Here is a 53762-nt window from a genome sequence, read left to right as displayed (position 1 = left end):
GAATTTGGCACTTTTCCTGTCACTATCTCTATAGCGTAATGGTGGATTTAGCAGGGTGAAGTGAGGATTTTCATCTCTTACTGCCTCTTATGTATGTCTCTGAAGCCAGTAATAGTCATCCCTCCTGTGGGTATTTAGGACTGGTGTTTAAGGGCCGAAAGACTGTTCCTTTTTCTGGACAGTGAGCTGAATAAGCTGCAAGTAGTTTGTCCTTGGATGAGGGAGGAAATATTTGGTTTAGTGCTGAACTCAATGCTTGAGAAATTGTGTACATTTAATATGTAAGTTTTTGGCAGATGTTGCATTTCTACCAGATTTGGAGGAGGAATGAGGATTTGAGAGTATAGCTTTGAAACATTGCACTTAGAATTTAAAATGGGTGCATTGTGGCAGCAGCGCTATCTAAATTGTCTTTGTCACTCTCACTTTTTATTGCATTTTTAATTTGGCTTGTGATGCACTACATGTTTTACATAGGCATAAAATACCAAATTTACTCACTTGGCAGATTTGTCTCATAAGACTGTCTGGTCTGTAGTAAAAAGCAAAGTGTTAAGTCAGGTTCTGAAGACAGAAGCAGTAAGAGTTTTAGATATATTCAGCCCAATAACTCTTTGAAAAAGAGGAGCAGTATACTAACTTCTTATTTAAAGATTATCAACTTGTGAAAGAAAAAAGTGGAGATATGAAGAAGTTTTAAATGTAGTTATCAGCAAAACGGTGACATTTCTGTTCCAGTGAATATAGCCTCTGTAGCCAGCTATTTCATTAAGATTGTTAATACAATGACTCTAAGTTATTTTCTGAGGGAGGAAAACAGTTTCTTAATTAAAAAAAATGTTGAAGTCACTCAAAAACATTTTAGTAATTTTGACAGAGGAAAAACTGCTGTGTTTTGTTTTGTTATTCTTTTATTCGGTAAATGCAGTTTGTAGAAAAGTGAGAGCACGCTGCAATTGAACTGTCAGATTTTATGTCATACATTAACCAGACTCTTCAAATGTGTGTTATAAGCATGATACAGCAGCCTTATCATTATTAAGTGCCTGAAACTGAGCAGATGCCCAAAAAAATTGCCGGAAACAGCAGTGGTTCCCTAAGGTGACTTTTCTGCCAATAGGGAAAAAATGCACTAAACCCAGCCTTTCAACACAATTCTGTGGGAAAAAACAACAACCTTAAGGCCAGAAGCAAAGGCATCTGAAGTGCTACCAGTGTCAGACTCATTGCAGGTAATACTAAGTTTGCACAAAGCTGATTTCCCCTGCTCTCTGAGTGCAGTGGCATAATAATTCAGTGTGTAAGGCAAGGTCTCACACAAGCTTGCAGTACAGTTTCTAGGTGTGTTTAGCCTCTATTTGTCATTTTGGTTGCACTTCGTTTATTGAAATTACATCATTGACTGCTTTGCATCCCTCTTAAGGCATTCAGTAATTCAATCAGAGTTATTAGGCAATGCAGATTAGGCAACATGAGTATTCTGTCTGAAAGAAGTTCCTCCTTCACCCCTTTTCTCTGCTGTTACTCCTACTCTCCTTGCCGAACTCACAACTACTATGCAAGCAGAGCCTTGAGTAAATACACCCTAAAATGTCCAGTGTGAGCTGCTGCAGCCCCACAGCAGAAGGCAGCTCTTCATCACCCCTTCCACAGATGGAGACAGAGCTGTGGGAGGGGACCTCATCCCCAAGATGACAAGTGACTAAGTCATGCGTCAGATCTGCAAACACTCTGGCACCAGCATGGTTTTACTGCAGCTCAAATCTCTTTCTGTGCTGCAGCTTCTTATCTGAAATAAAGGAATTGTTTTTTAAAACATGGACTCTTTCCATCATTGAAGTAAAATTAAAATAAAAAAGCTTTCCACGCTACTGGCACTGTGTGGAAGGCACATTGATGGTGTCAGATAGTACAGATCCAGTGTGAAGACACATGGCATAGCAAAAAGAGTTGCCCTGCTGTCCAGTTCTTTAATTTTAATCACAGCAAATTATACACTATAGTGGCCAGATGGTTTGGTTTCACTTTATACAGCTGGTTGAAAAAAACCAGAATTAATTATCATAAAATTGAGAAGTTTTCAGCTACTTAAAAGTGTACTAAATTAGAAACTGCCCATTAAGGACATTTTCTGCTACATCTTCTGGTGGAATGGTGTGCACTGAAGTCTTGTAAGCACTTTGTATGTATGATTTTAATCTTTCTCCATAAAAGCCCTGACCAAGTTACAAGAAGTTAAAGCCTTGTGGAATATAAAAGCATTGGTTTCATTTGTTGCACAGTTTGTTTCCCTCCGCTGTATGAAGGCATAGCTGCATTACAAAGTTCTTAATAAGATGCTCTGACTGTGTGACCAAGACATGGCTTTCCTGGCTTTGGTGCCTTGGAAATCTTCATGACTGATGCGTATTTGCTTTTATTGTCATTGAACTTTTCAGAGATCTGCTGTTGGTTTTTTCCAAACACAGAGAGAAAGAACTGTTAAGAGAACAGTTTTCCTGCATACCTGGAGAGGATCTTACATCTATATTTACAGTCTGGGAACCAACAGCTGCTCGATTGTATTCACTCAGAATGCAGAGCTCCTGTTTCATGGGAAACCATGGTGACCCTGACTGTGGCATTGTCACAATTTTTCCAGTGAGTTCTGTATGGGAAGCAAGTGGTTTCTCCTGTCTTTCCATGCAGACAAGGTCTGCTTTTGTCCCCATCCTAGCTGCACTAACATTGTGGTTGAAGCAATGTACAGGGTTCTGGGGGGGCTGCAGAATGGCCCTGGTGAGGAGGGGTGGGGACTGCCCCATGCTGAGCATAGACTGTTCCAGCTCATTCCTCGTGGGCTGACCACAAGGCACAGCTGAACCCTGCAGCCACAATGGCAGTGCCATGTGATTAAGGGCCAAATGCTGCACAGTGAGTGAGGAGTGAGGGGAGGCTGTGAAAAATAGCCCTGCAGACACCAAAGTCAGAAGAGGAGAAGATGTTCTAGGTGTCCAAGCAGAGATTCTCCCTGCAGGCATCCACACTGGAGCAGACATCCATACTGCAGCCCATGGAAAGGACCGCATGGTGGCAGGTGGACATGCCCTGAAGGAGCCATGGTCCATGGAAAACCCACGCTGGAACAGGTTAATCCTGAAGAGCTGTAGCCCATGGGAAGGAGCCACCCTGCAGGAAAGGAAAAGAATTCAGAGGAAGGAGAGGCAAAGAGGAGCTGTTATGGACTTACCACAGTCCCCATTCCCATTCCCCCTACTTGGAAGGAGGGAGTAGAGGCGTCAGGAAGGAGAGAGTGAAGTTGAGCATGTCAAAAAGAGGGACTTTGGGGAAGGTTTTGTTTTGTCTTTCTTTCTCTGGTTGGTACTTTATTTTAATGGAGTAGAAACTAAATTAATTTTCGCCAAATCAAGTCTGTTTTCCTCATGAGAGTAATTGGTAAGCAAACTCCCTCTCTTTAACTTGACCCTTGAGCTTTTTCATTTTCTTTTCTCCCCTGTCCTGCTGAGTAGGTGGAATGAGAGCAGCTGGGTGGCATCTGATAGCTGGCCACAGACAATCCACCACAATCACAGCAGAAATTGTTACACTTGAGGAGTCGTTCTGGGTGAGTACAGCTACTCAGCTTGATTATTTTTACCACTCCAAGTTACATGTGCTTAGTTGTCATGTTTTGCCTCTGTGGACAAATTCCCACCCAATTGTTTCTACAGCTGTGCAGATGGACAATGAACTCAGAAGACAGCACTGCAACACCATTCAGAGGAGCTGCAGCTCACTCTGTTCCCATTAATAAGTTGCTTTCATGCAACTTCTGCAAACTGCTAATTCAATTTAGAATTAAAAGCTTTCAAATACCTTTAAGGTGAAAAGTAAAGATCAGATATTTACATGCAAAGTTTGAACTGCTTCCCCATCAAGGACTCAGGATTTTTTTTTTTCAGAGACCTTTACTCCAGTACTGCAGACTTACTATTTTTAAATACGCCAAGGTCATCTTTAAGGCATAAGAGGACAAATCAACCATCATTATTCACCTGCTGATGATAAAGAGTTAATTTGCTCAGCTAGGGCTTCTATACCCTCCTGAATCTAATTACTGTTCTCCCTCTACTAGTTCAGTTTCTTCTTTACGAATTTTTTTTACTCCTTTTATACACACACAATATGTTGTGAGTGTAAATGCTAATTATTTTTCTTTCTAAATAAGATTCCTCCCAAACAATTAAAATCATGCTATGTCCAGGTAAAAAAATTTCTTTAAAGACATGCTTTGTGGATGCTCTTTCCAAGAAAAAGAGTATGATTTTATTTGTATTCTCGAATTTATTAACAAAACTATGTTTAATACTTCAAGGAGGTTTCTTAAATTATGTGAAGTAGACAAAAAGGTCAAGCCTTATTCAGAAAACCTGAGCATGGCTTTAGCTTTCAGTTATTGTTGCAAAATATTTTGGCAGTCAAAACTAGCAAAAGAGTAATGAAGACAGAATTTATTTCACTTAATTGGTTTTTGTGAATTTTTTTTTTCCTTATTTGGGGGAGAGGGTGAATACATTAATTTCTTTGCTAACAGCCTGGAAAATTGGTTTCAAACTCATTAATGCAAAGCAAGGATTCATTTTGAGTAACTCTTCACACTGAGAGGAATTGCTCGAAGAGGTGTATCTTATGTTTTAGACAAATCATATCAACATGGTGGTTTTTAAGAACTGTGATAGAAGAAAAACTACTAAAGGGTCTATTAAAGGGTCTTAGTTTAACAGTTGAGGGGAACCTACCTGGTTTCATAAACAGAATATGAAATGCCTGCTTCTTAAGCTAAAGAGCACATTTCTTTTCATGAAATTAAACCTTCAGACAGCTTCAGAACCCCAATCTGGTTTTTCCCCCCCTTAGTTTCTTTTCAAATTGTGATTGCAAGTCTGAGCCAAATTTTTCACAGTTTAGAGTTCAAGTGATTTGCCCTTAATAGTGAATGCTGATATTATTACCTTTTCCATGATGATGAAAACACTTTAAAAATGAAAAAAATAAGTCTGTAATAGATCAGCAAAAATGTCTGGAAACAATGATCTTTGCATTCTAAATGCTAACAGATTTCCTTGCCTTTATTTTAACTGCATGTGCTGATTAAGCACATTAAGCACATGTATTCCTCCTCTGAATACACTGGAGTTGTGTCTTCTTACTCACAGAGCCCAGCTTCTCAGTGTAAATTCTCTAATGTGTATTTTTATCAGTTTCTCAGACTAAAACACAAAGCAATTCTCTTTGTCAATACTCAGTTAAAAGAACACTCGAATAAATGTTGTGCCTGCTGGTATTTTTTCATATCTTAAAGTTTGTCAAGAATTGCAGCAGCCAGGAACTACCTTGAGATTGCTGTGGCAGCATGAGACAACTTTAGAGCACAGTCAGAGCTGCATAGCACAGTAGTGATGAGATTCCTCTTGAGGGACATAAACTATAAAAGATTGAAAGACCTTCATGCATCTCTTTTTTTTCATTAAATTCCATGCTGGTTTTATTTTTGTGCATTTCTTCTCGAGATGTAATATCAAATGCTAATAGTAAGATAAAAATATATTATTTTCCTTTTTGTTTTCTTTGTCCTATCCCATTATTATACTTTGCTCTCTACTCTTTCTGACAGAAAAATACAGGACTAACAAAAGTTACCAGGTTCGTTCAGTCTGAACTCACTAATGTAAAAAATTGTCATCACGGCTAGCCAAAGGTTTTGGGTATAGTGCAAAGTAAGTTACTGGAATCACACAAGTCCATCCTACATCAGTTGCTGCTGACCAGGCACGAACCATGGAAGGACCTTACAGGCCACTCCTTGCATATCCTCTGTTAGGGATTGTTAACCATGCTGAGTTACTAGCTTGTAATTCTCTACATGCTGAAGAATATTTACAGGAGTTCTCAGTAGTTCTCACTAGAAATATATTTTAAAGGGACTTTTGGGTTGCCTATATTCAGGATATAAAATGAAATGGTCCGTTTAGATTTCAAAGATCTCATACTGCTTAAAAGTGAAAGAGAAAAATTCTATCCATCACCATATCCACCAAGCAGACTATGCTTGCAAACTGCAGCAAAGCTGTGAACTGCCAACATAGCTTTTCAAGGAAAACTTAATAGTCTGAGGGGAAAGATGGCAGAATTACTGAAGTCCCTTCACAGAGTAAATTACATTAAATTACATTTAATGTTCAAATATTTCTTGTTATTTAAGAAAAGAAGCAAAATGTGGCTAATTCTGGGCTTCCAGAGTTAGTAGCATGTTCGGTTATAAGCACAGATGCACACAGATAGCACAGATATCCATCTCTGGATTTTTCATAGGGAGGCATCTCCTGCTGCACTGGATTTGAACATGCTTGTGTTTCCCACTGAGTCTGTGAGGTTTATGAGAGAATCTGGTGCTTTGCGCACCATGAATTCCTCTGCCTCTTCACCTTGGACTAATTTTGCCACTTAGATAATCCCAGACTCTATCCCAGGGAGGGACTGACAGATTACATGCAAATTGCTATCAAGTCAAATTGTAATTTATTAAATGTCAGAATTCATTTAAAGGTGGTGCAAGCATGTTATATATGTTCTTCAAACATGTGAGTTTATATAATCACTTACCAAATATTATTTGTTAAATTGTTTCATTAATTCTTTTTGGTGAATTTTAAGATATTTGTATCCTTCTGAAGAAGAAAGAGATATATCCTATCTCTTTTTTTCTACTTAGGTAGAGGAAAGGGGATGTTTGCCTTTTTTTTCTTTTCTTTTCTTTTTTTTTTTTTTTTTTTAATACAGAGTAGTGTGTGTTGTGTAAGAGTCCCAGAAAGATTATGCTGTTACCTTAATACTTTTTAAAGGGCTTTAGTAGCATTAGACTATTACTTAAGTAACCTTAACAACAATTCAGAACCAACTTACAAAACCAATTTTAGAAGGCATCTAATAAAGTTTGAGAACCACAAGAAAATATTATTAATTATAAAAAGAGAAGAGGAAGAATTAAAGTTTAATTGCCATCTAGTCGTCTCCTCAGAGTAGGCTATCACAACAATTTGTTCTCTTACTAGTTGATATCAGTAGAACCTTGCTGTCCCTTTATGCTTAATGACTTTGACAGCAGACAGATTTCTGCATAAGTATTTTTGTCATGTAAGAAAACACATACAGGACCTAAAAAAATAACAAGGCATACAGATTTATCATTGTGTATTCAGACTTGTGTATTTTCACATACAAGCACACTGTGAAGCTTACAAGCAAATTAAATCAGAAAATGTCCTAATAAAGAAGCATTAAACCTATGTGAAAAAATTATAGGAAGATGCAAAGAGAAGCTGTAGAGAATATATAATTTACATGAATGCTTTTATGGTAAATATGCAATTTGCAAATAAACCTGTTTATTTACAAATAAACCTGGGTACAATGCAGGTTTGCCTGCATTGTACCCAGACATCCATCTAAGACATGTTTCAAAACACCATAATTTTCCAAAATTATTGATCTTCAGTCAGTCAGTCAGTCAGTCTGACCACCAGATGGATAAAGGTAAGCCAATTAGACACTCTCTGGGTCATGTTTAGTATAAAAATAGCCACACTTCACTAGACAGGTCTAAGATACTCAGGTCAACTCTCCTGTGTCTGCTCTCCTGTCTCTGGCAAAAGCCAGGAGACATGCCTAGGGAACAGGCACCCCTCAGTCCCCCTCTCTGCTTCCAGCAGCCTATGGCCACTCATTCAAAGAAGAGATTCAACAAATGAGTTAAATGGGCTTTTCCTGCCTGAAATTATCTGGGTTTTTTTTACTCATATTTACTTTTAGCTGCCATACCACCTTGTGCTAATCAGTTCCAAATTATAACTGCATTATCATTCTTTCTTTTTTTTTTTTAAGAAATCTAATTCTTTCTCAAATTGTTTTGCAGGAATGTTTGAAAGAATTCCAGAAAGGCTACCTTGAGGTTAAAGGAAAATAAGATTTTCATTTCAGGGACCTGTGGGTTTTATGTCTACAGATGAGATCATTGTCTGTCACTGTAGTAAGGGGATCAGATAAAACTTTTAAATGGTGCTGTCTTCCTACATATGTATCTTTCCTATGTATCTTTAAGTCCAAATGTTTTATTCCTGTGGCATGCAGAGACTGATGGTGCTAATATATAGCAATGAGAGAGACTTAGTGTGAATTTTGCTTTGGGCAAAAGCTGGGGTCAGAGTTTAGTCTCTTGAAGCTTCTCCCTATAATAGATGTGGATTTCTGTGTACTGATATTGTTGTTCTCATCGTCTGCAGTTCTTAAGTGTCAAATGCTTCATTTAACTTTCCCCTATATTTTATAGCATCATCCATAGAAAACTTGAAATTTCCTAGATACAGTCTATCACACCCTTAAGGCTTTTTATTTCATAACCTATGTTAGTAGCCTTGAGTCCCCATCATCACATATGAATGTCTAAGTGCCATCTGGAACAGGGCTAGGAGGTTCCAGGTGACATTTCCAGGTGGCTCTTGATAATCATGTTCAGAGGCAAATAAGCACTTGCCTATTTGAAAGAGACACTGCTCAATAGGCAGTGGGTTTCCATGTGTGTAACCATTGATACTGGATTAAAGTAATCGGAACTAAATTTTGTTTTTTACTGTAAGCATAAGTTCAGTTTTTTCTTTTCATTTCTGGCAGAAATTATATATAATTTTTTCATTATTTCTTGAAGTGCCTTGCATTCAGCCCTCTGATAGGTGTTGCTTTTCTTTTCCATCTGCTTTTCCTCCCTTTTGTATTACATTGCTTGCAGATCTACAAAGAGAGTTCCCTACTTCTACATTCTCCTTCATTCCACTTCTGGACTTTTTTGGAGGGTAGTACACATGAAAAAATGTACTCCCCAGCTAACGTGGATGTGGACATGCAATAGGTCTGAGAAAATTGTGCTTTAAATAGAGAAGTAACTTTTCCTCAGAGTGAAAGTGAGGATATTAAATGGCTAAAAAGAACAGTGTTGCCAGCATAGCCCTTCTAATCTGTGTGCACTTCATCACTATAATCCCTTAGTAAAGCTATTCTAGCAGGAACATGGCCAAGAACTCCTTGAAAAGCAACTTCTTCTCCTACTTGCACCTAATTCTGGCTTCCATGTTTCCATTTTAGTCTGGTTTATTGCACTGCTTCTTGAAGTCTTCTCATGTTTTCTTTTAATTCTTTTTAAATAATGACCTTTGCTGATAAGCATGTAATGCTTGTTCATACGCTTAATTTTCAAACATTCCACATTAAAATTTGATGGGGTTTTTTTCAGATTCATCAAATAGATAATTTAGAATATCTTGATGATTATCATAAGGAGTTATTTAAATAAAATGTAGATTTTTCTGACATTTTTACCTTGTCATCCAGAAGGACAATAACAACAGACTTCAGAGAGTCTTCCATGCCATCTGAAGGAAATATGCACATTTTCAAGGACTGAGATGGCTTATTTCTTAATATTCCCATTTATGCTGTTGCTTTTTTCAGAAGAAAGTTTGAAAATGAATATGTATAAAATAATTGTCTATGGCTTCTGAAACCTGTGGTTCAAAACTCTGAGTTTTTTTCCTTTGAACACTGCTGTTATTTTGGGAGGGCAGGGGAGTGGGGCAAAAGAATATTGAGTAACATTTGAGTTTTTTAAAACTTCCTTTTTCATTGAACAAGAAATCTGGTAGACATACACTTGGGAAATTCTGTTTTGGCATTTCCAATTCCTAACTATTGAAAATTTTAATTTTATGAAAAACAATAAACCTTTCTTTTGCTTGCTGTTCTTTGTTATTTAGATTATAAAGTATTAATATTTAGATTATAAATTTAGATTGTTGTTATAATATGGCATTCTTTGCCTGCTAGGGATATTTTGAAGTGGCATATTTCTAAATACCACTTCACATGTTTCAGATTCTGGTTTTATTCAGTATTTCATAAAGAAAATCCCTGCTGCTTCTCAGTATTGAAGGTCTTGATCTTATAACTGACAGGATGTTAGTGGGCAGCTATTTTTGCTCTGGGGAGACTATTAAAAGTGATGCAAGGAATGAGTAGAGATTAGAAAAAAAAATCACATTTTAATAATAACTACAGTGTATGTCTCTGTTGAAGTCTTCCAGGCATCCATGTGCACTTCTTTCCCCCTCCCCTCCCTCCTCAGCAGCATTGCCCTGACTAGCTGCAGACTCTGGCTTATGCAACATAGGAGCAAATTTGTGCTGAAAGTCTGTTCCAGCAGCAGCCCAGCTTGTTGCCCTTTTACACTGAAGGTTGGTACCTGTTTCTGAAAAATATCTTGCAATTCTGATCTTACATGAGTAGCACATCACAGCTCTTTATTTGCTTAAAATACTGGAAGACCACATGAACCTGCATGCCGTGGCCCTAAACCTTAATATCAGAGGCAGCTTGCCCAGCTGGTTCTGCCACCAGTGCACACCCCATGGATGCATCACCACAACGCTCATCACTCCTAGCACCTGAAAACCAGGACTCATGATATGTCCAACAGTAGCATTCAGTTCCTTCGCTGTCTTGAGACCAAATTTGTCTCTCCTGACTGGTGACACTGCTTTTGCAACTGAGCAAGCAGGAGCCTTGGCCCAGGGGAAGATTGATCTCATGCAGCTGCACAGTACTTGAGGGCAATGGGACTGTGTCCCTCTCTCCAGAGCAAAGCTGCTCAAGTGGTGCTCAGCTTCCTCGGGTGAGACATCACTGCAGGGCCACTGGTGAGACCAGCACCTTGGCAGTAGCCATAGGTGTAACAGCTGTATTTTTACGTTCCACCAGTTTAGTTTCAAACTACTGTATGCCATAGTATCTGCTGTAGGATTTAAATGCTGTAAACCTGTACATTGCTAGGTACTGCAATGCACCACGACAAGTTTCCACAAACAATTTTGAAGCAGTAGAAGCAGCAGTCCTGCACTCCCATATTGCTGGCCACCCTTTTCCACCTTCACTTTTTCTGTTCTCTTGTAAAACCCACTATTGTGACACCAGGCAATGCAAAAATGTAAGCAATGTTTTCTAAAGCTAACTATATTTATTGGTATTCAATCTTATTGCAAGCTTTTCCATGGATCTGTTCTAACACTTGTCCCCAAGTGCAACCACAAACTCTTCTGCTGGCCTAAGAGGAGTGAAAGGATGGGATTGAAAGAGCAGTGGCAGTGGGGAAGCAATTTTCAAGACAACATTGGTTTACAGGAGACTCAGTTGCTTGTAGAACTGCTGTCTAAAGACAAGAAGATTTTTGTGCTTAGTGTACAGCTACTTTCAGTTTTTTCAGGTTATCCAAGTCAAATTGTGTTGCAGTTTTGACCTGTAAGGTAAGATTTGGATCACCATATATACAAAAATAATAAAAATGAAAAGTCAGCTGCACAAAATGTATACAAGCTCCAAGGCAGCTGCACAAAATGTATACAAGTATTAAAATGGTTCTAAGTTTTTGTTAAAACTTTATAAATTGTAAAAATGAAGGTTTAGAAACTACCCTCAAAGTTCCTGCATGTTGCTTTTTCAATATTCATCCAGTTTAAACACCCTTAGCACCACAAATGCCTGTACAAGATGAGAACTGGTATAATCAGTTCATCTGAGGCTCTGCAGACTGACTGTGCACAAAGACTCTAATTAGCTGCTAAAACCACAGGGTACTAAAACTGGGTGCTAGTAATCTTTCTAGGGTGCTATATTTACTTAGTCTATCTTGGTAGTGATCTGTAAGAGGTTTAAAGTAGCTCTCAAAGGCAGAGTTGGTGTTTGAATGATCATTGTTGGGAAGGAAGAATCAACATTTGGATGAATTAATACTGAAAAAGATTACCTGGTATGTTTGATGCAATGGGTGCTGCTGGATCAGCAGATGACATTAATGCTATGGAAATTCATCACTGGTACACAAAGTTTATGAAGGAATGCCCATCTGGACAGCTTTGCCTGCATGAATTTAAACATGTCCTGGATCTACATGGACTTACTCCTGAAGCTAACAACTATGTTGAACAAGTATTTCATACATTTGACATGAATAAGGTAAGAACTCATTCTTGACTTCTGGGCTTTCCTATGGCTCTATCATTTGATGCACTCAGAGACATGTCTCAGGGAACTGCAAGCTCCCTGCTCAGAGGTAATGGAAGTGATTCAATAGAAAACTCCAAGCAGATAACCAAGAATGGCTGGCAAACAATGTTGAATGCTTTGTTCCCAGTACATTTAGCCAATTTGAAAGTTTCATACAGTCATTCTAATACATGATGATGGTTTCTCATCTTTGAAAACCAGATCTTTATAGTTATTTTCAGTGTGCATTAATAATTGAATTTTTTATTTATATAGCTGCTTGAAAAATCTTTCTAAGGCAGTGAGTGTTCAGCTGGATCCATAGGTATTAATGTTTTCAGTTTATGCAACATAGGCACAACAAGATTCCTTCTGTCACGTGATTCATTCTGAGTACCTTCTGTGGCCTAATTCAGTATCAGTCAATCCCCCTTTTCCAAAGGTACATCTGTTTGGTTTTGATCTATCATCCCAGTTTTAATGCTTAACATCCTAGGTCCTGCTAAAGATCTGTCCAGCAGCTGTTAGATGCATTGCTGCCTTATGTTATTCCAACGCAGCCTTCGTACAGGTTCCTCCTGGCCACGAGACTCACCTAGAGTTATTTTCCCCTTAAACCACAGTAACACTTTCTACCAAATGTGACAAAAGGAGTGAAGAGTCATCTGTAATCCCTGAAAGAGTCACAGAAATTATGTTTAGCCTGAATTGTCAATAATACAAACTAAGCTTTTAGGTAATAGAACATATGGCCTCATCTTGGTATAAAAAATATTTAAAAAAAAATAAAGCATTAATGTTCTCTAGCCACATTTTTTATCTCAATGAGTTCAGAGATACGGAATTATGTAATTAATTATACTTGTTTCAGAAAATGCTGAGAGTATAAGGTACCTTGTGTGTTTTTACATGCAACAGTGCCTCTATTACATGGTTTTCTTGTGTTTCCATACACATCTCCACTCCCAATTCAGCTTGCTTTTTTGGAATTATGTAATTCTTTCTTCCATAATCCTCAAGGACTCTTCCTATAAAACGAAGAGTCTTCCCACTGCCAATTACCAGATGGTTAAACATACTGAAATTTGATTAAGCAGTATCACCTACCTCAATAAATGTGCTAATTACAGATGATGAGCAAACTTCCAGTTTGCCTGACTGGCAGAAATTGTTAATTTGCTGTGCTCTTTTGAATTAAAAATTTGATGCATTAAGTTCTCCAGAAAAGCTTTATGAATGCCAACGTTCCTGGACAGCGCACATGGACAGTGTCTGAGCTCACCTAAGAGCTTTTCCAGTTTAAGTTGTGTGAGCATTTCCAGTTTAAGTTGTTTAAGCATTAATGTTTAAGCATTTTTGCACTGCAAAAAGCCCTTGACACCAGTGATCTTGAAAAGTGTGGAGAGCTTTGGGTGTTGGGGATTTTGGCTTTTTATTTTATGGCGGAACATCTTTTTGGTGTTGTTGGTATTTTAGAAGTTCCTACATGCCTTTCTCCCACTACAACTAGATTATTACCCATGGAGCAGTTTGCTCAAGTCATCTGAGGAATATTAAGATCTATGCCTTAAACTTCTCAGATTATATACACATCAGTTAGACTCTTGCTACCAATCAATCTCTCATCCCTTTCTCTGGTATCCCCAGAACTTTTTAATCAATTGGTATATTTCCACCAAATTTCAAAGAGTAGGCATTTCAGTTAATCACTTCCTAATGCTTTCATAAAATTTGGCAGCTGGGTAGCAGGGACACACCCAGAATGAATGCCTCATTCATGCAGAATTAAGCTTTTATTCATTGTTTAAGGCAATAGTTGGCTCACAAAATGATCAGGCATTTGTTTTCTTTTGCCTAGAGAAAATACAGGATGGAGCTGGGGTACCAGCGTTTGGTGTTTTAGGAGACAAAAGACATAGTTTGTATGGGTTGAGCCTTTTGTTTTGCTATTCCCAGAAGGGCTTTTAAAATTAATATACCATGTTAGACAGAAAAAGATACTTCAGTTTTTTATCAGTTTGGAACTCTTCCCCACATTTTAATGAAATTTAACAATGATTTGGCCTTTAGGGCTTCATAAAACCCACTGTAAAACTGCTCTTGCTAGGCTTAAAATCTCATTATTTAATAATGTGCTCCCACTAAATATCTGATGTTCATTACCTGTTTTCCAAGATGCTGTAACAATCCTCTACTAGCTACTACTAATCTGAGGAATAGATTTTATTGTGTGCTTTCTTAATTGAGCTGCTGCTCAGCTGCAGCAATAGGACCAGGCAAAGTTATTTAGAAGGCAGAACAGGAATGGCACATTTAGAATTGTCAGTTAAATAAGATTGTATAGTCTATATCCATTTGGAGATGGAAATAAGATGAAGAATGGGGCTTCCATTCCCAGAAAAATGACTGGCAAGTTTTAATCCCTGCCCAATCTATTTGTATAATTTAGTAGCTGGAAAGGCTTAAACACTTAGGAAAATGAATCAAGTGAACCAGAATATTTTATTAGAATGTTTTATGTTCTTCCTTTAAATACTAATTTAAAAGTCTATTTTTTATTAAATGGCAACAGTATACCTACATTATTCAGATACAACACATAGCATCTAGATAAGCTGTAGCTCAGTTTTATTCTTCTCTTGCCTTGAATAAAGTCTTGTGAAAGCCTCATTGAAAACCCTGTGGCAAACGAGAACCAGGATCTCTCAAACAATGTGCCAGGATTTCATAAGTTTCCTCTTTGGCTGCATCTGTTTAGTTAGACATGATGTGTATATTTATCTGCTGTAATTTATGTTTTCTGTGAAGTCATTCTGTGGGGCTTCAGGCTGGCTTAGGGGACTGCTTTACATAACAAGCAGAATGAGCTCTGCTCATACCAGCTTGCCGAGAGAAATGCATTTGTGAGTTCTATAGCTTGGCATGGCTTTCTCAGTAACAGTATCCTCATAGTATTTTCGGTCATTCCGACTGCATCAACATTTCTAACGAGAGCATGGCTCAGGCAGTGTACAATGGAAAAGAATTTTTCTTCTGGATTCTGGTCTTACAGAAGTCCAGCTCAAGACTCCTTTCCATGCTTAGCAGAGACAAAGAATCTTCAAGATGACTCAGCTCTTTCCAAGTTAGATGAACCAAGTCTCTCTGCCCTGCCTCATACATCAAGGGAAAAACAACTTACCTGAGTCAGTGGAAACTAACTCTTGCTTAACAGATTTTTTTTAATCAATTTATGAAAAAATCCTACACGTAAGTCAAGGATCTGAAGTGGCATAACACGTACAGATGTAAAAAGCCATAATGCCATTTTACTTTGACATTGAAAATTGCACCATTATTTTTCTTTTGTTTTCTTCGCCCTGTCCCCTCCAAACACACCCTGCCCTGAATTCTGCATATTAATTTTCTCTCATCGAGGATCAAATTTTCTCTGCTGCCATGGTGGTAAAAATCACTGTCAGATCTATGACATTAGTGGATGAGGAAAAGAATTTGAGATGAAATTTCTTGCAGCAAGCATGCATTTAGATTTTATGAAGTGAGATTCCAAGCAAACAACAAACTTATGTGAAGGCAAGCTTCTCCCTGAACCTGAAATTGCTGAAGATGACTCTGTCAGCTTCCAGTTTCTATGATAACAAAAGTGCTATGCTTTAAATATTCAAATTTGTATCACTTTATTATCTGAAAACCCATCACTAAGCCTGTGAACAGAACATGTGTGTTAAGTGGATTATGCAAATGAAGCAATATGATTACTTTTTAGTGTCTCCCCATGCTCTTGCTGTTTCAGAATTATATACATAAAGACGTGTTGCTAGTTGTTTTTAACCTTAGGATTATATTAGGAAAAGTACTTATACCACACTTGGTTTAGATGGGATGTTAAATCAATGTACTTTTAATTGGAGAGCCATGAAGAATCTGTTTTCTGTAATAAGTTCTCTTCCCAAATTTCACTAGCTTGGATTTATACCCTTTCTTCAGGTGCTGTCATGTGAACTTCGCCTATGTTTGTATTTAAATAACCTGATGTTTTCTGTGAGACATTTCTGTGAGATCTGAACATTTTTTCCCAATGCTAATGATGGTGTATTGTCTATTTCAAGTCTAGCAAGAGCACCAAGGCTGCAAACCTGACACAAGCCCTTATACAACATAAGCATAAATGTTTTGTCTTCAAGAGAGTCCCTGCAGAAGTCCTGAGAACATGTCAAGGTCACTCCAGACAAAGAGAAGGACCCACCAATTGACAAGCTCTTAAAAAATCTCCTAAACGAGTTTGTTTCCTTGTAGGTGGGGATGGATGAGAGCCTTAAAACCCTCAGGTTTTCCCTCCCCTTCCACTACTGGTAGGTTGTGTGAATATTTTTGTCTTCCCGCTCCTTTTTCAAAATTCTTTTTCCCACCATTTCTAAAGGAAATTCTGTTCAGAGCTGCATTTTCAGACAGTTACAATGAATATTTTCTGGTTTTCTTCTTTATTTTATCATTGCATTTTTATTCATATTTAGAAAGCTTGTAAAAGACTTATGCAGCTGTTTTACTTCCCTATTCACCTCTTATAAAAAACAACTTTTAAAGCTAGGTGGTGGAAGGAAGGCAGTCTCCGATTTTTACATAGATCAGAAAGATTTTTTTACTTCAAGAAGATAAATGGAAAGAATTTATAAGTGCAGTAAAAAAAAGCCAGGAATAAACAGGAGTAAGTAGACAATAGCTTTTGAGGGGAGGGAAGAAACAAGTGAAATGTAAAAAAAGTAAAATTTACAAAATCAAGGCACAAGTATAAAGAGATTGGGAACAAATGTTCAAGGAGTGGAAGGAGGAAATAGTGCCTCACCCCTTCTTTGTACATTAATTGAAACCCTTGTGGAACTGAAATGCCAGCTACGGAGAAAAAGTGTTGAGAAGATTGTTAAAATCTTAACCAGAGATTCATTCTCCATCAGAAAGAGAGCGGATAGTTGGACAGAAACAACACACAGGAATAAATATGGTTGTTTGCTCACTGCAGTGAGAGGGAGAGAGGGCTGGCAGTGGCAGCCTCAAGGTCCAACCCCTGGAGGTGTCTCTTCACAAAGCCTCTCCAGTGTCCCAGAAAAGCACTGGAACAGGGATTACTGAACCCAGAAATACCAGGGCACTCTTTAGCAAGAACACGAGCCCTTGTCTTGCGAGCCCAGGCCACTAGGAGATGCCAGTGGCTCAGCATCTGCTCACTTCGGGAAAAACTTCAGGCAGCAGGAAGGAAACGTCTCCAATCAAAACAACGGCCCCTAATTAGGGAAGACAGCCTCGTCTTTGAATTAAATATTTGCTGATGACTCTATTGGCTTGGCTTTCCTTTTTCGAAAGTGCTTAGCTCAGGGGATTCTATTGCTATAAACAAAAAAATTTAAAAATAAAATTCAAATTTCTTGCAAATAGCCGTGCTGTGTAGGCAGGTAAAAACAGGAAACCAGGATTTAGAGTTAAGGATCTATATGTAGCATTATTAACTGGAAAAATCCAATTTGTCTAAGTTGAAAGCCTTCACAAAAATAGCTTGTGGCATGAAAACATTGTTGGGAGTGAGAGCGTATTTGGGTCTATTACCATTAACATGAAGATTTCTGGAGATCTCCCATCAGCATGGAAAAGTTCCATGATTTTTTTCTTCTTAGTTGTCCCAGTTGGAGCCAGGAAATTTCATTGGCCTCTCAGATTTTCCCTGGATGAGAGGACTCTTTCACTTAATTTCTAATAAGACTACTAAAAAGTAGCAGGTTAGCAATAGCAGGGATTGTTAGTCCCACTTGCAGTTCCCTGATGCCCACCCAACAAGGTGCAGTCCAAGCTCTTGCCGACCCTGAGTTTAGGAAAATCAATGAATTCAAAATAGCTACTAAAAGAAAGTATTCCTGACTTATTCTCCTGACAAAGGAGGATGCACCTCTTTGGCAGCTAGAAACTTTAATGAAAATGACAGCTTCAGCAGTGGGTCTTCATTGTAACTTATGAACTAAAAAATGGGAAATGTAAAATTGGTATCTCAGAGCACTTCCCATAATCATTGAAACTAAAGGAACAGCACTACAAATGGTTCTGTGGAAAGGGTAAGACTTGTTATTTCATTATGCTTGGTTGGCTGGTTAATTATAGGTACAGGCACACTGTCGCATGTGTGGCTAACAACACCCACAAAATTACATCTGTAACTGGTTTAATGACCAAAAAATCCCTCTCAGACCTGGCTCTGCATAACTAAGATAAGCACAGTTGACTTTCTCATCACCAAGATATGTTTCACTGAGCTATACTCCTAATCTCCATGTCAGGAATAATGAAGCAGTACTACAAAAAGAAATCAGACCTAATAGGCTCTTACAGATGTGTTGCTTTAACGGTCACTGCCTTCTTTATCACTTTTAAAGCTATACAAAAACTCAAGGAGTTAATTGTTTGTGCAACTATGGTAGGAAGCATACAAGTAATGTGGCTGTGAGCTAGCAAAGTTGGGCAGTGCATGACCAGTGTTTTCAATCAGAGAATAATTCAGCAATTGTGTGTCCCACAATGGTGCCAGGGTTTAAACACCACAGAAAGCAGCAATGACCTCTCTTTTCCCCATCCCCACTCTTGAGTTAGTAAGAATCTGTAAGTCCTCTTACCTCAGGCTAGGAGGTTGTGTCCTACTAGAAATTTGTCTCAGTGGGGCAAAATCTTTCTGGTTTATAAAGGAAAGAAGTACAGTTCTTAACAGCAAGCTACATTCTCATGAAGATAAAAGAAAAAAGGTCAGCTTGGTCATCCTCCTTGTATCATGCATAGAAGAAATGCAGAAATTTAGAAGCTAAACACTCATTCAAATTGTTGGAAAACTGTAGAGTAGTCCATAGGGAGAAGATGGTGATGGTTGGGTCCTAATAGTTTGGGTCTTAAAAATCAAAAAAAAACAAACAACAAAAAAAGAAAAAACCCTTAACAGTGAAAGCCTTCGGAGGTAAATTTTCTGACTAGGATAGGTCATTTCAGCTCTTCTGGGAGGATAGCCTTCTCTTTCCAAAATTTTATGTCTTGTCCACTTGGGCTGTCTAGGTAGTCTCTCTGAAAACACCTCAATCAGATCTGCTTGAGCTGGGAGGTAGGTTGCATCTACCTTGAGACATAAATGGACTTTGAAGTTGGCTACAGATGATGAGTGGCCACATGCCTATGGGGAGTTGGAAGGTACTAGAGGGACATGGCAGGATAGGGGGAAGAAAACCATGCTCTGAAGTCAGGGACATGGGAATGCCTGCAATGGTGCTTCCTCTGGTCCTGCCCACACAGAGCCCCTCTGCTACTGAAATGAGCATTGGCAGATCTCCATATGCACCCAGCACTGGTAGGATCCAGAACTTGACAGCAATGGAGTGCTGGAAAGAGAGGGATGGAGAAAGAAAGAAGTGGAGCAAAGTATAGAAGCACAAGCTGAATCACACAAGGAAGAGATGTGGCTTTTTTTCAGAGAAAACACCACATAGAAATTTTCAAGGAAGGAAACAGAAAGTGGGGCCAATTGAGCTGGAGCAGATGCAAAAAGTTAATTGGCAAAGATGACATGAATTTAGACAAAAATCTGTATATAAGCTTTTTATTCAAATACATATAAAACTTGGCATTTGCCACTTCACACAATAGCAGTTCTCTTTGTTGTATTACACTTCGGAGAGGTAGCGTTCAGCTGCATCCATCAGAGCGGAAAGATGTGTGTCCTCCTGGCTCCACAACACAGGGATGTAGTGCGGGCTGCCTACTGCCAAGGTACCACTGTTTTCACAATACCCAAGAGAAAGAGAAAGTCATCTTTGTCATTTTAGTTTTCTGCTTTTTTATATTTCAAGTTAGTTCTTGATCACCCTGCTGGGAAGTTTTGTTTTGTTGTTGTTAGGAAAATTAATCCACAAACATCAGAGGTTTATGTCCAAAAAGGAGACAGAGGAGTCCTTTTACTTTATTCAAATAAAGGGAGAGGCCATGGGGCATTCCCCTGGGGTCTCTCAAATTTTTGGAGGATGCAGCCTCCTTTTTATCCTAATTTCCCAGCCAGGTTTCCCTTTTCTCTTTCCCATTGGCTGAGGTACTTGAGAGGTACAGACTTTCTGAAACACCTGATACCAAAGATTTCTCTCTAATGTATAACCCTTTTAATTTTTAGTTCCTATGGAATTTAGGGTTTTTCCCCATTGTTTCTTTCATCTTTCAATGTCCAATTTAATTTATCAGCAACCCTAAAGTTTATTTGTAAAAGCAAGTATCTTTTTCCATTCATCAATCAGTGGAATCCTTCCTATTGTTTCTTTTATCTCCCAGTGCTAGTTTTACCCACCAACAGACCTACAGCTTATTTGTAAAGACAAATCTGCCATTTCTCTCATTGTGATGTGGGTTTTTATTTTTAAAGGCTCAACCTCTATTTTCAACCTCTGTCAAAAAACTACCTTTTTCCACTTGTAAAGAAATCTAAATTACATGATCCCTTCTAAAACTAAGAACTTGTAAACAATTTTCAGAGCAGAACTAAGGAATCTGATCTTTTTTTCTCATGGTTCCCTACAGAGACAGTTTTGCTTTACCTGCATTGTGCATTTTCTGTGTGCCCATGTTGTTGCATTGATTGTCCTTGAACCAAAAATCTTTATTATGGAACTAGCATTTTCAGTGTAAGTGTGTAGTCCCACTTTTGTCTGTTTATATGGTTTTTTTGATTCCCAGGATATGGTACAGGTTCCAGAAAGGTTCTTGGCATCTCAATAGATTCTGGAATTTTATCTTCACCTTTTAGAATCAGCTTTGTTTGGTACAGATAGCTCATCAGGAATTGTTTCACGGTGTTTATACACAAAGTAGTCTCTACACCCATTGTTTCAGCATTCTTTGAAATGTCTTTGCTATATTAATTTATTCTGTTTGGCTCCACATTGTTGTCAATCTTCTATTTTTATTTATAAATAGAAATGCTCCAATGCCCTTGGCTTCTGGAACAGGTGATTTCTATAGAATTTCTACTGTCTCAACACATGCTTTGTCTGTGGTTCATTAAGTGCCGTCAAACTATGCAGAGGGTTATAAATTTTTGTCTTTTTGTGCCCCATAAAACTCACCTTTCTTTTTATGTCTGATGTTATATCAACCAAATTATACCATTCTAGTCCTCTGCTAGGGGTAAGGGATGCTGTGAGACTGAACTGTAAATCAGATTATTTTTTACCCAGGCATTTTTGCTGTCTTTACAGGTGTTTTAGTTATTCCTATTAAGCTAAAGGGATTCTGAAAAAAGGTATTACTTTAAAAACATTCCAACCTTGACTTAGCATTCTCTTATGAGTCTTTTGCCAGAATATACAAAATCTGACACAAAGCTGGACTTCTAAGGCCTTTCTTTAAGGCAGTGCAGCAGTCTCTCATGTGCCTCAATCACTGTGGGCACACTTCCCCAAGACTTGCTATTTGGAAGCAACAAACAGAAGTAATGTATGATTTTTTCAGGGAGAGAAAAGAGGAGGGAGGGTAGAGGGATCAGTATGAGTGAGCAGCTCCCAAGTTCCCTGTGCCTAGAATGAAATCCAGTGACCGGCGTCTGTACAACATCATGTGAAGATATGGAAAGGAACTGTTATTGCTCAGGAGAAAGAGAGAAAAGAGGAAGGATGACTAGCACTGGGTGACTTATTGATGGATAGTTCTTATTTTCAGCCTGCTTTTCTTGTTCCTGACACTGTTGTCTTGGTTTCATCTGGGATAGAGTTCATTTTCTTCCTAGTATCTGGTACAATACTGTATTTTTGATTTAGTAGGAGTAATATTGATAACACACTGATGCTTTGGTTGTTGCTGTGTAGTGTTTATCCTAAGTCAAGGACTTTTCAGTGTCTCATGCTCTGCCATTGAGGAGGTACATAAGAAGCTGGGAGGGATCACAGCCAAGACAGCTGACCCAAACTGGCCAAAGGGATACTCCATACCATGGAATGTCATGCTAAATATATAAACTAAGGGGAGCTGGGAGGGGCCCATTGCTGCTCAGGGACAGACTGGGCATCTCTCAGAGGGTGGTGAGTAATTGTATTGTACACCGCTGGATTGTCTTGGGTTTTATTCCTCTCCTGCATTATTATTATTATTAGTTACTATATTATTTTATTTCAATTATTAAACTATTCCTATCTAAACTCACTAGTTCTACCAGTTTTTTTCCTATTCTTCTCTCCATCCCACCAGGGGCAGTGCGGGGTGAGAGTGAGAGCACAGCTTCCTACAGTACTCAGTTGCCACTTGAGGTTAAAACATGATACCTGTGTTTGCTGTTTGACACAATCACTGGTCATTTCTTTAAGAGCAGGGCAGGATGGCTGAAGAAGAAAGCTCAGAATTGTCATCAGACTGTCCATCCCCAAGAGGTTGGTCTGCTTTCCTTTCACCTCCCTTGTCCTTGCATTCCCTTCATTCACTCTCAGTGTTCTATACAGCACACACCAGCAGATGAAATGCCTACACAGGTTGTGTTCCCATTCTCTCTCACTCACTGGATCACACAGCAGGTCTAGGGCTGGGATGTGGTCTCTGCAGGAAAGGCAACACACTGACTATCTATCCACTTTGCTCTGTGTTCTTTGCCTATTGAACCAGTTTGGGCTAAAGTGATGGCACTGTCTGTATCTTTCTGTTTGGTGTTCAGAGGTTCATTGGCACCTGAGAATTGTCCAACATTTCTTACTCAAATGCCATATTTTGAAGTATATTATAATAAAGTTGTTGATGTCCTTGTGGAGAGAGCTGAAGCACAGACTATTAGGAGTATGGGAGTCCTTCTCAAAAACTGACCTGATCCTATAATATTGATTGTTCTCTGACTGAATTCAGACTGGAGGATGGTTGCCATTTTTCATGGGCATTCACCACCACACAGGACTGTGCTCGTAAACTCCCCTGATTATAAATGAAAAGGATGAGTGGCAGTGTCTTGTTTCTGTGTCACTAACATCCTATTTATTTACACCGGTATTTATAGCTCCTCATTTCTTTGTCCTATAGTAACGCCCCTGAGCTGCTCATCTCCTTGTATAAAAGCTAATCAGTACAGAAGTATTACTGATACCTAACCCCTTCCCTGATCCTATGGAGGAAGAAGGAATTCAGCTCCTGAAAGCTGTAAAATAAAAAGCAGAACTACAGCACTGACCAAGAGCAAACCTGTTTTTAATTTACTTACCAGACTAAGTTGATTCCTGTTAAGGAAGTTACTGTAAAACATTCCTCTTCCACTCAAATTCTGTTACAAGGCTGCTGACCAAAACCATGTGTTATATCTGGAAACCCATGCTGAGAGGGAAGAAATAGGATATGATTTGCACACAAATACAAGATCCCACCCAGCATATTTATGATAAAAGGTACATCAAGGAGGAATCCAAAGGGCTCGATTTTTAGAAAGGCTTAATCCACTTACAGCAAAGAAGACATAATTACAGGCATTGCTGTTTGCACTCTCAACTTTTCCATCCTTATTTGCAGCAAAAATTATAGATATTCCTTACAACTATTCCAGAATTAGACTCTTTTGTGTTGTTAATGGTTTGCACATAATTCAAAATCAATCACTTTTATAATATCCTCTATATTTTTTTAATAACAGGCATGTTTGTAGTCAGTGGGAGCATGGTGAACTATAATTTGACCATGGTGCTCTTTGTCACAATTTGAAATCCCATCTATTCTAGACTTAGGCATTAAAGGTAATCTCATGAGTAGAGATAGGCATTACATAAAAATAGAAACTTATGCTGTAAGATGTTTAACGTAGCCATTTAAAAGCCATATTAACCTGAGCTGTGGTCATGAGCAAGACTTTGAACCTGGGAGATAGAAATGTGAACAGACAAAAAGGGACGCTTACTGTGTAACAACATGGGCTCCCAAGAATCCGTACCAGATCCCCCTGCACAGATGCACCATTATTACAGCAAATTTATGAGAGAATGTCCATCTGGGCTGCTTAGTCTGCATGAATTCAAGAAGCTTTTGGATCTTCAAGGGCTGGATCCACAGGGAGACATATACATTAAACGAGTGTTTGATATCTTTGATCTGAACCAGGTAAACCTTCTTTTCTTTTTGTTTTTTTTTTTTTTTTTAATCTCATACTATTGCTTTGTTTGTGAGTGTAGTCCGCAGGCTCTTTTTTGTGCTATCCTCCCAAAACTGCTCTTGTGGACAGGTTTGCCATTAAGGTGCACTAGAAGAGAAAAAGTGAGACTTTGCTTTGAAGGTTTGGATTAGGACTTCGTTAGTACTTTCCGGGGACACTTAAAAATTTTCAGGAAACAATTCTTAAAAAGAGAGGTAATTTCCAGATCACTGGTTATTTTTGTATTCATTGCTTATCCTGTGCTTGTATATAAGCATATGAAAACATTGGTGTGCTCAAAGTTAATAAGTTCTTACAACAATATTAGACAAAGGGGAAATATGGTCTGCACATAACTGAAGATGAAGTGCAGTGTATATAAATAGATTTAAATGGATTTTCTCAGAGTACTATATTGAACGTGTGGCAGAGGTGAAAACAACTCAGATGAGGAGTTCACACTCAGTGTACATGTCACAAAACCAAATATTACTGAATGAAGAGGTTCAGAAGTTTCTTCGGGCTATACTTCTAATTTACCTTCTTTTCTGCTGCAATAACTGCTTATGATTGTAATCAGCTCTCTGTAATGTAGCTGGCTCCCAGCCAGACAAGATAAATTTTCCTTAGTAGTACAGACAAGGCTGAAGACACGGTCATCTGATACTTCTGTGTAGGACCCCTTTCTAGGTCTGTCTTGAGCACTGCCTCATGTTTGTAAGGTCCTGGAGCTGGCCATCTTGAGCCCTCCACTCATGGTGATGCTGAGTGGCCTGGGGCACATGCTCTGCAGTACTGTGAAACCTTCATATTTGTTGAGACCTTCAGATTCTAGATTAATATAAATGTGAGGAGAGTGGAATCAAAACATGTTAGAGAAAGAGCATTTGCTCACCCTTTGCTGTGGCAGTGGCCAAAGACACTTAAAATAGGAATAATCTGCTAATTGCTGCTACTCTATTTGGTGTTACAGAGTTGTGTCACTCTTGCGCAGGCTGTCATCCCTTGTACACAAAGCTGTTAAACTGCCAGACACTAAAACAACTGCTTTTATGAGAAGTAGAGGGAGGACAGATGTTTGGCGGGACGTAACACGCATTTGAAATGTAGACAGGAGGTATGTATGGTGTCAAAAACAGAGAGGCATGAAAACTGCACCAGGACTGACAGCTGGAGAACACACTGCCTTTTGAGCACGGCTTTCAGGATCGCTGTCCTGAAAGATCTCAGCTGCCTCATCTGTGTCACTGAACTCCCTCTTTTACTGCCAACTTTCTTGCTACATCTTTCTGAAGGTATAGCAAGATGAAGACTTTTGTCTTCATCCTTGTCTTCCTCAGATGTGCTAAGATCAATACAGGCTAAAGAATGGGGTAATGACCAGAGTAATGACCAGGAATTCAGTCTCGCAGGACAACTAGTTCATCACCCATCCTATTGCTGACCATCACACCCTTCAGGAGCACATCCTTGGGGGACTGTGGGATATGGCTGTATAGTCACCACAGGAGAAAGCATTGCCCCCTGCTGTCTTCTCCCTTGTCTGTATTTTGTAATTCTTGGGGTCATATATACCAGACCACTGAGGGGTGTCCTGTTTGATTACACAAATTGGGTAGGTTGGAATGCAGTCCCTTCTCCAGAGAAGGTCATGTGTGTCCAGATGGTGTCTTAGTGTAGCACCTTTACCAGTCCCTACAGATATCCTTTCTTTTCAGGTGTTTCATAACTAGTTTTTCTAAAAATTTCAGCTTTCCACATAATGTGGAGTTGAACAGCAAGGACATCCCAACCTGTAGATCAGTTTCCAAGCAAAAAGAAAAATGAGGAAATAAACCCCCAGAAAACAGAGTAGAGAAATAGGTATTAAACAGTAGAGCAGCTGGGAATCAAGCTAAAGTGCAGCAAAGCTTAGAAATCTATGCTGATCTATAGCCTGTGAGTATTTGTAAAGGTATGTTAGATATTGAGAGGATCAACCTTGCTAGGGAAGGATGTCAAGCAAACAAAAGTAAAACTGGCATATTTGAGACCAACAGATATTTTTATTCAGAAAAAAATGAAAAGGAGCAATTTAAGATGCAAGATTTATATCCTGTGCCCATGGCAATTTTTTACAGAGCTTTACAGATTTGCTGTATTTTAATTTCTATTCGGTATAATGATTGTATTACTTTTCTTTTTCTAGCATTGTTAAAAGCACTCTGTTTTCATGACTTTAATTTTTTTTATTTATTACCATGATGAATCGCCACTATGTTTAAGGAATACTTTTAGAAACAAGAAGCATTGATCAAATGCTTTTCAAATACACGGCCGTGGTATTTTTTATGCGATTAAGCTAAGAAAAACGTAGCAACAGCTAGCTTCTTAGGGCAGGAAGAAAGGAATGTTGTATGTTGTTGATGAGGTAAAATAAGAGGATCTCTTTATTCCATATACTTGCTTTTTGTCCTATAAGCTTTCTACAGATTTTTTTCTGCCCCAGGATTTTTGGCAAAAATGTAGGATTTCATCCTGAAAAGTTTTTAGTTAAGTACAGATGCGTGAAGAGCAGTCAATGGGTGGCTGATTGGAGGTATCACACTATGGGCTTTGAAATGGCAGCTATTATTGTACAAATAAGGGGTCCGTGACATTATGTCAGAACATTTAGGCACTGTGCTATAGTAAACAGATGAGAATCATTCATCTTCAAGACACAGAAGTTATTGGATGTAAGTGCATAATGCACAAATTCAGAAATAATTTGGTCATTTTTGCTTGCATTCAGTTCCTTCAGTACTTTAACAGCTTCCGTGGTGTTAAGATCAAAATTTTGCTTCCTTTTCTGCCACATTCTGTCGGCAATGGAGAGAGATGGGGAGACTGATTCAGTGACCGGAATTCTGATGGTGATCAGAGTCCGATTTTATTGTGGGATACAAAAGCTTACATACTATTTCAGGGAGGCTAGTAATGTGTACTACAATGATTAGGTTAAAATCACATACACAAATGTATGCATATAACAACATCTCTTGCTTGCAGAGTTTAATGAGATTTTCTTTCTCCGGTAAACCTGTCTGATTGAATCTTCTTGCCATCTAGGTCTAATTTTCAAAGTTCTTTTTGCTTTTGCCAAAGCATCCTGTTATCAAATCTCTTGTGTTAACCAGGTCCAAAATCCACAGTCTGTCTTGTGTCTTCTAACATCCCAATAACACTCTTTTCTGGTTTTTGCTTCTTAATCAAGGCGTCACTTTCCCAGTGACTGGCGGAGTATACAAAACTTCTTGACAGAAATTATTTCCTTTGTCTTAAAAGTGTTCTTCATACAAAAGTGCTGTTATAAATAGATGGTTGGCAAACTTGAACTTCCTCTTATGCTTCCCCCAGCTGACTTTTTATAGATATATGACCTGATTTTTTCCTGCTCTAACCATGGTTTAGTAGTGGACTTTTACAGTTGAAAATTGTTATGACTTCTATTGCTGAAGATTATAAAAATCATATAGTTTAGGGACTAGTTTACAGTTGATCTACATATAGAGAAACCCAATATGGAAAACTTGAGTCATTTAATGCAGTCTTCTCAGCATAAAATGCATTTTTCACATGTAGGCTTCCATTTTCTCAAAATAGGAATCTGCTCAGAAAGCTCTGCTAAAGAGTTAGTCCTGTGATTAATCTACAATTCCAATTATAGCAGCCTAATGCCTCGAGTTAATCTGAGGACATCCATGTCTGGAGGTAGTTAACACAGATCAAGATAGTAAAAAACATAGATCAAGATGGTAAAAAACACTCTTGAAAGGTGCATAGATTTTCTCCTCTGTGTTTTATGTGTGCCAGTTTAAAACCTCTAGCATGTAAGGTGTGGCATATTAACCTCATAGGCTGCCAGTGCAACTGTATCATATAACTACAGTAGTGAATTTCACCTTCTCATCAGCTTTGCTGCTTCCAGCTGAAGCCTGTTACAGACACTCTTCACCCTCTTAGAATTTCCAGCAAAAACCCTAAATTTCCAGTAAACTCAAAATAGTTTAAAAGGAATAACAGCAGCATCGTAAAATTTTTTGACCATTTGTGATAGACTGAAAGCCCATTCAAAACTCATTACATTCAAGTCATCCATACAAATACCAACAGGAATAGTTGCAAACCAAATCTTAACATTCCCTGCCTTTCTCTAAGTTAGAGATAAAAAAGTAGTTCAGCTCCCCACTCACAGAAATTAATGGCCAGTGGACAAATGACAGGGAAGGGGACATCTTCACAGAGAAATGTAATGCCATGTGGAAGATTGTGGTCTCCTCTGGTCTCAGCAGCAGGGAAATCATTTCATGCCAATGAGGCAATGATGCTGTGGCTGTTTGGCTCCTTGGTCTCAGTTATCTCCCATGCTAATGTGTGTACAGGCACACCTGTGAGGTACAGGCACACCTGTGAGATGCAGGCACATCTGTGAGATGCAGGCACACCTGTGAGATGCAGGTACACCCATGAGGTACAGGCACACCTGTGAGGTACAGGCACATCTGTGAGCCATGATGTACAGGCACACCCATGATGTACAGGCACACCCATGATGTACAGGCACACCCATGATGTACAGGCACACCCATGATGTACAGGCACACCCATGATGTACAGGCACACCCATGATGTACAGGCACACCCATGATGTACAGGCACACCCATGATGTACAGGCACACCCGTGAGGTACAGGCACACCTGTGAGATGCAGGTACACCTGTGAAGTACAGGCACACCCGTGAGATGCAGGTACACCTGTGAGATGCAGGCACACCCATGACATACAGGCACACCTGTGAGATGCAGGCACACCCATGACGTACAGGCACCCCGTGAGATGCAGGTACACCTGTGAGGTACAAGCACACCCATGAGGTACAGGCACACCCATGATGTACAGGCACACCCGTGAGGTACAGGCACCCCTGTGAGATGCAGGTACACCTGTGAGGTACAGGCACACCCATGAGGTACAGGTACACCTGTGAGGTACAAGCACACCCATAAGGTACAGGCACACCCATGAGGTAGAGGCACACCCGTGAGGTACAGGCACCCCTGTGAGATGCAGGTACACCTGTGAGGTACAGGCACACCCATGACGTACAGGCACACCCATGACATACAAGCACACCCATGACGTACAGGCACACCCATGAGGTGCAGGTACACTTGTGAGGCGCAGGTACACCTGTGAGGTACAGGTACATGCGTGAGGTGCAGGTACATCTATCAGCACAGCACAAGTATTTGTGACTCTGGCTCACCAGAGTGTCCCTGTTCAATGCATAAAGGCCATTTCCAGGTGGGGCCTGCTTCTGTGTGAGGTTAGTGACAAAGGCTATGTCTGAAAACCTTTCTTCTCAAGAAGATACTAAATAAGCACTAGTGTGTCTCTTGTGCAGACCACCAGTGGTTTCAGAACTAAATGACCCTATGCACCAGGAACACAGATATCTTTTTAATTTTTTAAAAAATCTATCTATAGATTTTAAGAGGGGGGGACTATCATGTGATGTTTTTTTCAGGCCTTCTTCACCCTTTGTGAAGGGTGCTTCAGAATGCTTTTCTTATAATTAAACACACAAACAAGCAAACAAATAAATATGCTAGTGAAGTTTGAAAGCTGTTCTTCATCGTTCTTAACAGCATTGAAAAATAAAGGTGCTGAACATCCAGAACTGTAATTGCAAAATTCACTTTCCTTGAGATTCTCACAAGGAGTGCAGAAGGTAGCATTTCAGCAAACATTTTGTTTGATGACTCATACATTAATACTTGTAAGCATTATTTATATAATGACATTGGCAGGATAATAAGTGGTAGGTTTATCTTTTGCCACAGCTTTCTAATGAAAACTTTCAAAAATAATGTGTTTATTAAAATACAAGTACAACCAAATTAATTTTTTAAAGTATTTCCTTTCTTAGATGTGAAGAGTCCCTTCTTAGAGAAAAATTATCTCAGTCTTCTTTGCCCTTAAGCTATTTGTAATACAAAAAGGATAAATCTGCAAGCACATATAAACACATTTAATTCTTCCTACTTTTTTTCCTTCCCTTGTGCGTCAGTCCACTCATAACTGGCAGTCCTAGTTCATGAATCCTAATGATGAATTTTAGAGAGGAAACAGTTATGTTCACCTCAAATATCTCAGTAGTTGCCAAGTATACTGATGTACATTTGGTTGTCAGTGAGAATATATTTCAGTGCTATTATATCCATCAAAACGATGTTTCACTGATGTTAAAGGAGAAAACATATATAGAAAAATAATGTGTGGTGTATATCCATAATACATTGGAAGTGTTATTTGCTCTTAGGCAGAAATAAGGACAAATTCTACAGTCAGCGCTGCTACTATGCAACCCTTATTCTGAAATATCTTCTTTCTTTAAATCAGAAACCCAGATCACTGCCATTCATTTCCCATTAGCTTGCAGATAGGTTTTGCCACCACTAAAAATAAAAATTGAACACTGTGATTGATTCATTGAATGATTGATTGAATTCTTATGACCTCTGAAGGACAAAATTTGCATAGTCATTTAACAAGTGAAGCAATGGACTGAAAATGGGATGCTGCTGTTGTAGTTCTCTTACTGCTTCTTTTGGCATTATTGAAACTAGCTACAGGAATAAGTGTATGTTGCTTTATAAGAAAATTGGATTTTAAAAGGTAGAATTACTGTGAAGAGTAAAGATTAATAGGTATGTGGCCCTGAGAGAAAATTATACAAGTTCAAGGACTTTCTGTTAAAATTTATAAAGCATTGGACAGACCACATTAGAGAACACTATTTTCTGCTACTTCTTATGCAGAGATAAAGTTGGTAGATGCACAAAAACGGACACTCCACAGCAGTTTTAGAAATCTTTAGATAAGGAGCCACCAACTGATGTCAATCCTTGATCATTTTTCTACTTTGTGTTTTTCATTTAAAATGTAAAGTAGTTCTCTGATAGAGTTCATCTGACATCATTATGCAGATTAGAATTATAAAAAAAGATTTTAAAATGAATCCATTTAAAATAAAAAGAAGACAGTTTTAAGAGGATGTTTGATGTAGAACAGATAATCAGAAATGCAAAAATATGTTACTTCAATAGAACTTTGTTGTGTGTAGGGATGACTACTAGCAATGTAAACTAAATCTCAAGTTAAATCCTTTTTTTCCTTTTCTCCTTTTTTTTCCTGAATCATAACTGTTTCCCTTCACCCCTTATACTTTGAACAAAGCTAAGAAGGGTTGGGAGGCAGACCACCTTTCCTTTTTTTCTCATCCTAGCTCCTTCCCCACTGTCCTGCTGTGTCTTTATAATTCAAATTATCATGTAGACTTTTCAGCATCTGATCTTGTGTTCTGGACATAAATAGATGTTATCTTCCTTTGGTTATAGGGACATGAATGTGGTTAGCCAAGTACAACATCTTTAGTATTGTAATAGAAGGAAATGAGAGTCATTTGGCCATGAAATTCTCTATTAAAGCAGTGGCTGAACCTCATATTCCATGAAAAGCATACAAATGTCCACAGAAAGGTGTCATAATTTTCAGAGGTCTTTTGCTGCTTATTGTAATTTATTCTTCATTTGACTTTCAGCTTGTTTTTTCCTTCCACTTTTTCCATCTTGAGAATTGTGAGAGAGAGAAGAATGTTATTTTCATCTCTATGAATCATCTAGTCTAGAGATTCTAGTGAAGACATTATTTTGTTAAAGGCTGCAGGGCCAAACTGAGCAATTGTTACCTAGCATGATATGTTAGCTGCCTTCCACATGATCACAGAAGGTATGAAGACCTCTTAAAGGATTAAAAATATGGGTGCTAGAGAGCAATGCTTCAAAAACTACCAGGAACCTAAATATTAAGCATTTCCACTTCTTGTGGGATTAACTATAATGGCTCAGGATAACTTTGCTAACTGTCCTTTCCTGGAAAACATAATTTTCAGTTGGGCTTCCTTTCCCAGACTGTCTTGCTCTGCTGTGTCCTCAGAACAGCAGTGGCTGTTCTGGAATAGCAGCTGTGATATGAATTGTCAGACTGCCTAAGCAGCCACTTAGCCTCTTTGCTACATCCCTACATGTTCGCAGGCATTACCAGAACTGACACAACAAAATCGGGTGCAATAGTTAATAGAAAGTAAGGATGATAATCAAAGAAACATTTTCCTAAACTTTCCTGAACTACTTTCCTCTTTTTTGTCATCAGTCTCTGAATAATTGAGCAAACATAAGTTCAGCAACACACATAACTTTAGGGACGTTTTCAGCCTGAAATTACTCCTTGGACCCTTTTCTTATCCTACTCTGACCAACCAGCTTAGGTAAATCAACAAAGTTGCAGCAGCAACATCTGCATGACACTATGGGGACAATAACCATATAAACTGATATTGTATTGAGGCAGGATGCTTTATGTTATCCCTTTTCCATGGTTCTTGTATTGGCCCAGCACTTCCACTTTGCCCAGAGAAGTCTAACTCTTGCTTTTTCTGATTTTGAAGATTGTGTCAGTATCATAAGTGTTTCCACAAGAAAACCCTAGAAAGCTTATTTTTGTTTTATGACAGTCATTGCTATCACATTGTAGTCAGCAATAAAAGCTTGTATGTGAAAAACTTAATCAGCTTCTAAACCAAGGGCTAGAAGAAAATAAGACTCTAGGTATGTCTTAGACAGAAAGAATTCTTCTGTCAGAAGTAACAAAAATCTACAGCTTTTATTTCCTTATATATTTGGACGTTTTGAAGGTGACATGTAAAAATCCTGTTCCCATTAGTTTCAGACACAATCCAACAAAAGCAACAAAGCCAAATCATTTGCTTTTCCTTAATTTGGAGTAATGTTGCATAAAATTATCTCAAATGTAAAGTAACTAGCCTGATTACTGTAAATTAGGAGGTTAAATTATGCTTTGCTGTGTTCAAGGCAGTATAGTTACCTAATTTTTCTCAGTATGCTTAAGTGCCTTTGAAAGGTGCAGTGCCCTGATAAAAAATTCCATGTTGTATGAATATTTCACTGGTTTCCAAATACTACTTTATTTATTTACAGATTATACTAAAGAATGCCTGTATTCTCCTTCTAAACTGTCTCCCAAAATTTTTACATTCAATTTTATATATTGGTTCCAAAAGAAAAAAAAAACATTCTGTAATATTGTAAATACTTCACACAGTTATTGGTGCAATTTCATAATCTTAAGTTTGTTTTCTATTGGTTTGTCATGGGGCACACTGCCAATAATGTGTCATTACCAGCTAAAAGCCTACATCATTAAATCATCACTTGCTTAATGCAAGTACAGTTGAATTCTTGACTGAAGGATTTAACATTATGAGTTTTAAGTTATGAGCTAAAAGTTTTAGAGCAGAGGTAATTCCCCAGTAGTGACATAGCACCATCAAGCATGGGAGACCAATTCTTTACATGGGACATTAAAGAAATGCCTGTCTCAGATCTCTCTACAGCACTGCAGAATTTAGTGGCCTTCTTTGTTCTGTTCTTGGTTTATTGGGTTTTTTTCCATTTCCAAAAGAGTAATCTGAGTTTCCAATAAATGTTTCTCTTTAAAATCTAAATTTTAAAATATTCAAGCAGGTAAGTTTTACAGATTAATACTCCATTGGCTTTTCCTTGCATCACACAGCCTTGATTTGTAACTGGTTTGGATTAGGTTACGGTTTCTTTGAAATATTCATTTAAGTGAAAATAAATTAGCATGTATTCTGCAGCTGTCACTGAGTTTAAGAAGCATTTGGAGCATGCCATTATCAGGTAACACTGTAATTTTGTCATGTTATGTGAATAGGCAATGGAGATTGACTTTGGACAATTAATCATAATTATTTTTAAGCATTACTTTAAAAATTATTATGAAGATAAAGGGGAAATTAATTTTAATGGGAAACTGTTCAGGAATGTGCTTCTATTATTCAAAGAAATTTTAAGATTTCTTTTAAGGCATAATTGTCTTTTTTTTCTATTTATTTATACATTAATTAAGAATAAACCAGTTATTATAGTAACAGTCTACTATTATAATACAAGTAGTTTAGACAATTATAGTATATGCATGTAACTTTTAGGAGCTTTCATACATCCCTTGAGATTCACAAAGCATTATATACAATCACGCAAATCTGCCCAGTAGAACATCTTTGGCACTAGAAAATATGTATGTCTTCAGTGTACCTTTGTTGGGGGTTAGGATTTTTCCTTTTGTTTCTTTCTCTTATGGAATTTTGTCCCATCTGTTGGTAAGAGACAGACTAACGACTGGTACCTTGTAGGTGTAGAAGAAGGGATTACAAGTGACCTCGCCCCTGATAACTCACAGTTGTACTAATTACCAAAAGAAGACCAGTCTTGCCCTTAATGGGTCGCAGCTGTGACTAATGAAGTGTGATAAAAGGGGTGGGCTCCTCTGGTTAGGGGGAAGTATAGAGGAAGAAGACCTTTAGGAGGTAGAGGAGCCTGAGGAAGAAGTAATGATCCAGAGAGACACAATGAAGAATGAAATAAGGAAGAGAGTTGCTACTGCAAAAGATTTGCTTTGAGTTTAGTCTGGCTCTCATAGAGCTGGAGCCTGCAGTCATAACTGAGCTAGGTAAAAGCCTGTAGTCAGAGGTAGCAAGGAAACACTTGCAGTCATATTCCAGCAGGATATAGCCAGCAGTCAGTCAGAAAATCCAACAGTAGGAACTTGCTGTAGTCAGAGTCAGGATGGCTAAGCTGTAAAGAAGAATAAACTGGGACCCTTTTCACACCGTTAAATAAGACTCTATGATTTGGCTCATTTCTACCCTTAATGAAATGTCTGCTGTTAACAGAGACACAAGAGAAATGGCCAAGGTGGAGGAATTCATGGAAGGGATGGACAGCATGGTAATGATCCTGACAAGGTCAGGTGCACAGGGCAAATGTTGTGGGCCCTGGAAGAGCTAGGGCTATCTCAATACAGCACCTTCATCGCAACAATTAATGCTATGGACAACCAAGAGACAGTGGGTTTCATTGCCAACAGGCTCAGGTATTAGAGAATATGGTCAATGGCCCAATGCAGGCTCATGTCTCTGCTTTGATTTAGGACCTTAAAGAGATTAGGGAGGTGAGGAAGAACAGTGTGCTACCAGTGTGAGTCACAGTCCCCAATATCAGAGCCTGATGTGCCCCAGCTAGGGAGAGGGAGTACTCCCCATGAGCTGAGGTTCTTCCTGTGTGACCACAGGAAAGACACGGGAAGGTGGGATGGGAAAGTTACTTCTGTCCTGGCAGCACAGGTGCATGAATTCAAAGAGGAAAACACTTACTGACAGAGTTCCACTAAAGTGAAGGCAGCCTCAATCTCCCATGACCAAGCTTCCAGGTATAAGAGAAGGGAGGATGATCTGTTGGATCCCCTTGAAGGTACCTCTATCATGTATGCCCAGGAAGAAAATAATAACCAGGGTTAGAGGGGCCCTGCCTCTATCCAGGGAGAGGCATGGGAAAACTGGATCTTCTGGATGGTGTGGATCCAATGGTCTGGCACATCAGAACCACAGAAATACGATGCCTTAGTTGATACTGGTGTGCAGTGTACCCTGATACCACTGGGACATGTGGGGGCGGAACCTGTTTCCATTGCCGGGGTGATGGGGGGATCACAGCAATTGATCCTGTTGGAAGCCAAGGTGAGCCTGACTGGGAAAGACTGGAAGAAACATCTTATTGTGACTGGCCCAGAGGCCCCGTGTATTCTGGGCATAGACTTCCTCTAGAATGGCTATTACAAAGACGCAAAGGGACTCAGATGGGCTTTTGTCATAGCTGCTGTGGAGGCAGAGAACATTATGCAGTTGAACACCTCGCTTGGACTATCAGAGAATCCTTCTGCAGTTGGACTTCTGAAAGTGGAGGAAAAACTAGTATGAACTGCCACCTTGACAGTGCACTGCTGTCAGTACCAGATGAATTGAGATGCTGTGATTCCTCATCCACAAAAAGATCCATGAACTGGAGAACCAAGGGGCCGTCAGCAAAACCCACTCACCCTTCAACAGTCCCATCTGGCCTGTGCACAAGTCTGACAGAGAATGGAGATTGACTATGGACTATCATGGCTTGAATAGAGTGACTTCACAGCTGAGTGCTGCTGTGCATGCTGGAACTCCAGTACGAGCTGGAGTCCAAGGCAGCAAAGTGGTATGCCACTATAGACATTGCTAATGCGTTTTTCTCCATTCCTCTGGCAGCAGAATGGAGGTCTCAGTTTGCTTTCACCTGGAGGGGCGTGCAGTACACCTGGAACCAGCTGCCCCAAAGGTGGAAGCACAGCCCCACCATCTGCCATGGACTGATCCTGGCTGCACTGGAAAAGGGTAAGGCTCTGGAACATCTGCAATACACCAATGACATCATTGTGTGAGGGAACACAGCAATGGAAGTATTTGAGAAAGGAGAGAGGATCATCCAGATTCTTCTGAAACCCAGCTTTGCCACCAAAAAGAGTAAAGTGACCTGCTCAAGAGATCCGGTTCCTGGGAGTAAAGTGGCAAAATGGATGGCATCAGATTCCCACCAAGGTCATCAATAAGATCACCCCAATGTCTCCACCGACCACCAAAAAGGAAATGCAAGCTTGCCTAGGCGCTATAGGCTTTTGGAGAATGCATGTTCCTGAGTACAGCCAGATCGTGAGCCCTCTTTACCTGGTCACGCACAAGAAGAATGAGTTCCACTGGGGCCCTGAGCAACAACAAGCTTTTGTCCAGATTAAGCAGGAGATTGCTCATGTAGTAGCTCTCTCTTGGCCCAGTCAGGACAGGACCAGAGGTGAAGAACATGCTCTACTCTGCAGCTTGTCCTGGAGCCTTTGGCAGAAGGTGCCTGAGGAGATTCAGGTCACTGGGATTCTGGAGCCGAAGGCACAGAGGGTCTGAAGCCAGCACTGCTGTGATAATACAAACTTCTGCTGTAATAATTTGTCATTACCAACTAAAAGCCTTAATTATCATAAAATCATCACTTGCTTAATGCAAGTACAGTTGAATTCTTGACTGTAGGATTTAACACTGAGTTTGGAGTTATGGTCTAATTGTTTCAGACCACGTGAGGAAGATGCGACTGTGCTTGCGCCACAGCGCCCCCTGCAGCTGTGGGGGTATAATTGCACCTGCCTGGCCCAGCTGGGAGCCAACAGCGCCCCTGCCGGCTGTGGGCATAACTACACCGAAGGGGAAAGCGCCTGCGGCTGCGCCTGGGATTCTGGCTCTGTTTGTTGTTGTTTGCCTTGTTATACATACTAGTAAAGAATTGTTATTCCTTTTCCCACATCACTGCCTGAAAGCTCCTTAATTTCAAAGTTATAATAATTAGGAGGGAAGGCGGTCATATTTCCTTCCACTTTCCTTGGGAGACGTCTTTCTTTCAAACCAAGACAACTTTTCCTGGAGGTTTGTCCTGCTACATTTTTGAATTTGTCAAAAAGAAAAATCTGCTAGGATTATCAGCAAGGAATTTCCTGGAAAATATGTTAAGATGTCACAGCTGCATTTTTCAGGTTTTTTCCCCTCTAGCCTACTGCTTTAATTTGGGAAAGATGTTCCTAAAAGCACAGGCAAAGGCTCAAAATTAGAAGTACAGAGAGCTAAACCCCAGCATTCAGGAGAGGATGGCAGAGGGCTAGGTCTTTATAGTATAGCCTTCCTGGAGAGTGGCCCCAGCCTGGTTACTTCCTTGTCTCCGCCGGTAATCTTAAAAGGACATTGTCTATGATGGCAAGGACTTAGGAGGTATTTGTTAATTTTAAAGAAATACAATTTTTTGTCGTCTTAAGATTTTGGATTTCACCAGGCTTTACTAGGGTAGCCTGCAATTCTGAGAGCCAGGGCATAGAGCTGGCTCTGTATTTCCAACTCCTCCAACACAAATGTCCTGGTAATTTTTAAGTCCCCGAACCTTGCAGGTCCTCTTCATCTGGGCACGGCAAAACCTTGTGTAACGGCCTGGTCAATACAACCTCATCCCTTTACATAATCATGAGAATGCAATGATTACAAAACCGCTTAACAATCTGCAGCTCCTAATTCCCTGCTTTGTTCTTCATCCTTATTTAATAATGTTTGCTTGCTGAGGTCGCCCCCGCCCCGTGACAAATGCCAGCTCAGTTTACTTACAAAACTTGTGAGTCTAGCCAAGCCCAAACTCCAATATCAGATCCTAGGGAAGTATCAAAGTAACAGAGTTACAAGTAGCTCTTTATTTCTTCAATAATTGCAGCTGCAACCTCTGAGGAACAGATGAAAGTACTCAGAAGCAAAAAAAAAAACTGAGGATGGTTGGACTCAATGATCTTTGAGGTCTTTTCCAGCCAACACAATTCTATAATTCTGTGATTCCGTGAAACGGGGAAGAAGAAATGGAGTTAAATGAATCCTCCTTTAGGTTTCTGAGGGCAGAGAAAGCAGTGCTACATTTGAAATTGGACCCAGAAAGAAAGAAAGAAAGAAAAAGCCCATAGGATTAGCTATAAATTTCACAGTTATTCTGAGCTGTTTGACCCATGCCTCCTCCCTCTCCCTTAAGAGGTTTAAGGACTATTCTGAAAGACAGGCGGTTGGGAAAGAAGGCGGCTTAATGACCTAAGCCCTAGGTTTGAAATACCCGCACCATTTATGTTTGCACACTTTTTAATCCTGGTAAACAATTTGAGCTATTCTCCTGCTGTCAGAATGAGTTTAGAGATTTTTAAGGAACAAATTTTGGAAACAAGGCGCTGCTTATTGTGTATAAGCTCTTGGTGGAGCCTACAGTGGTTCAAGTAAAATGATAAACTCACTCAACATAGGGTTTTCAGAGACAGAAATTGCCCCTTTCCACATGCCTGGCCACAGCATGTGGTATGAGATGGCTGACTATCCCTGTAGGGCATCCCTGCCACCGCTAGAAAATCACTCTCAGGGAAGAGTTAGGCGGCCAAAACACCACGTTCAGATCGCTCTGGCACAGCCTTGGATAACCGTGCTGTTTCAGGTCAGCTGTGTATTCATAGCTGACAAGTCAATTATTTTTAATCTCTACTACAGTTTGAAGTCCTAAGAGTTTTTTAAGGATCTGTGAAGATTAGCAGGGCTGTTCTGGAAGCCAATAATGCCCTCCTACAGCTCCAGGGCTGGAGTATTAATGGCCGTTGTATAATGTGGCAATCCTGCCCCACCCAACTTTGCCCCCGGGGACACACATCTGTGTCCTCACCAAATAATGGTGAGCAGCCTCCAGTAAATGTTCAACTGACAGCCTGAAGCAAAAATCTCTCATAAAAGGACAAAATTAAATTCCTTTTTCCTCAGGAGATCCAGTAGCTAATGAAAAACTGAAATGGGCTCTGGGCCTTAGGCACTCACAAATGATAGTGCCCTGAGGACCAATTTCATACCATCAGCAAGCTCTACTTGCATTTTTGTAGCCTCTTTCTCTCTTTGTTGTGTGAATCAATCTGTTGCAAGAGGCTTAAAAACATCACTCATCAGCAAATGCAAAACAAGTTACAAAAGCACAGTATCAAAGGGCACAAACACCTGCATGACCCTAAAGTGTCCTTAAACTTCTAGTTCAGCCAGTCAAGCTGTTAAAAGACTAAAAATAGGTCTACATTTTTATTAAGCCTACTATGTAGAGGAATACTGAAGACTTTGAGGTATGTAAAAAAAGTTCTGAACCCATTCTTTTGGTATGTCTCCAGCCCACTCCTCAGAACCACATTAGGAGAGTTCTGTTCCTCTATTTTACACCACACCCAGAAGGGTACCCTGGGAACTGGCTCCACCTGCCCCTTTCTGTTCATTTGGGCAGGGGAGGGTGCAGGACTTCACCATCCCTACAGGTACCCATGGCAATGTGCTGCAGGCAAGGAAGGCAGAGCCAGCACCATGCAGACGTGGAAAAGAAACCTTCACACACCCAAATTTGTCTTGTATCCTAACCTGATGAATAAGCAGGTTTCACTAGCATTAATTCAATTTAATAAAAATATTACAAATATTTGACAATTACAGAGTTAAACACCAAAAGTAAATCATTTGTAACTTCCACCACTTGTAATTAGCTCTGCTTATTATGTTGTTGGGCATTATTTAAAAATTTATTTTATTATTCTTACAGTAGCCGTTTGTTTGTAAATTAATGACTTCCTAACAGGCAACAGATACACTGCTGTGCATGCTGCAGAGAGGTATTTTACAGAACCCAGAGACCCATAAGGACCTACCTAGGTACTTGTATTGAGATTGATTATAGAACAGCAGATGGGTAAATCAGAACAGCAGTAGTCTTTTAATAACATCATAACACATTTATTGCATTATTTGTTGTACTCACAGAACCACAGGATGATCTTCTTAGGTTACTGTTATGATGTTTTTCACTGTTTAATGTAGTATTTTGAGATGCTACTGTAAAAAGTGCAATATTTCTCTTTATCTCAGAAAGTTCTGTATATGTGCAACAAGATCACTGTAGCCTTCTTTATCCCATAAATGATTTCTTTTTTACCAACAATGTATGTTTTTTGGTGTAGAAAGGAAAACATTACATTTCTCATCAATGCTTTTATGAAATGCTTCTGGTTCCACATCAAGTAGATAAACATGTCTAAGTCTTCTCAGTATATCTATTCCTGAGAAATAGAAACCAGCTGCTAGCTACCATGTCACCAGTAGTGTTCCCATGACTGCAGAAAGTGGCGAGGGCTTTCCTGACAACTACAGTTTCTCCCAGGTGTTTTTCAGAGGTGGGAATTTTTTCATCTTGGCCTTCAGTCCCTTCCTATTTGGGACAGGCCATATAATCCACCAGATCAGAATTACATACCCAAACACATTAGACTGGTTATTACATTGTCCAGATTCCTGATGTTTTGTCAGAGCAACAATAGTGACACCAAGATGCAGAAAGAAAGCAAACAAAATTATATTTTCCAAAATCCCAAGTGAAACACAAGGGAGTGGGAAGAAAATTAATCTGCTCTTGGATATCCAGCAATCCTTAAATTAATCTGTAGTTGCAATAAGCAGTATGAAATGCAATAAAAAAGCAGCAATGTAAAATGCATTTAACCACATTCTTAATAGATATATCAAATCAGATGATGGAAATGCAATCAGCAAAATACATTTTGACCTCCAGTAAAATACTTTATGAGATCCTTCTTGAAATAATACTTGCAAAATAGAAATTAAAGCCAGTGTGCCAAAAAGAAGATTAAGTTTGTAGTGCGTGATATGACATTCTTGGTTAAGCATCTGCTTTTAACACTGGGCCTAATTTTGTTTGAAAATTATATGTAGTTACTGTCAAATTTTATTTAATCTTAAACAGTGGTTGAATGGTGTCTTTGCTGCATTTGCTTGTGATTGGAATTACAGTAAAACAAGCAACTACTAGAGAAACTGCAAAGGGTCTGTGAAGAAATGGTCAGTCTTATGCACACACCATTTCTGCATGAAGGCTGAATCCAGTGTGTTTGAATACATTGGATTTATCTCTTAGATGCCACTTTGCTGATCAGCTTTGCACAGAAATCAAAACAAACACTACAAGGATCTCCCAGGAGCTCTGACCCTGATCAGTATCATGAGGGCACAAATGTGAGAAATCTAAGAGGAGAATGAAGAAAAGAAAAAACAAAGAGGATGGACTCCTATTTCAAAAAATATATCCAATCTTTGAGAACCTACATTCACTTCCACAATCAATTGTGTAGAGGTGTGGGGATGCTGTTAGGAAAATTAATCCACAAACATCAGAGGTTTATGTCCAAAAAGAAGACAGAGGAATCCTTTTACTTTATTCAAATAAAGGGAGAGGCCATAGGGCATTCCCCTGGGGTCTCTCGAATTTTTGAAGGACGCAGCCTCACTTTTTATCCTAATTTCCCGGCCATGTTTCCTTTTTCTGTTTCCCCATTGGCTGAGGTACTTGAGAGGTACAGACTTCCCAGAATGCCTGACACTGAAGATTTCTCTCTAATGTATAACCCTCCCTTTTAATTTTTAATTCTTATGGAATTTGTTTCTTTCATCTTTCAATGTTCAATTTAATTTATCAGCAACCCTAAAGTTTATTTGTAAAAGAAAATATCTTTTTCCATTCATCAATCAGTGGAATCCTTCCCACTGTTTATCTCCCAGTGCTAGTTTTACCTACCAGCAGACCCACAGCTTGTTTGTAAAGACAAATCTGCCATTCCTCTCAATGGTTTAGGCATTTTGGTTTGTTTTCTATGGAAGGTTGGTCAGAAGAGCTCTCAATTTTAGTATATTCTAGCCCTTATAAATTCCTGTTTGTTGTCATTATTTGCATGTTCACATGTTTGGTTCCTTGTCACAAAAATATACTGATAGGAGGTCTTCAAAAGACATGTAAGGTGTGGCAGTTAGGGACACAGTTTAGTGATGTACTTGGTAGCTGTGCGTTAACTGTTGGACCTGGTGACCTTGAGGGTCTTCTCCAACCTAAATTACTTTAGGATTCTGATTTTGGCAATGAGTTGCAGTGCATCCTTACCAATCTTCTTTTCCTGTAGTACAATATTGAGGGACTGATTAATGCCTGTAAACCTCAACTGGCAAGATGTCTGTTGATATATGGCAATAAAACTAAGTAACATGCCAAACCTACTGAATACTCGTCCAACCTTCTCTTTTCAGTCAAAGGCCATCTGAAACTGACAAGTCTTTCCAAGGTTTTCTGAGCAATTGGATTCTGATCACAAGACTAAATTTACCAGTTGTTAATTCTTTTTGTATGCACATGAGAAACAGTTGGAGCAAGTAGGATCCAAATTCAGCAACAGCTTCTTCCATCCTAACCACACGTCTACAGAAACTGAAGAACCTGACTATGGAGGCCTGTCCTTGACAGGCTTCTATCAGTAGCTAGAGCAAAGCAGTAAGAAAATTATTCTGAAGACAATCTGAAATGCTGTCTCCCTATGAATATCCCCAATCCTCAATATTTAGAGTTTGGTTTATGCCTTGAAGGCTTTGTATCCCATGTAAAATGTTTATCAGAGCAACTTGATTTTTATTTGGATAAACCACAGTACTTAGGGTTCATGCCAGAGTATTGGTTACAATTTTAAAGCACTTATTACATGATCCCTGAGATGAATAGCACCTGGAACAGCACTGGAAATCATACATAGTTCTGCAGTATAGATGTAAACAACTCCACTCTAGATATCTCATTAGTACCAAACCAGATATCCCAAACTCCTCTTTTCCACATGCAAGACTGTCACAAAACTGTTTATTTTCCTTTTAAAAACTGTCAATAACAATTGCTCAGAACAGATTTGCCCCTCACCTCCACAACACCCAGATTTCAGGGGAGAACAAAACTGTCCTTCCTATAATACCTCTTCCTATAGCTCTTCAAGTTGAGTGCATCCTTCTATCCTTTTTTGATACCACAGAAAATTTCTATATTAAGATGCTTCACAAGTCAATGTGTATTGTAGGGACTTTGATGACCAGTTCCTGTGCAATTGCCAGAAAGAACAGAAAACCAGTGTTATTAAATAGGTGTGGTTTTTTCTCTCCCTCTCTCTCTCTTAGGATGGATTTATAGACTTCTTGGAGTTCATAGCTGCAATAAATTTGGTTATTCGAGGGAAAATTGACCAAAAATTGAAATGGTATTTCAAGCTATATGATGCTGATGGAAATGGATGCATTGACAAAAAAGAACTATTAAGCATATTCAGGGTAAGTAAGTTATGACCAATAGCAAGAGCATTTGATATAGCGCATTGCCCTGAAACAGTGGTTCATCATAGTGCTGTAAATGGATTGTGAGTACTTTATCTAATGTTTTATGGTTGTAAAACCAGAATTAACAGTGGCTAGTTAACACTCCTGACATTAGTTTCTTCCTTATTGAACACATCTAAGTAGCATTTTACTTTAAACCATAGTTCTACAGATAAAGTACTTTACTGAAAGTGAAATGTTGTAGAAACAGTAGAGACATTACTGTGATAAACTGTACTATAAGGCAGGGCAAGACAGTAGCAGCATAGTGAACAAAACAGATGGTTACAAGTATATGTGCCAGTCTATTGTGGAAAACTGGCCTCTCAAACTGATCTTGCAGCAAGAAAAATATAAATGTCAATAAAATATTACAATATTTTAATTTTTGAAAGGCTTTTAGATTTGTTTACTACAAACAACATTACCCCCATTTCAAAACTAAATAATGGAAATATTATTTTACTATTAAATCACGCAGTGATATTTGGATAAAAATACTTCCAAAATTTTCCAGAAAATGGGTCCACTTCAAACCCATAAAACTAGAGAAGTACAATTCTTTCTTTAAAATTATCTTCATAGTTTTCAACTTGCTCTAATGAAATAACATTATCCTCTTCATTAGCTGCTGTCATCCAAAAGGTATGTTAAGGCTCCTTACAAATATCTATGACTCAATACTGTGCCCTAAATGTACAGGACTCACTACAGATCAAAGTTTTGCTGCAGGGAGCATCGAACCTAAATAGAGTTTTAATGCCATAACAAACAAGGAACGTACTTTTCCTGGATTCTGCATTACTGCTGGTACCAAGCCAGTCACTGTTAGAGACTTTAAATAGCTGCTGCCTAAACTGAAAGGAACTGGAGCCAGATGGAGCTACCAGGTCAAAAAAATAAAGCTGATCACCTAAAGAGCAGCTTTCTAAAGATAGAAGTAGAGTCTGAATCTTCCAGATTTCTCCTTTGAAACTAATGAAATCTTTCACAAATATTCTCCATTAATTTTCACCCAGAGCCAATGAGTGAACGGCGTTTTGTCTGGGACTTTATCCAAAGTGAGAATTAAAATTAAAATCCTTCCAATGTAAAGAATACTTATTTTTTACTTACCTGGTTTTAAAACCAGTTTATACCTCTGTGTGTTTCCATCTCTTTTGTAGTATAAGAACTTTAACTTAAACCTGCCTAAATCATTGACCTAGACTAGATTAAAAATGGTGGGCCCAAAAAGAAAAAAACAAACAGTTTCACAGCCATTAAGGGGTGACCAGCTTATAATAAGCATCAGTAAACAAGGGCTTGTCCAAAAAGATGTGTAATATCTGAGACATTAATTTAGAAATACAGAAGTGCTATTAAGATGAAATCTCTCTCTACAGCTATGCAAACTATGGACCAACATACCACTACCAAACTCCTTCCAGATAACCATGCACCCTTTCAACGCCCAGTATTTAATGTTTAAGGGGCTTCTGTGGTAGTCAGTGACACAAACACTTCAGGAGCCACTGCTTTACTCTTGGTACCGCAATAAATTTAACTGTGGAAGGGATACAACTTTCTACTTAAGACTGCGGGAGGGTCAGACATATAAAACACCAAAAGTACCTAAAGTATGAATTAGTAATAGAAACAAGTATATGTAACTATTTTTGTAAAATTATTGCTGCTTTTTGAAACAGACAGAAAGTTGGGGCATTTGGAGGGAGCATTTTTATGATTTTATTTGGTCAAGAATTCTAGATCAGTAAATAGATTAATAGATTGTTTTAAAATATGAGGTCTAATATAATATTTGGAAAGAGACACCAAAAGAAACAAGTGGCACATACAGTGACTTATCTTACACAACACAGTTCACCTCAAGATAATTCAAGTGCAGAAAAACAAATTCTACAGTGTGCCCATTATATAATGCATATGCATGTTTGTATATGCACATATTTCCCCAGTCAATGGGACACAATTTTGCAAAAACATACATTTATAACTTTACTCCAAATATTGAGTCCTTTTGCCACAAAAAAAAACCCCAAAACCAAACCAAACCGAAACAAACAAACAAAAAAAAAAACAACACCAAACCAACCAACCAACCAAAAAAAAGTAAAAAAGTAAAGGGGTTTCTTTTGGTTTTCTTAATTTCTCTGGAGGACAAGTTAACTGCCAACTTCAGGACGGCCGGTCTGACTTTATTTGTGATTACTAAATTAAACACATCTTAATAGAAAAATGACTTAGGCTTTCTCTGCATGTGCTTTCAGATGGGAAAAAAATACTGCATTTAAATCACACAGACCAAAGGGCACTCTCTGAAGGCATGGAACTCTCTAGGGCCAGATAAAAATGCTGATGTAGAATCGAAAGTGAATTACAGAGCGGAGGTGCCACAGGGTTCTTTAGACCTTCAGAAATATGCAAATAAGTGTGTAATCTCTAGGCTCTGTTATTTTAATTACATTTCCAGTCCTTATTACTGACGATTTACTTGAAGTAACTATTTATTTAGTGATTTTTGAAAGGGTTTGTGAACTAAAGAGTTGCACTTCAAGTACTGCTTCTGACAGTGTATTGTTTCACAATTTGATGGGAAAAACTCTGAAAGAACTTTCTGTGTTTCTGCCCTCAGGCAATCCAAGCTATTAATGGCTACACCAACATGAGTGCTGAAGAGTTCACAAACATGATATTTCAGAAGATAGACGTGAACAATGACGGTAAGAATCTAGGTTTTGTTGGCATTGGCAGGGACTCTTCTGCAAGAAGGGATTTGAACATGCAGCTGAAGGATGCCTGGTTTAGATAACTGAAAGCCCGAATCTGCTCTTCATTGCCCTTATTTTACTTCAGTTTCACAGTGGAGTGTAAGTCAACTGACAAAGGAATTACATGCAGTAATTACATGCAGTAAAAACAGCTCCTGCACTGTTCATCCAAAATGCCAGTTCTCAGGTTGCATAGCAAAATGAAAATGTGATTGGCAGTGGGGGAGTAATATATTTGTGTTAGTATAATCTATTTTAAATTCTTAAAAAAAAAAAAACAAATAGGATTAATGGTTGCACATGTTCTAGCATGTTCTAAAGACTGGTGAGCATATTGGATGTTCCTTGAAGGCTGACTGTCAATGCATGCTAAGATACATGCTCCTGATTTTTCCTCAAGATACTAAATTAAGCTAATTGGTCTTGCATTTGGAAACTATAATTTCATTTCACTGCTTCAGAGCTGTTTCTAACTGAAAATTTATTATGGATGAATGTCCTCCCTCATACTTCTAATCATGAAGATAATCCTTCCACTGGCAACTATGTTTTACAGCAATTGCTGCAATCATTGATAAATTAGGAACATTAGGAAAGCTAAAAAGAGCAAAGTCAGGTCACAGACAGGAATTTTGGACAGTTCGGCAGAGAGGGGCATTTTTATGGTCTTATTTAGTGTATTGAAGTTACTCTTTTAAAGAGTTGTTTGCAATATATAATCAGAGTATAAACAGTGATCTTGTGATGCGTGTGGAGGATGCCTTAGTGGAGGATTTTTCTGACCCACCTCCTTGGCCCACTCTTTGGTGAAGACAAATTATGAAAGGAGTGCAAATAACAGTAAAAATCTAACCCAAATTCTATGATTATTCACTGCTTTGACCATGCGTTTACTGGCAAGTAATAGTTGTATCTGAGCTAGACCATCATTAGTGTCATACATTTTAGCAAGGAAAATCTGAAACATGACATATTGAGGATTATCTTCATAGTGGTTCCATTTCAAACAGTTTTCCATAGTTTCTTAGTTTTTAAATTGCTGGAAAGCAGCAGGACTAGCTCCACCTGAGGAATAGGACAAGTTTTACCAAATTTATCTTCAACTATGCTACCTCCTGTAGCTTAATAAAGAAAAGTGCAAATAGACAAATAAATGGCAAAGTCCTTCCTTACATTAATACACAATAAATAATCCCATGGGTTGTAAGGAACAATTCTTAAAACACATCTCCTGTTGGTTTTGCAATTTATTTTCATTATCTCACAGAAATCTGAGGCCCATCACAGCAGAAGTGAGTCTGCCAGTGTAACCTCATCTGGCAACTGCAGTGTGGTTTGTATGCCTGCTATTGGTACCTCAAAATGCACAGCTCAGGATCAAGAGGAGGGAATCCAAGACCAACTGACCTGAATAAGCAGGAAAATGGGGCAGCATGTCCACGTGATGAGTCCAGGAAACCCATCCACCCAAAGACCTGAGTCAAAGGCAATACAGAGTGAAGGAGAGGGGAACTAAGAGGAGTGTCTGGGATTGGAGGAGAGTTCAGAGGAAGTGAGTGGATTAGTGACAAAGCAGGATGATGCATACAAGTGTACAGAGATGGCTTGTTCTGAGTCTACTTGTGGAATGATTATATCGGCTGTTGTTGAAAAAAGAAGAACAAACTTCCTCAGGGCTCTGCATGCCAGCTCTTGGAGGGGTCTTAGTACTTTCATTGAAGCCTAAGAACCAGGACTTCTGTCAAATGAGGACTTTCCTCTTCATATGAGCCTTTCACCAGTGTAGCAAGGACATATCTGACTAAACAGAAAGCAAACTTTACTGACTATTGCTAGAAAGCATTTTTCACATTTTTTAAATGCTGATAGTTTTCCTTTTTCATGTCCTCGATGTTTCCAAGGCTGCCATAGAGAAAAAAACAAGACATAAAAAACCAAAAAACAAAAAACCAAACAAACAAACAAAACCCAAAAACACAAAAAACCAAACAAAAACAAAAACAAAACAAACAAAAAACCCCAAAAAACAAACAAAAAAAAACCAAACCAACCAACCAACCAAACAAAAAAAACCAAACAAAAAAACCCCCCAAACCTACAGGGACTACTTAAACCTGAAAACAGCCAAAAGTCAGCACACTAAGCATTCACAGACATACACATGACTGAAACTGCTGCTCCCTGCATCCTGGGGCCTTAACTCATCCAGCTATTTTCCTCTTCGCCTGGCCCTTGTCATTTCTTATTTTACAGAGAAATCATTCATTGTTGTGAATTTAACAAGAAACTTTAAACCATTCTCAGAGGAAACAATCTGGCTCTTCTTGTTAAACCAAGATTTATTTCTCCTCTTAAGGTAAAACAGTATCACTGGAGTAACCCCTAGACAGAGAACTATGGACATTTCTGTGTATACTATGCAGACACATGCCTAGAACTGGCCTTTGTTGACAGGGAAAAGAGCAGGAAAAGAGGAAGAATATTAAACAATATCCCTACTCTTCAATAAAAGAGATTTTATTGTTGTCTTGAAACTTCGAAGTTATTAGCTGATTTTGACATGACCCCAAAAAAATCACACTCTAAATGGCCATTTCAGTTCCTTGAAAGGATTTATCTACCAAACCACTTTGCTGATTTTTTTCCCCTACATCTGATAATGGTTCTAAATAATCCTAGTAGTCAACACGGGGACTATGACCACTAATCCTTAGCAAATCACACCCTAATCTCTTTTAAAATCAGCTCCAATATAAATTCCAGTTAGCTCAGTGAGAAGTGGCCACTACATCCAAATTCAGCCCTGATACAGGCTTCATTAGAGCCCCTTTACACACATTCATGAGCACTTATAGTTATTTCAGAGTTCAGTGAAAGCTATGTTTGACCTGTTTTAACAGAAAAACAAGTGAGTGAGGATCTGACTGATGCAAAGTGAGAAATCATTAGCAAATACTCTACCTGCATTTGCCTATCAGCAGCTTTCATAAGGGATTCAATCTGGCGTGAATGGTCTTTTGTCCGCTAGAGAGATTGCTGTTTCTCAGCTTCTAAAGACTATCTAACTTTCTTTCAGGGGAACTGACTTTAGAAGAGTTTATCAATGGTGTGGAAAAAGACGAGGACCTAATGGAATTAATTACAAAAAGTTTTGACCTTTCCAACGTACTCAAAGTCATACAGAACGGCAGGAGAAACAGCGTCTGAAGGATCGAGTCATGGAGGTGGTGTCTGTCTCATAATTTCAAGAAAGATATTTGCTACATCAGAGAGGCTGATGTTGTCAAAGCCTGCCCGGGCAATACTGAGCAGCCTTCTCCAGGAGAAACAATTCTCAATCTTTCTATATCTCATTTTATTTTCTTTATTCTTTCCCTTGCTAATGACTGTGGCAGCCACAGGGAAAAAAAAAAAAAACAAACCTGAAAAAACCCCAACAACTTTTGCCTGCATATAATAGAAAAGATACTTGATGCAGTAAAAGTCTCTGTGATCTAGATCTCTATGAACATGTTGTGGTCAAATCCTGGCTGGCTAGCTGCTCACTCACTCCACTCTAGTGGGATGGGAAAGAGAATTGGAAGAGCGAAAGTGAGATAACTTGTGGGCTGAGATAAAGACAGTTTAAAATGGAAAGAAAATGCGTGCAAGTAAAGCAAAGCAAGGAATTCATTCAGCATTTCCCACAGGCAGGAAGATGTTCAACCATCTCCATGGAAAGCATGGATCCATCAAGCGTAAGGGTGACTTGAGAAGACAAATGCCATCACTTTGAACACCCTCTCCCTTCCTTCTTCTCACCCAGCTTTACATGCAGAACATGATTTCACATAGTGTGGGACATCCCTGCGGCCGTTTAGGGCCAGCTGTCGTGGTTTTGTCCCCTCACAACTCCTTGGCACCCCCACAGCCCACTCAGTGCTGGGGTGGGGTGAGAGGCAGAAAAGGACTTGTCACTGTGCAAGTGCTTCTCAGAAGTAATGAAAATATCTCTGTGTTATCAATATAGTTTTGGTCACAAATCCAAAACACAGTCTCATACCAGGTACTATGAAGAAAATTACCACTATCCAAACTGAAAACAGCACAATCTCTTCTGTTCAGACTAATTGATAAAATAACGGAAATTATGTAAACTGCAACTTTTCTAAAAGACACAAAGTTAATAATTTTTTTCTTTTAATAATGTATTCTTTAACCTACTATCTAAAGTGTGGGCACAAACTTTTAGGTAGGATTGTGTTCTATCCAGATGAATTAAGAACAAAGCCTGCTTTGTATTAACCTAACATTTGCTCTAATCAGTACTCAAAATTGGATTAAGTTCTCTGGGAAACACTTCAGCTAGCTTAATATTCCCAAGATGTGTATTCTCCTGAACAAGCTCTCTACTACTCTTGATTTTATTACATTTGTTAATTAAAATAATGTGGTATTTTGATGTTTTTTCCAAGGCTCAGCCACTGTTCTTTTAAATTAACCTTTTATAAAAGTGTTGGAATTAAATTTTGTTGTCTTTGTAAAGCAAAATTAGAAGTTCAAAGAATAGCAAAACTCAAATCATTTTGTAAAGCGCTCCCAGAGATTTGTGTCCTTTGACTTTATGTCCTCCTTTGCAAAAAAAATGTTTTTACTGGGCTCTTTGCCAGGGCTGTATGAAACAAAAGGTAAGAGATATAGAGTCACTTGTACCTCTGCAAAACAGACAGCCTTTCCCTGACTAATCTTTGCCCTTCCAAATACCTCAGTGAAATCTTCTAGCCATGGAGTCTTTCTGAGATTTCTACCTCCTGTCAAACTGGCTTGCAATTGTCTCTGAAGGTGGTAGCCAGGACTGCAGGGAAGGCATCTGCAGGTGGCATGATCACATATTCATCATTATTTTAGGAAAGCGGGCTCAAAGCACAACCTTACTTTGTAAATAACAAGACTTATTCTATGAACTGTAATGGAATGGCATGAAATGTGTGCAAAGGGAAAACTATAGCTCTTTCTGGTTCTATCAGTATTGATTCTCTCAAGTCTGTAACAAGTTTTATCAAATTACTATATTATATCATAGGACTAAGTTCTCCTTGAGTGACAATGCCCTGCAGGAATTGCACTAATATTAATTACTGTTAGAAACATCAGAATTAACCAAAATAATTTGTGGGAGGATTGGTGCAAGTTGAACAAAACAGTTATTAAGACTTCAATATGAAAGAGTTTTTCTTCAAAATTCACTTCAAATCCATGTCCAGTTGCACATGAAATGTACTACTCCATCATCTACAGTTATTATCACAGGTTCTGGTTGATCAATGGAATATAGAAAGAATATGCAACATGAATCACTTGACTTTACAAACAATTCCAACATTATAGATCTGACATTTGAATCTTTTACATCCTTAATAAAAAAAAAATCTGTATGAGATTGCTGGTGTTTTGAATTTTATGTTTTTGTATTTACTCATCTTTGACACATACATGTGTCACTGTCAGTTTTCTCACACCCAGACTTCAGAAAATCACTGTTCTTAGTCTGATACTTTTGTATTTAAAGCCTATGAGGGTCTTTCAGAATTGGCTTTACAATATTTAAAATAAAATGGTCCAATCTAAGCAGCTTGGGCATATGGAAACAGCTGTATTTGGGATTTTTTGTTTTAAACAAATGAAGTGATAGACTTGCAAACACAGCTACTGTGAAAAACACCAATCACTTGTTTTCAAAATTTTAAAAGTTTAATAGTAATAAAATGGTTATAAAAATAGTAATTCAATTAGAGTAATAATAATTTGGACAATTTGAATTAGGACAATATGAGACAATAGAAACAAAGAGTTACGGACTCCCGGTACCTTTTTCTGGGCAGCATAAGCCCGTAAAAGGACACCCGTTAACAAAGGATTAACCCTTAAAAACAATAGCCTGTTGCACATTCATACATCTCATATATGGTGCATAAATTCCATTCAAATACAGGATTCTGTCTGGTCATCATCAGCTTCTTCCTCATAATCCTAATGGTGTCATCCTGGCAGTGCAAGGCAGGAAAAAGTTAGTTTCTCCTGATAATGGAGCAATAAATTCTCTGAAAGATTTAGGTGTCCTGTGACTGCTGTCTCAGTGCAAGTCCTTTCTTTAGAAAAAAGTATCCTACATAGCATAGTTTCTATTTTAACATTTTGTTATAACCTAAAACTATATTTACCACACTACTTAAGAGAATTAATACAGCATTACTTTCTAACACAACACATATAATATTCATTTTAATATTTGCAAAAAGCCAATCATAAAATACGCATTTTTCACACTACTATCTATATACACTGACTCTTTTTTTATAAGTGGATTTTTTAAAGAGTATTTCCAGTTAAATTTGCCTAATTTTTCTGCATAACTGTAATTATATGAAGTGAATTACCTATTCTGGGAGAGTTCTGTTTGCATTATAAAACAATGTATGTAAGGAAATTCTTGGTCATATTTTTTTAGATTAAATTAGGACGGTGTAGCTGAAATGCTCATTTCCTACACTAATTTGAAATAACTTAGCAAAAACCTCTGTAATTAAGATGCAAGTATAGGTGTATTTTAATGTAAACACTGTGCCACATAATTTCAAAAATTATTTATCTACAGTAACTCCACATGTTGGCAACTATACATAAGATTCTACCCAAATTTTTTTGGTAAGTTGATTAACATACATTTCCTTTGACTGGTTAAACATAATTTGATCTCAAGCAGCTGCTTGAGATAAATGCATTATGGCCATAACTTCTATCAAAACTTTTCAGCTGCCCATCAGTGTATCAGTAAAATCAGGTGACACATGGAAAACCTGTCAAGTGTGACCCCTCCTTGTCCTGAAACAACATAAAGCTGCAACTTATCATTCTGG

General features: G+C 38.6%; 1 protein-coding gene across 1 annotated transcript; it reads left to right on the top strand.

Moving 5' to 3' along the window:
- Positions 1-11889: 11889 nt before the first annotated feature.
- Positions 11890-50073, top strand: GUCA1C (guanylate cyclase activator 1C). The gene is made up of 4 exons (XM_005420514.1): positions 11890-12093; positions 43901-44050; positions 46731-46818; positions 49943-50073. The coding sequence occupies exons 1-4, from the start codon at positions 11890-11892 to the stop codon at positions 50071-50073; spliced, it is 573 nt and encodes a 190-aa protein (XP_005420571.1).
- The last annotated feature ends 3689 nt before the right edge of the window (positions 50074-53762 follow it).

Source organism: Geospiza fortis, unplaced genomic scaffold, assembly GCF_000277835.1.
Source record: "Geospiza fortis unplaced genomic scaffold, GeoFor_1.0 scaffold1, whole genome shotgun sequence".
Lineage (NCBI taxonomy): Eukaryota > Metazoa > Chordata > Aves > Passeriformes > Thraupidae > Geospiza > Geospiza fortis.
Note: the sequence above shows the minus strand (reverse complement) of the source record. Positions and strands in the feature narration are given on the sequence as shown.

What these genes read in the sequence shown, in the direction of transcription:
- GUCA1C (XM_005420514.1), top strand. Translation starts at nt 11,890, where the DNA reads ATGTTTGATGCAATGGGTGCTGCTGGATCAGCAGATGACATTAATGCT. An exon ending in ATACATTTGACATGAATAAG is followed by an intron (nt 12,094 to 43,900) that starts GTAAGAACTCAT and finishes TCTCTCTCTTAG; the next exon opens with GATGGATTTATAGACTTCTT. An exon ending in AACTATTAAGCATATTCAGG is followed by an intron (nt 44,051 to 46,730) that starts GTAAGTAAGTTA and finishes TTCTGCCCTCAG; the next exon opens with GCAATCCAAGCTATTAATGG.